The sequence below is a fragment of the Myodes glareolus genome, chromosome 14 (genome assembly GCF_982192425.1).
Source record: "Myodes glareolus chromosome 14, mMyoGla1.1, whole genome shotgun sequence".
Classification (NCBI taxonomy): Eukaryota; Metazoa; Chordata; class Mammalia; order Rodentia; family Cricetidae; genus Myodes; species Myodes glareolus.
The window spans coordinates 51,049,719-51,121,807 of NC_142039.1; the positions used below are offsets into that span (position 1 = coordinate 51,049,719).

Below are 72,089 nucleotides of genomic sequence, written 5' to 3' on the forward strand. Positions count from 1 at the left end.
GAAATGGGTCACTTTTGGCCCAAAGTTTTGTTTGTTTTCTAATTCGTTAAGATTTGGGGAGTCTCAGATGCCTGCTCCCCGCTACCACAAGCTCTGCCACACATCTTCTCCATGACGAACTGTATACTCCTAAACCACGAGCCAAAAATCCTTTTTCCCTTAAGGTGCTTCTGCTAGACACCTTATGGAGGTGATAAGGAAATAGTTAATACAGAGCCTCTTCCCTGTGGTTTGAGATTTTTCACTCCGGACAAAGAAGGGGTCAGAGTTCTTTATCCTAAAACCAGGTTTGGGTACTTGAAGGTAAATAAGCAATGTGATGGCAGGGTTCATGGAAGTAAAGGGAAGCCAAGGGCCTTCAGTGATTATGCCTATGCATGGAAGTGTGGGCTGGAAACTCTCTCAGGGTCTGATTCCCAGAGAAGCCCTGCTGGGTGGATGGACAGACAGACAGACAGATAGACAGACAGCACTTACCGAAGAGGCTGTAGTTCAACACATGCCAAAGGGCATGCTTCCCAGGAGGTCACTGTCTCCCATCTGATGTCTCCCACCCCAGTCTCTGCTTGTTGGCTGAGCACACCCACAGACCCCTGCTAAGTATTTCCATGGGAACCACCCACAGAAACATGAGCCCTCCCGGAGTTAGATGGGTGACCCTCCCAGCTGCTAATTTGCTAACAGAACCTGGGAGCTTGGGGAGAGCAGGTCTATTCCAGTCTCAGAAATGAACAGGGCTTGGGCCCATCTTTCTAGCTTCTCCCTGGAACCAGTAGCACATGCACAAACTGAGTTATTCGGACCCTACCTACACTCAATTAGAAATATACGTGTGTATTTTTAGCCATGAACAGCTTGCTTCACTTCTAGGGAAGCAAATATAAGCTGTTCCAGACCAAACTCTTAACACCAATTGAAAAATAGAAATCTAATAACAGAATCTGTCCCTTACTGGCCACATTTTCTAGACAAAGCAGAGAGCTTCGCATCTTTTCTTTCATTTAATTCTCATACCAATGCTGACAAGTAGTTATCTTTATCTCTATTTACAGTTGAGGAAACTGAGATCATTGTGACCAACTCAGAGAGGTCATGTGACGAGGTCAAAGTTACAGGACTGTAGTATAAGGACAAATGTTTATAGGTCGTGGTTAGGGATTATGTTAGTTTAGTAAATTAACAGTTATGAATTTTCCTCCAATAACCATGATTTCACTAGCACTAGTTCAATTAGAGAGATGTTGGTTACTGCCAAGGCACGCCCTACACAAAGAACTACAGGCAATTAATTGAGTAAAGCTTAGGAATATATATGAATATGTAAATACATATATGCATACAATAAGGAGTTCATGAATAAAGAGGCCATGAATTTGAAGGACAGCAGGGAAGGGGTATGTGAGGGGATCGTTGGAGGGAGAAAAAAGGGAGAATTGTTGTAATTAAATTAATTTTAAATAAAACAAAGTTACAGGGCTGCTTAGGGTAGAACCAGCATGTGAACCCAGATCAATCTGAGCACTGCAGCCTCGTGATTGGGCCTAACAATGGTGATGCTACTGATACAAGAAAAGAAAGAATGTACCTACAACCACTCACCACTGAGGTATGATGACAGTTATCAACAGTAACAACAGAAGAACCTGGAGTCCATCCAAGTTAACACTGAAGGACAGTCAAGTAGTGAGCTATGGTTTCCAAGGGCAGCCTGGAGGGGGAAAAGCTAATCCTGAGAAAGGATGGGGTGTCAGCTCACCAGCTCACCTGCACCAGCATCAGCTAGATCCCGTTCAAAGTCAGAGTTCCCAGTTGGTTATCTAGGAGATTATAAAGTCTAGTCAATCCTGCTGGATGTTTATAAGTTCATCAACGTTAAAGATGCTCGAGTGAATTCATCTCCAAAACAGATTTCTACTTGACTGTGGACTCTGATCATGGTGGAGGGCGTGCTTGTGGTAGTGTGGGTAACAAAAACACATGAGATAGTATGATGGAGGAGGGTTATCTGTCTATTGTGTTATTTTCATTGGTCAATAAAGAGACTGCCTTGGCCCTTTGATAGGACAAAAAATAAGGTAGGCGGAGAAAACAAAATACAATGCTGGGAAGAAGGGAAGTGAGGCAGACGCCATGGAGCCAGCCACCAGGTCAGACATGCTGAATCTTTTCTGGTAAGCCACCACCTTGTGGTGCTACTCAGATTATTAGAAATGGGTTAATCAAGATGGGAGAGTTAGCCAGTAACTAACTCTCTAGAGATAATGGGCCAGGCAGTGCTTAAATGAATACAATTTGAATGTTGTTATATTTGGAGCTAAGCTAGCCATGCGGGAGCTGGGCAGGATGAAAAGCAGGCCTGCCCGCAGCTCCTCACTACAATAGTAAATCTACTTCTGATCGGGAACTCAATTGAGATGCAATGTCTTGGTCAGTGGTGGCAGGGACATTAGCTCTGTGGTTCCCGAGGTTGGAGATGGCTGTCAATCTCAGTGTGGATTCGGAGAAAGAGTGTGTGAGGAAGGGGGCCCCATGTACAAGCACATCCTCTAAAGCTCTCACCTTGTCAAGTGTCTGGCCATTTCAGCAAATCCAGATGTAAGGCCAGCCTCCCCACTGGGCTAACATGTCAAGACCAAGGTCTTTCGGACGCCCAGCTCACAGTTCATCTGCCAAAGCCTGTGGAGGGCATGTGGCTGCCACCTGTAAACCAAGCTGGAATTTTCCAAACCTCCAGGGTTCTGTCAGCTTCTGGTATTCCTTTAGTAGATGAGCCAGTTCTGGAGCACACAAGCAGGCCACCCCACCGTTATTCCTTGGTGTTTTCTTTGTAGTAAGAGAAGACATTATTTCCAGTGTGTGTTGGGGGTCAGGAGTCGCAAGTTCCCCAGAGACTACTGAGGAACAAGTTAAACTAGATTACTAAGAAAACAAGGACTCCTGGAAGGTCTGCAGGTGTTGTAGGGAAAAGCGCTGTTAAGGCCGCTACAATATGCTTCTTCCGCACATCGCTGTTTGGCTCTTCTCTCACACAAGACACCATTTCCAAGGGCTGGAAGTGGGGCTGGGTGGAGTGAGCATGGTTGCTAGATCTCTAATCTCACTTCATCAGGGCTAAGCATTGCTGACGAGTTCAGAGCCTTTCAAGCTGTACAATCCAGGAAAGGTCGGCTCTGCAAGCAGCTTGGTTCTGAGCCCAGTCTGAGCCTGGAGTGTGAGCCAGATAAAGGCAAAAGCTACATAGCTTGTGGAGCTCAACCCCACGGCCAGTGACGGACTAAATGTGTGTGTGCTCCTGAGTGGACTGCCTTGGTGAGGCTGATCAGAGGATGACATCTTGGGGTCCGGTCTCTACAGCGGCTAAAGAAACTCTCCAGATGACCTGGTAGCTGTCTTAGCACAACTCCTTGCTTATGCCTGATACTGTAAGTGCAAGCTTTTTACTCTCCTTTTCCTTCCCCATTGCTGTGGGAGTTCCTTCAGCTCCTTCAGCCAATCGCCGCTGAGTTACCAGCCCATTGGGGCGTGGTCTCTCCCTTTAAAAAAAGCAGCGGCTGTCCTCCACTCTCTTTTTGTCTTCCGGCTCCGTTTCCGGCCCCTGGACTCCTTTCCTGTTCGCGCGGAGGGGCTGTTGTCTGGGACGGTAATCTGTAAGTTTTTTCCCCTTTGAATAAATAACCATTCTATTAATCATAATTCCAAACTGGTGTGGGATTGTCTGTGACTTACGCCTTCATCTGGCGCCCCACGTTTGGTTGTAGAACCCCCCCTTCCCCCCCACTCAACTGCTTGCTACCAGCTCGGCTAGTCACGAGACCTCCCTCAGCTGCGGCCTGTGCCCTGTGTGTGGAGCCAGCAGTTCAGTTAAACCCCACGCCTCCCAAGCTCCACAGGCTCGGGACAGTCTCTGCCTGCCTGGTTTGCTCTTTTCTGAGTTGTTTTCAAATTTCCCTTGTAAGTGCGGCGCTTTAGTGGCGTGAATCAGAACGACTCGGTCACGTGGAGGCATACGCGGCTTCCGGGTTGCTCTTTTCTACCCCTGGATTCTGGGTTTCTGGTTCCGTGTATGGAATTGATTTAATTAAACTTTCTTTCTTGAGCAACTTATATTTCCTAGTTTTTAACAAATACTAAGGCAGACACTGAAACAGGACCTGTTTAAGTCACCTTTGCAGTGGTTCTAGTCGCAACTTGGCAACAGCGCCACCAACTAGACAAGAGGTAATATGGCAGTTTTTGTTTCCAACGCCAATTTTACTGTTTTCTTTATTAATACAATGGATTATGTCATGCAAGGTTTATATGACTATGGGAATATATTAATTTACTTGTTACTAGGTTTCAGTTTTCTTTTCAATATTTTATCATTAAGAAAGATACGATTTTTACGGACTAATATTGAACAACTAGTTGAAAGGATTAAAATTATTGAAAATCAGGGGTTATCTGAACAAGTGGATACTATGATAGACAAAATTGACTCCATGTCCAAGGGTACTAGGAAGTTACCTGAAAGGGTACAGGCTGTTGAATTTGACGTTCAGATGTTACCACAAAGTTTTGATAAGGTAACAGATAGAATGAACCTCCAGAATGGGAACCAAAAAACTGATACCTTAGTGAAATTACTAGAAACACGGGTAGGTCAGGAGATTCAGGATTTAAGGGATACAATGATAAAAAGATTAGAAATGATTGAAGAAACTATTGGAGCTGGTGAACAGAGTAAGAAGGCACAAGGACAGGATACAATGCCACCACCAGCTGTTAGAACTGGCTTACCCAGGGTCCTAACAACATACCCTGTAATTTATTCTGACAAAGGGTTAACTTCCAAAGGCTCAAAGGGAGTTAAAGAAGCTAGATGGACACCAATAGCAATGAATGATTTAAAAGAAATTAAGCAAGCTGTCGTTAACTTTGGCTTGCACTCTGCATTTGTTAAGGAAATGATAAGGACTTGGGCTTCTAATGTCAGAGCTACCCCCCATGATTTCTCTCAGCTAGTGTCTGCAGTTTTAGATGATGGGCCTTCCTTGATGTTTGGAATTTATTTCAGAGAAGAATCCAAACATATGGAACAGCAAGGAAGAGCAAAAGGTGTGGAGGTTTCCCAAGATCAAATTCTTGGTGTAGGAGCATATGCTGATCCACAGGTCCAAGCTCTTTATGATGAAGAAGTGCTGTCCTTATGTCACAAAGCAGCCTTGAATGCTTTGAATAGAATACAAGATCCAGCAAAAAGGGTTGAATCATATACCAGGGTTAGGCAGGGACAGAGAGAACCCTTTACTGACTTTGTGCAAAGATTAATTAAGGCTCTGGACATAGGGGTAACAGACCCAGAAGCTAGACGAATACTTCTTGAATCTCTAGCTTTTGAAAATGCAAATACTGAATGTAAAAAGATAATTGGGCCTTTAAGATCTAGATCAGCACCAATGGAAGAATGGATACAGCATACAATGAATGTTGAGATGTTTAGCTATAACGATGAATCCTGGGTAGGAGAAGCGATTTCCAAAGCTATGAGGAGACATCAAACTACCAGGTGTTTTAATTGTGGTAAATTAGGACATCTGAAAAGGGATTGCAGGCAAAGAAATCCTAGGAATAATATCTCCTCTGGGAATGACAAAAGTAGGAGATCTCAGCCTTCAGGTATATGCAGAAGATGCGGTAAAGGCCGACATTGGTCCAACGAATGCAGGTCAACAACAGACAGACAAGGCAACCCGATACCATCGGGAAACTCCTTGAGGGGCCTCTCGCAGGCCCCCAAGCCAAAAGTGGCCCAGTCATTCCCAGTTACAGTCGAAAATGTGTCTCACCAAGAAAATTAAAAACTCCAATGTCTGCCGTAAAAAGTAATACTGGTCTAAATGATGAATTACATGTGGAGAATGAGTCAAAAAATTCAGGAGGACAGAGTAAACGTATATTTTGGCAAACGTATATTAACGATCAAAGACCAAAGCTAAGAGTCTGTATAAATGGCATTTTTATTGAAGGCTTATTAGACACAGGTGCGGATGTAAGTATAATTACTCCAGAATCCTGGCATCCGAATTGGCCTCTTCATGAGGTAGATGTTCAGTTCCTGGGAATTGGAACCCTATCTCGTGTAAAACAAAGCACAAGATGGGTGGAATGCATAGGGCCTGAAGGGCAAATAGGAAGATTAAGGCCATATATAGCAAATATTGCAATAAATTTATGGGGCCGTGACCTGCTACAGCAATGGAATACCCAGATTAACATTCCTGTAGTTCCAGGAACTCACAATTCTGGGAAGGATATAATGAGGTATTATGGAAAAAGGTCACCAGCCATTCAGGCTGTACAAGAACACACAGCCAATAGCAAACCTTTAGAGGTACCAACAGCCCTACCTTTAAAATGGCTAACTGAGAAGCCAATATGGATCAAGCAGTGGCCTCTAGCTGAAGATAAGTTACAGGCTTTGGAACAGCTGGTACAAGAGCAACTAGATGCTAACCATATTGAAGAATCAACCAGCCCTTGGAATTCTCCTGTGTTTGTTGTAAAAAAGAAATCTGGTAAATGGAGAATGGTGACAGATCTAAGAGCTGTCAACAAGGTAATTCAGCCTATGGGTCCGCTACAATCTGGAATTCCTTTGCCTTCTCTATTACCAAGAGGATGGCCTCTTATAGTTATTGATTTGAAAGATTGTTTTTTCACTATACCTTTGCAAAAAAAGGATAGAGAAAAATTTGCCTTCACAGTGCCTACTTATAATAATTCTCAGCCTACTAGGAGATATCAATGGACTGTCCTCCCACAGGGGATGCTCAATAGTCCCACATTGTGTCAATATTTTGTTAATAAGCCACTGGAAATAATTCGTAAGCAATTTCCCAAGTCCATAATTTATCATTACATGGATGACATTTTATTATCTGATTCAAATAAAGATATTTTGGAAAGTATGTTTGAAGAAGTAAAGAAAGTTTTGCCTAGGTGGGGATTACAAATTGCCCCTGAAAAGATTCAAAGAGGAGATTCTATTAATTACCTAGGCTACAGAATAGGGTTAGAGAAAATTCGAACACAAAAGGCACAAATTAGGAGAGACCGGTTACGGACTCTTAATGACTTCCAAAGATTGTTAGGAGATATTTCCAGTCTACGACCAGCTGTTGGGATAACACCTGATCTAATAGTTCATTTAAACAAAACCTTAGATGGTGATAAGGATTTGAATAGTCCCAGAAAATTGACAGTTGAAGCAGAAAAGGAACTGACAATGATTGAGGAAAAATTACAGGAGGCACATGTGGATAGGGTCAACCCGAATCTTAGTTCCATCCTAGTCATACTGCCTTCCAGAATTTCTCCTACAGGGATTTTAATGCAGAGGGAAGATATTATTTTAGAGTGGATATTTATACCTCATAAACCAAGTAAAAAATTAAAAACTTATGTAGAAAAGGTTTCAGAATTAATTATAAAAGGTAAACTGAGACTTCGTCAACTAGCAGGTATAGACCCAGCAGAAATTATAGTGCCTTTTACTACTGAGGAAATAAGAAAGTTATGGGAAGATAATGAACCATGGCAAAGAGCTTGTGCTAATTTTTTGGGAGAAACTAGCAGCAACTATCCCAAAAGTGATAGACTTAACCTCATAAAGAGAACTTCTTGGATTCTTCCTAGAATTGTACGTGATGCTCCAATAACTGGAGCTCGGACATTTTATACCGATGCAAATAAATCAGGGAAAGCAGGTTATAAATCGGAAGAATTGAGTAAGGTGGAACAAAGCCCTTATAATTCTGTCCAGAAGGCAGAATTATATGCCATTCTTATGGTGCTAAGGGATTTTAAAGAACCTCTTAATATAGTTACAGATTCACAATATGCAGAAAGAGTTATCTTGCATATTGAAACCGCTGAATTCATACCAGATGACACAGAGTTGACTTCATTGTTTATCGAGGTACAGGACATAATTAGGAATAGGCTTTGTCCAATGTACATAACACACATCCGGTCCCATACCGGTCTGCCTGGGCCTCTAGCACAAGGTAACGCTGAAATTGACCAATTATTGATTGGAAGCGTTCTGCAGGCCTCAGAATTTCATAAAAAACATCATGTCAATAGTAAAGGCTTAAAGAAAGAGTTTTCCATTACATGGCAACAAGCTAAGGACATTATAAAGAGATGTCCTACTTGTTCTTTCTATAATCAAACACCATTGCCTGCAGGGAGTAACCCAAAGGGTACTCAAAGGAATGAAATCTGGCAGATGGATGTGTTCCACTTTATGGAATTTGGTAAATTAAAATATGTACACCACACCATAGACACGTATTCAGGTTTTCAATGGGCAACTGCCCTGAGCTCAGAAAAGGCTGATTCGGTAATCACACATTTATTGGAAGTTATGGCCATCATGGGTATACCTGCACAAATAAAGACAGACAATGGTCCAGCATATGTATCTAAGAAAATGAAACGCTTCTTTGCTTATTATAATATAAAACACGTTACAGGTATACCAAATAATCCTACAGGTCAGGCAGTTATAGAAAGATCAAATCGTACTATAAAGGATATGCTAAACAAACAGAAAGGGACGAAAGATACCCCCAGAAATAGATTGCATAATGCTTTATTAACCTTGAATTTTCTTAATGCTAATGAGAAAGGAACAACAGCAGCAGAGAGGCATTGGATAATGGAAAAAACTTCTGAACTAAACCAACCTGTTTATTTCAAAGACGTGCTGACCTCTCAATGGAAGCCAGGAGATGTGCTACGTTGGGGAAGGGGTTTTGCTCTTGTTTCCACAGGAGAAGAAAAATTGTGGATACCATCAAAATTAATAAAGGTTCGATTTGAAGAGGAGAAACCTCTTGGAAAGGAGAAATGACAGCATCTACAATGATGATAACCATACAGGTGGTAAGAAAAGCATATAGAATGGGGGCAGGGTTCTGTTCTTATCTCCACAGGAAAACACTGATCTTTGAAAAGTTCAAGGGACCCTGGATATTTGAATACTGACAGATGGAAAATAACGGCCCAATAGGGACTATCAAGAAAACTGAATAGGTTCTGTAAGTACCATATATTAAATCATATTTCTAAATTTATAGAGCTGGTTTTAGAGTTGGACTCTGGCTCAGTCCCTCTCTAATTCCAAGCCTGTTGTTTAAAGAAAAACCCAGAGTTTCTGGAGTTTCTGTCTCATGTCAAGAGCCATGATATGGGACAGAAAGAAATATGAGTTTAGAAAACATCTTTACTTTTCTTCATATCTATCATACCTTCATTAAATATATCTATCATGTCTCTCATTGAATATAGGTATTCATGTATATGTCTATATAATTAATGTTTAAGTTTTCCACAATGAACAATGAGTTTTTCCTACAGTGACATTTGAAGTTTCCAGGAAGAAGATGGGGCCCCATAACAACAACTCCACCTGGTTGATATGACGTCATGATACTGATAGCGCTACTACAAGACCTGTTTTGGGTACCAGCTGCACAAGACGGTTCCAACGTGCTGAAATGGTGCACATCTTGTACAACATTCTGGCCAGACCTCCACAAAATACTCAGAGACTATTTGCAATTTTAAAATACATTGATCTTGAAATTTAACCATCATTTTACTTTCACAGGATCCCCCAGAAAGAACGTCGCCCCCATGACAGCTGGAAGTAATTCTAGAGAACGACGTCCCCTCTCCCAATAAAGTTTGTCCTTGGGTTTAGGGACATCATTTAGGGGTTGGTTATAATTAGTATACGGTTGAGGGTTGGGGGAGGAATTTTATAAGCACAGGAATCTTAAAAAAAAAAAAAAAAAAAAAAAAGGAGGGATAATTGGATTATGGGATAAATAGATTTGTATTTGTGAGTTATTGCTTTTAGACAAACATATTGGTATCGATTCTTATATATTGATACAAAGTTAAATTATGTTGACTATTTTATGCATGCATGCTTCATGCTTCTACCTCTGTTTAAAACATTTTTATGTATTTGTATATATATATTGTATTGATATATGTATATTTACCATATTGCATTGTACACTTCTACCTCTGATTAAGATACTTATATATTGTTTATGTATTGATATATATTTACCATATTGCAATGTATACTTGCACATTGTTTATATTTGGAGGTCTCATTGTCCTCATTTATTGCACATTTGTTTATTATCTCAGTCTTTAAGTTAGATAGATATTGAGAATTATATAGATCAACAGTCATCTAAGTTTGTCATTTATAATTAGACTAATCAGGTTCTTTAGATATATAGAGATTATATTCAGTATAGATAGATAATCTTCAACCTCTTCAAAGAGCTGTAGAAAATGGCCTTTAATCTAATTCAGAGTTCTATGGTAGGGAGACACAATCACTCCTGGCAACACTGATCTATGCCCGAGAGAATGTTGAGCACCAAAGACACTCCACCTGGAGCCTTTCTTCTTGGCAGAACTGGCCTTTGGGTAAAGAAATGCTCATACCTCAACTACTGACAGAGTTACAGAATATCCGTAAATGGATAAAACAAGACTGTCATATCCTGCCAAGACAGGGTAAGATAGTTTTGAAGTTTCTTGCCTTTGAAAATGGTATGTCAGTTACATCAGGCCTTAGCCAAAGTTGGTTGCTTCAACGCTGCAAATGTGACTTTGGGTGTTTGTCCAGGTAGCCAGTTGTCTCTGCGATTTGTTACATGTTCTGGAAGTTGTTTGATTGCACTTCCTAATTACTCAGATAACATTATTTCCCTTCTCAGATCTTCGATGGGATTGAAGATTATATAAATGTAGTTACTTTCCTTTCATGACTTGGCCAAGTTATTTGTTATACAAGACTTAAGCTAGTTAGAATAGGATATTTGTATTTATTGTATATAATTTCGTAGGTTTGTACTTATTGTATATAATTGCGTAGTAGGCTTAGAACTCTCTTACTTAAACAAAAGGGGGAGATGCTGTGGGAGTTCCTTCAGCTCCTTCAGCCAATCGCCGCTGAGTTACCAGCCCATTGGGGTGTGGTCTCTCCCTTTAAAAAAAGCAGCGGCTGTCCTCCACTCTCTTTTTGTCTTCCGGCTCCGTTTCCGGCCCCTGGACTCCTTTCCTGTTCGCGCGGAGGGGCTGTTGTCTGGGACGGTAATCTGTAAGTTTTTTCCCCTTTGAATAAATAACCATTCTATTAATCATAATTCCAAACTGGTGTGGGATTGTCTGTGACTTACGCCTTCACCCCATCTCACCCGTTTCCCCTCCTCCTCTTTCAAGCCGTGCTGCTGTGCAGTTTCTAACATGCTATCCTCTGTCTTTAGAGGACAGAGACAGCATCTTACACATCCCTGAAGAGAGTTCTTTCATAGTGTTTGGGACTCTATAGAAGCTCTTTTCCGTCTCCCCATCTTTCCATTCCCTATGGAGGGAGAAACAACACATTTTCATCAGTGGTGTAGCCACCAGCAAGTTGCCCATGCTCCTGTAATTAACCCTAATTAAACTCAGTGGTTCACAAAACAAGCAAACAAACAAACCAGGGCAATTTGTCTACCGGCTGCCCTTGGTTTTCCTCCTGGTAGTTTGCTGTGAATGGTTTTAAATCCATCAAGTTCTCTTAATTCATTACCATGTTCTGCTGCTGATACAGCCGTCTTTTCATTAGGAATATTTCTATTTGAAAAAGTTCCCACTCATTTTAAGAGACAAACTTAAATTTATAATAGGAACTTGCTTGAAATAACTTCATACCAAAGGGTTTAAATTAAAATAATTATGCTAGGATACCAAGTATCAGTTTCTTGGTGTATAATCTGTTGGGCATTAATATTAATTGATTAAAACCTATCTTGATTTGAAAATAACTTCTCTTAACATTTAATACAAATGAAGTAAGTTTGATTTAATTGTATTATTTCTACTGATTTTTTTCATTGCAATTATGCCTATAATCAGCCATGAAATATTTCAAGTAATACCAATGCTGACAATTCAGGGATGTCACTTTGAGAATCACTGATCTTATTTTTCTTTAAAGTTTCTCTTTCCACTAAAGCTGATTTTTCATCTCCAGAAATTTCACATATATTACGTCAGTGCAGCACCAGAGATTTTCATTTCTTTACTGCTAGCTTTTGTTTGTTTACTAAGAATAGGACAAAATCATTCCATTCCTCTTGAATGGCACGATCACAACCCCCAAACTTCTCTCTCTCTTCCAAAATAAGGACCACCTATGCTTCAAACATTCCCAGCTCCACTCAGCTCTCTCATGACTCTGACTGCCGTTCCGCTACCATTCTAGTTCATGTTTATGTACTCTGTGACACTTCAAAAGTAACATTATAGAACGTTTGGTCAATAAACAAGAGGGCCATTGAAGCATGACTAGTCATGAGGACTCCAGCTTCATGAATGGGATTATGAGAGAGGCTGGAGGGACTCTATTTGCTCTGTCTGCTATGAGGAAACACATACAAGGTGATGAACTCTCAACAGACTCAGCTCTATTGGCTTCTTCATCTTGGACTTTCTAGTTCAGAACTGTGAAGGATGAGTTTCTGTGGTTCATAAATGACCAAGTTTAGGGCATTTTGCTTTAGCATCCCAAATGGCCTGACAATAGTCTCCCTACTTCCAGCCTCACCCTCTCAAATCTTTTCTCTACCTCAAACCAAGTCTGGTACTTACACACAGCCTATATCTTATACACAGAACCCTATGACAGTTTTCATCTCACTCAAAATAAAACTAAAGTCTATAATGGTTCCAAAGTCCTCAAGGCTCTTAAAGGACCTGTTACCCCAACATCTCTTAGTATTTGTTCAGATTTCACCTTCCCAGGAGAACCTATGTAGTCATTGCATTTCAAACCGTACCCATTACCTTCACGTTCATTATCCTTGTTAACTAGTCTATTGCATTCCCCATCTGCTAGAAATGAGTGTCATTGTTCATTGGTACACTCCTTGTGCTAGAACAGCCTGTGTTCTTGCAGATGACACCTCGTACCTATCTGTTGAATTAATGGTGTTTGAGTAAATGGATAATAGTCTGAAGTATGTGGTTATTGATTTTCAGGTTTGAATTAAAAGAGGAAGGGAACAGGAAGTTTCATGGGGAAATATAAGAAAGGAAGAGCGTAGCCTAGCCAGATAAACAGATGCCAGTAGAAAGAAAGAAACAGCTCTCCCGAGAATGTATCCAAATCATGAAGTGCAAGATGCAGGTGCATGAATGGTTACGCTAGCTTTTAACAAAATGATACGCTTTTCGGGTGTTACCCAGGAAACTGGAGATGACAGCTGTTCCTACATAAGGAAACTGAGTGATTAGGCAGCAAGGGTTAGCAAGAACTAGCATCTCAACGGACAACACTTCACTTTTGAATGTTGTGCCATGTGCAAACAATATCTGTTAATTTAAAATTTAAAATAAAATCCTAAGAAAAGAGCAGCATTCATGATTAGCAATTCCCAAATGAACACTCAATTGATTAGCCATGACTTGCATACTCTTCGAATAGGAAGACTTCATCCCAATACTTGACTATAAGACCCATCTGAACATACTTAAATGTCTAGGAAAGAAGTGGCTCGGGGGCTGGCAAGATGGCTCAGCAGGTGAGCATGCTTGTTGCCTCGCCTGAGTTCCTGAGTTCGATACCTGGGGTCCACATGGCAACAGGAGAGAAAAGACTCCTGCAAGTTGCCTGTGACTTCCACAAGCATGCACACACACACACACACACACACACACACACATATATATGTATATATATGTGTATATATATGTATATATATGTGTATATATATGTATATATATAGATATATATATGTATGTATATATATATATGTGTGTGTGAAATAAGTACTCAGGAAGGGCAGTCAGCCACAGTGAAAGTTGTTCAGTGCCATCAAACACCAACTTGACCAATCTAACCACATCAGCTACTCCATCCACAAGGACATGGTTAGAGCATGAAACATGTCCCCCTCCACTGCCCCACAGACACACTACTCCCGGAGAAGCATCTTCCTGATGATTAAGGGTGCTCCAGGACAAAGAAGGGGGTCCTCCCTCGAATCTCCTTTTCTGACCATTTCTGTCACATCTGCCTAAGCAACGCCACGTGTATGTGGAGAAGCTGGAGTTCACCTTTCCATTGGTGACACTACCGCTTTTGTCTCTACATTTGCCTCATAGCTTCCGATAAATTCTACACGCACACACACACACACACACACACACACACACACACACACACAAATATTTACTCACTAGTGGAGAGCAGAGGATAACGCTCAGGTTTAGGTTCTTACCTGCCATGTTGTGGGATCCAGGGATCCGACTCAGGTTGTGAGGCCATGCACAAGGGCTTCTACACACTGAAGCCACCTCAATGGACCAGTTTTCTTTTCTTTCTTTCTTTCTTTTTTTTTCCCGCAGTTCAGCTCTTTTAATCAGCCAGCCAGTTTGCTAGCAACCAGGGATGGTTTCCGCTGAGGAAAGTCCTGTGGAGTGGGAATGTGGTCACCAGTGACCTCTGTCTTATCCGGGGCTGCAGCAGGAAGCTGCTTGTTCTTCATCTTTGCTTTCGCCATGTTGTAATCCCCAGAATCAAAATACTTTTGCCCTTTCTGCAATCGCTTCCTTAAGAAATCGGACCCGCCAGGCTTTTGTCCCAAGTGTGGGTACCTTGCTTTTAACTTTGCTTCTTCAGCTTTCTCTGGACTAGTTACTTTATCTTCCATTTCCTTCTGCTCCTCCGCCGACGCTGCCTCAGGGACTTCTGCGGACATGGTGCTCCTTCTATCCCCGTGCCTCCGGCCAACCAGTTTTCTTATACTACTTATTTACTGGGTCTTAGGTATAAGAAATGTCTTCCAGGAAAATTCCAAAGCATTGGTACTGATGATGCTTTCAGTGGTATTGATCTAATTAATCCTCTCTATTCAAATTCCTATAGCTTTTACATCAGTTTGACTATTCCTCCTTGCAGTAAGTAGATGAACACACTAGCCATCCATGAATTCTAAATGTTTTGTTTTCTGAGACATCCATTATGCATTTGAGAGTCCAATATGAGCCAGGAGTGGTGGCGCTCGCTTTTAATTCCAGCACTCGGGAGGCAGAGGCAGGCAGAGCTCTGTGATTTTGAGGCCAGCCTGGTCTACAAATCAAGTTCCAGGACAGCTAGAGCTGTTAAAAGAGAAATCCTATTAAAAAAAAAAAAACCCAAAAGATAGTCTAATAAGGTGCATTCATATGAGGTTGACATTCAGATTTACCATCTGTAAGGCTGTCAGCAGTCCCTAGCCTGTGGCAATCTGACCATTCTCTGACACCCCCCACTACTCTATATCTACCCTACCCACAATATAGGAGACAATAACAGAAAACCCAATTTTACCCAGAAGTCTGGAAAAAATAAATATGTCTAAAGGATCATGGGCTCTTATTAGCAAACCCCTTAAACAGTGGTATGATTTGGGCTCGAGTGTTTGAAGTCTCTAATGCAGTGTTTAGGGATGGGTCTTTGAATGGTTGGATTATATGAATGCTGACATAATTGATGAACTACTCCACTGATGGATTCAAAACTGAATGGATGCTAGAAAGTGGTGGAGACTATGACAGGTGAGTCCGACTGGAGACAGTGGGCCATCTTTGAAGGGTGTATGATGTCCTGGCCTCTCGGTATCTGTGTCTCTCCACTGTGATGAGGTGAGTCCACCACGTGCTGCCCACCATGATGCTCTCTTACCACACACATACACAGAGAAGCAAAAATGGAAATCTGGAGGCAAAAGACATCTTTCCCCCTTGTTTGTGCTATCACGGTGGTACAAGTGACTAACACATCATGCATACTTTTGGGTTTGAGGTAAAATTTCACAAGTGTGAGCAAATTGTTTCTGGTGTGCCTATATAGCAAAAGCGTCCAGACTCGGACTTATTTACTGATCACAAATGAGAGGTTATATACTTACAGAGGATCCCTCGCTGCCGCTTTAGAAGTGGATGCTGCCTGTTTAGAATTTGCATAGCATCATTAGACGTGCTGAGATTGATGTCACCCACCGGTGATTCCACTACTTAGGAATCTGAGGCTGGGAGTTAGGGCTAGCCTGGGCTATATATAGAGAAAGCCCATTTCAAAACCCAAAGGGCTGGGGATATGCTCAGTGGTAGACTACAAACCTAATGTGCAAGGCCCTGGAAAAGTAATGAAAAGTATCACATATATGTAATGGTTACACTAGAAACTAAATGATATTTGTGAGGGCTTGGGTGGGAATAAAAATGCTTTTATAAAAAACCTCTTTATTCCAATTTTTGGACCATGAGAATGCATCACCCTTTTAAATAAGCAAAGGCAGCTACATGGAGCCCTGTGCCTTGTGCAAAATGTAGGGTTTATCACATAGCATACAGACATGCTACGCTTTGTGTTTTCTTGGTACCACTAAATGGGATAGAACCAGATGCCCAGAGACAAGGGTTCCTAGAGTCAGGTGTATGATAACTACATTTTCTCGCTTCTAGATTCAATGTTTTGGCATTTTGGAGACACATTGACTTGGTCTGTCTCCCAAGGACTAGCTAGTTCTTAGAGATCCACAATAAGGACTCACCTACAGACTCACCAATCCAGAGCCATGCCCCAAGCCATCTTTCTCTACAGGCTTCCGTATACTGAGACTCTGTTCCCATGCCCTAGTCAGCCTGGGCCCAGATACCAAACAGCTATGAAGCCTGATCCTACTTAGTCTTATTTAACAAAAACTCAGAGTGAAACATTAGGGAGAAAACTGAAAGATCAGAGAAGCAGAGCAACAGCCACTAGACTTCTTACCTCTTTGAAATCTCAGACCTAATGGGGGGATCCTGTTTCTATGAATCTTCAGACTGAATGGGGGAGAGCCTGTCTCCACTAGCCTTATATTCCTGTCTCCACCTCCCTAATGCTGGAATTAAAGGTATGAGCCACCACCACCTGACTCTGTTTCTCTTTTAGACTGTCTCAATCTCAAGTAGGCCAGGGTGATTTTGAACTCCTGATCTTTCTGCTTCCTCCTTTCAAGTGCTGGGATCAAAGTTGTGTACCACCACTGCCTGGACTCTATGGTTAACTAGTGGCTAGTTCTGTCCTCTGATCTCCAGGCAAACTTTATTTGTCAGAACACAAACAAAATATTACACAACACAACTAGGGATGGCTGTGCCCCTGAAAGCATTAAATTGTCTACGCTGGCCCCTTCTCCTATGCCCTATCTGGTCCTCCCCTCAGAAACGATGCTGAAGTCTCTTGCTAGATGTACTGCTGGGTTTCCATATATGGCTCCCATGACATGTGCATTTCCACTGGGGATCTGCAAGAATAATAAACTATCCCTGAGTGACTGTTACCTCCTGATCTATTGGCCTGGTCTTGCCAGCACAAAATCTACATTTAAAAGTACAGTAAAAATATAATGCTGATATGTAAGCAGAACACTAGCCATATAGATACGAGACAATAGCAAAAAAAAAAAATCATTGCTGGAGATGTGACAGAATGTTCCCTTAAGTAAAAGCCAAGAATGTCACCTCTCCTCAGGAGAAAGTTAGGATACATGGTTCAGGGCAGGGTGGCCACCAATACCCCTACAAGAAAGTCTACGAAGTACTCTCTAGGTGAGAACTGCATGTTTATGATGAACCCATGGTCCACTGAATGACCAGGTGGTGAGCATGTTGCACATGCCTGGTCTACCAGGAGGGCATGGACTACAGAGTATGTGAATCGTGTGCAGTGGCCAGAGGGCACTTCCAGATGTTGACGATGATATTTTACATTTTTACTTTATGTAAGCCTCACAGGAGAAGACCCGCATTTATTTGCAAACAGAAAGGAAAGGATCCTTTGGCCTTTGAATAGCATGTGCCAGAGGGTCTTTTCCAAGTTAGTTGACTTAAGTAATTTTATTGGCCCCAAATCTTCAATTGTATACTACTTAGGAGATGCTTGTCCATTGTGAAGAACAGGCAGAACACAAGCTGAAGTAACAAAGGTGAATGCCTAGATCAGCATGGTCTTTTGGCTGCCAGAACAGTGTGAGGGATGTGGTCACCTGCGAAGCAAAGGGAGAAGCGGGTCTCTGGATGAAGCCATGACAGGTGTGTGCAGCTCACACGTGAACCCGCTCCTCTCTCAGTTCTCAGAACTGACCATTTAGAGGCTGTGTTGTATGATTTTGCTTTTTAGGGGGGTCCACCATGAGCTCCCAAATAAGTTACACACACGGACACTTCTTATTACTTATGAATGCCTGGACTTAGCTTGGTTTGCTTTCAGTCTGTTTTCCTTAACTTAAATTATCCCATCTACCTTTTCCCTCTGGGCTTTTATCTTTTTTACTTCTGTATATCTGATTTTCCTTCTTACTCCGTGGTTGGCTGTGCAGCTGGGTGACTGGACCCTGATATCCTCTTGCTGCTTCTCCTCCTCCTCCCAGGTTTCTCCTCCTATAGATTCTCTTTGACTACCAGTCCCATCTATCCTTTCTCCTCTTTATTAGACCATCAGGTGTTTTAAACAGACAAAGATTCACAACTTTATAGAGTTAAAAAACAAATGCAGCAGAAACAAAAGTGACACACCTTAAAACAATTTTCTACCACAAGGCTACAAGTTCATGATTCTCTTACTTGGCCAAGTTTCCTGTCCCTGTTTTATGCCCACACTCACCACTGGGATCTTTCCCCTAACAAGTCAGAGTTTTTCTCTGTATTGGAATCTATCTGACCATAGCAGCCCCCATAAACAGCAGCAGTGGCTTCCTGGGTGTTGGACAAGCTCTTTGTCTACCACAGATCCATCAGCCTATACCCTTCATGAGGATGCTGAGTGTCAGTAACCATACCATTACACTGTAAGGAATATCCATCTGCAATCCCAACACTCAGGAGTCCGAGGAAGGAAGATTCAGAATTCATGCCAGTCAGAACTTGCCTCAAAACAATCAACAACAAGCAACAAAACCTATTTGTTTGTATTTCACTTTTTCTCTTCCTGGGACGGGGGTAAAAGAAGAGAGTTGAGACAGAGTCTCATGTATCATACGGTGTCACTGAATTCCATATATAGCCAAAGAAGACCTTAAACTGGTCCTTCTGCTTCTATTTCCCTAAAGTAGAGATTGAAGACATAGTACCATGCCTGGTTTTATTAGTGTCGATGTTAATCACTAAGGAAAACTCTTTTTGTATTGATCTTAATTTGACAGTAAGACAACAAAGATAACTGGTCGACCCCAGTCAGTCCTTCAGTAGCCTATATGAAAAGCAGGATGCATTATAAGCTGAACACAGCTGGAAGGAAAAATTCACGGAAATACCATTTGTATTGTAGCTGGATCACCAGAGAAGCTTCCTGTGACTGCCAAAGAGGAAGACGGAGAAGGGGAAACCCCTAAGTCAAAATGAAAGCCACCCCAAGCTGTTTGTTCATTCTCTGGCTTGAATAGATCACTCCCCAGGGATAAAACACATTTCCTAAATACTAGTGTGTCAGGAAGAGTGAGTGCTAGGGTCAGGTCTCAGGGTGGATGTGGGGTGGGGGCTGGATGTCAGCATTTGCCTTCTTTCTTGTCCCTAGGCAAGGGACAAAATGAACCACATCTTTTTACACGAACAACCCTGCTCGATCAAAGTAGAACAATAGAGTTTATTTAATTAAAATAGATTAAAAACAGACTGTGTAAAAGAATTAGAATTTTCAATAATTTACTATTATTTACATTAGCAAGTGCTGGTCATTAGTAGACACAATGAGGAGGCGAGCTCACAGGACCCAGACCTTCCTGTGGTCCAAGCTGTAAGCTTCCCTTCCTCCCCATTCCATCCTTCCTGATTCATCAGGGCAATCATGCCACTGAGTGCACCAGGGGAGGAACTTCAAGCACCCTCGGTGGTGGTAACAGTATCACAGTCAGGCAGAAGAGCTCGGAGCTGGCAGAGAGAGGGAACTCTCCTCTGGAGAAAAACTTTACACTGGGTTCGTATGCACTTTATGGTGCATGCTCTCCCCTCCCTGAAGCCGGTGACCCCTCCCCTTCAGGGTTGACCCTTTGCGAATACTCCTTCCAGCTGACCCCAAACCCCGTTTCCAGGGAGGAGATGTAAAGCAAACAAACAAGCCACGCATCTCAGGGAAGCCCCGAGTGACTTAATATCCCCTGCCCTTGTGGTCCAGACCTTGGTGGCTTATCAAAAATCCTCTTGAAATGCTTTGTGCCTTTTGACACATGAGAGAAATGTGGGAAGTCAGAACCATGTGACTTGAGGAATGCTCCCCTCAAGTAGGCAATGAGAACAAGAGGAAGCATGGCCCGCAGGAACAGTGTGTCCCAGGAGAAGAGGCAAGCTGGCGGGCCGAGGGCAGGTAGAAGGCCTCTCAGAGCTGCAGGGCATGTGGCCTCCTGTTGCTGGAGTCAGCCTGGGGACAGCCTGGGGACAGCCTGGGGACATCAAGAGCCCCCTGTGCCTCTGCTTTCAGGACATCCAGGGCCTGGTGAACTTCAGGACCCTGGGAGGCCCAGGCTGAGCAGCAGCTTTGGCCCTTGGGGCCACACAGTGGACGGCATGAAGACATGCAGTCAAGGACTGAGGCAGAGAAGGCCTGATGGAGAGGCTCAGTCCAAAATGTCTGTCTCAAACGGAACCAGGTGGTAATAGGACAAGTTGGTGACGTAAGCTGCCGGGTCATCGCCGTTCTCCAGCTCAGCAGTGAACTCGCCGCCGTTCTCGAACCTGAAAAAGATGACAGAGGTGAAGGCCACCTTACAGGGCCGCAGCTAGAGTCAAGGACTCTGTGGAAGGGGACGAGGGACATCAATGAGGTGAGGTCCTTCCCAGACACGCGGCAGACACATGGGAAGAACCACGGATATACAGACTGGAAAACACAGGTGGCACTGTGCAGGAAGAGCTTCTGAGCGTTGGTGCCCCTGCAATCACTGTCCCCATTTGTTTCAGTGGGGTAGCGGGGCTCTCATTCTTTGTTTGTGGTGACATTCCGGCTCCTCTTCTGTGTCAGGCCCCCGTGTCAGCTTGGAGAGCAGCAGGGGGATGATGGGCAGATGTCGGCGATATGTCCTCAGGGAACAGGAGCTTGCAGGGACACCAGGAAGGGACACTACAGGGTGGTTTCCTATGGTCGTGGAGGGAAACTCTACCGGGTGGTCAAGTTTGGTGTGATCTAGGCTGACTCAGGCTCAGGAGGATGAAAATTGCGTGGATGTGGGGAGTTCACACAGTGTGTGCACAGCACCATCCTGAACTTCCCACCACCTCCTCTGCCTTCATCACCCACCTCAGACCAAAGGATGTCCTGAAGACGGGAGGAAAGAAGGGACGCTTGGGGAACTGCTGATGGAGGAGGGTCATCTGTCTATGTGTTACTTTCATTGGTTAATAAAAAGACTGCCTTGGCCTTTTTGATAGGCCAGCAGTTAGGTGGGTGGAGTAGACAGAATAGAATCCTGGGAAGAAGGCAAGGAGAACAGACACCACGCAGCCAGCCGCCAGGTCAGACATGATGAATCTTTCCCGGTAAGCCACGACCTCGTGGTGGCACACAGATTATTAGAAATGAGTTAGAGCAATATGTAAGAGTTAGCCAATAAGAGGCTACAGATAATGGGCCAGGCAGTGTTTAAAAGAACACAGTTTCCGTGTAATTATTTCGGGGTAAGCTAGCCAGGATCCCGCCATTCCTTATTACTATAAACTGCCAAAATGGCTCAGGACCAGCACTGCCAAGGGCCCTGTTGCCCCTCCTGTCCCACCTCCATCAGGCACACCACTCCCTCAGTGCTTACTCACTGGTGCCCACCTTCCTTCTGGGTCTAATTAGCACGCTCTCTGCAGAGACTCCACTGCATGGCAGCCCCTACTCACAGCCCAGGGCCACGTGGTAAGCATCAAGTGCCACCAGCCTTCCAATCTCTGAGGGTTCACCAGCCTACTTCTAAGAGACTGACGCGCATTCTGGAGCAGTTACCGGGAATGCTGAAGAATTTCACAGAGGGCATGATGTTAGAAGCTTGCATGAGCATGTGGTGAGAAATTGTGTTGACAGAGTAATCCCCTGACCTGCCTAGCCACTAGGCATGCCTGGCCAAGACACCACGGCATGCTGCACCCATCACATGCAGTTCCTTGGAGCCCTCTGACTGTCAGGGATGGGACACACTGAATGAGTGTTAAGAAAAGAGAAGTCTTTCAGCTTTGTGTGACGAGGTGCTGGCCAGGAACTGTCGTGGCAGTGGAGTCAGCTGGAGACCTTTTCACACCACCAGCTGCTACAGGGCCTAGGTCTGCCTCCACAGAATTCCCAGGGACACCCAGAAACAAAGCCAGTTCTCCTGTCAGCCTGTCTGAGGACTCTGCTACCCGAGTGATTCACCAAGGAGCTGACTGGCAGGAGCCAAACTTGTAGGCTCCTGCTGGCCTCTAGGTGGCAGGCTCTCTGCAGCACACTCTGGAGAGAAGCTCCATTGCCATTGCGGAGGTGGGAAATTCAGGCAAGAGTGAGAGGCTTTTGGTTGTCCAGCCTCAGTAACCAAGGCTCCTCTCTAGAATAAGGCTCTAACGAAGCACTCACAAACGTGGGAGACCACATGTGCATCACAGCCCTAGTGCAGGAAATGTAAAAGCATATGGAGCCTGGATCCTGGACCAGAAGATAGCGTTTCACACCTCAGAGCCAGCATAAACTAGATACTGGAGCTTTGCAACTTCTTCAAAACTCCCCTCATGTCTAGTGACTGGATGACTAGGTCTCTCCCTAGATCAATTAACCAAACTCTCACCAGAATATGAGGCAAGCTTTTAGAATAGGAACCCCTAAACAGGCGGAGTCTGTGGCTGGGTCCATATTGGAATGGGCCATGCCCTTTCCTCCCTGTAGAGCACCGCACAAGCCACCAGCTTTCAACCCCCAGTATGAAACCGCATCAGAAGCTGTACACTCACAGATGCTCTGTGGAATCCGCGTCCAGGAGCTGGTCCTTCCCGTTGGGTACGCTGTGGTCAATGACTATTGTCTCTGTGTTTGCCAAACAAAATCCATTGGACCTCATGATTTCTGAAAACCAAAGCCATAATAAGGTAAGTATTCAGGAGAGGTCAGCACTTGAGGTTTAGAATTTCAGGACTTATCATAGATTGACCGCTCTCAGCCTTGGCCAGAGAAGTTTCTTTCCACAGTGAGCGATTGTTAATGCAAACTCATAATTGATCACAGTGCTGAGAATAAGAGATGCTAAGTGCCTGTCCCCAAATAGGACATCTATAGCACCCTCTCCAAGGCTCAGGGAGTGTTGTGGGAGAGGGGAAAGAAAGAATGTAAGAGTTGGAGGATGGGGAGAGGGCGATACCATGCTGTCGTCTGTAGCTCTTGCACCCAGGAACTCACAACAACAGAGACTACCTGTCCAAGACTGAATCCATCAACACCTGTCATGAGTGGGAGAGGGACTCCAAAGGTCCCACCCCTTCCTGAGCAACTGCAGGCAGTTGATAATGGGAACCGTGGAAAGAAAAGTGATAGTCGTCGGAGGTGTCAAGTTGCTCTTGCTCAATAAATAACCTCCCACTAATGCTCATGCCAGCAACTCTAATTAGATAGAATGTGTCATTTTACAAAAAAAGGTCATGAAAATAGGAGGGGGAACTGTAAAGAGAAGGGGTTCTGTGTGGGAGAGAGAGGGTGACAAGAGAGAATATTGGGTGAGGGGACCATACAGCACATGTGTGTGCATGTGTGTGTGAAATTGTAAAATAAAACTTTAGAATTGAAGTTCACACCAATCTCCCCCTCCCCCATCACCCATTGTCCCTAGTTCACCCTCCCACTGCCCAGAGAATCCTTCTAGGGTTCAGACAGACAGATTAAGGTGCTGACACCAGTGCCCAAAGGGGCAGTGTGCGTCTCCCTGAAGGAAGATCCTCTGGCTATCAGAGCAACTTCCCACATGCCTGTCCCTCTGGGTTTACAGTCGAGGATGAAAGGAAGTGGGTAGAGGACTGGGCTCAAGCTGGAGGCAGGATCTATATATCACTGTAACGTGTGACATCACCGTTTTCCTGACCTGTCTGACCTCAGCCCTAGCTGAGATGGGGTTGACAACATCCACATCCTGGTTAATCCTAAGCAGAGTGACCTGCTGGCTTTGCTTCATAAAATCGTACACACACACACACACACACACACACACACTAAGATTTCTCCCGTATTCACAGATGTGGGTACTTTAGAAACATCAACAAACAAAAGTGATTTCCTGTTTCTATACCAACTATTAGGTTACAAGGGCTCTCCTAGGCCTGGACGGGCTGAAGAGAAGGGTTGGTGGCAGTCACTAAGCTGGAGGCTTAGCCTGCAGCCTCATGGCCTTGAAATTCTTCTTCTCCATGGGATACCTTCAAGATTGTATTTGAGAACCTTTAAGGATTTACCTAACTCTAGTATCCCATGATGTTCTGGGCCCCATCATGGCAAGCAAGCATCCATTTAGCTACAGACACTCTCTTTGAATAGCAAAGCTTATGAGGTTCAAATCTCTAATGCAAAATGGGACAGTGTTTCTGGACTCTGCACCCATCCTCCCTTTAGGCTTTAAATCATCTTTAGATCACATGTAATACCTCATAAATGATAAATGATATGTAAATCACTATTATAATGACCGAGGAGAAAGGGCTATGCTCGATCGGTAGATATAGCACTTTTCCCTAGTATTTTGGCCTATGCTTGGTTGATTTCACAAATTCTGAGCCCACAGATGCAGAGAGCTTACTATGCAAAACCCAGAAAGGCTTGGCTCTCTCTCTTTTATCTACTACAGCCTTGACATTTCAGAAGAGACTGCATTGCCTTCCCTCAGGAGCTCAGCAGTCTAGGTGCCATCTTGGCCTTGAATCTTCTCCTCATCTCTGGTCCTTGATTCTTAAGCAGGTGAGTTTCATTCTTGGGACCACCTCTGTTAGTCTCCTCAAGCCAGGCTCTTACCCTAAAACACACACTTAACACATACTCCAGAAAATGGGTGTGTTTAGTTCACAAGGTCGTATCCTCACATTGGGGACACAGCTGCCTTTAGCCCTTCCTCTCCTCCTGGCACACACAGCCAACAAGAGTATCTCTTCCATCTTAAGGGCTGGGGATATCGGATGCCTTTGTTTCTAAAGGATTATCTTAGTCCACTCCCCACCTGACCACGGTCTAATTTATTCCTGAGTATAGAAACTGGCTTTTCCATGAAGACATTATTACTTCCTGTTTATTTATTTTTTTAACCTTTCTAGGCACTTGGTGCTCCATTCTGTGAACTCCTCTCTGTGTGCGGAGAATCAGGGAACCACCCAAAAAGGAGTAAGGAGAATTAGGTTTCCTCCTTTCACAAAATTATTGTTCAGTCAGTTTCCCAAGTCCTGGCTGAAAAGCACATCAGGCTTTCTGGAGAAGGGGCTAACCTGGGTCTCCTGTAGCACTGCTCAGTCAGTCACACTGGTGAGGGGGGCGCTATCAGCTTTTGGCTTCCTCCCCTGCCTTCTTCCTCTTTCTTCCACTAAGGGGTGGGTCTGGGAACTTGGGCCAGCTACATTTCTTTGTACAAAGAACAAAGGGAAGATGCTTAGCCAGTGAGCTGTCAGACTGAAAACCAGCGAACCCCACACGAGTTCCGATTCCTAGCCTCCCCACTCAAAGGGGCGAGGCAGCAGAGAGTCACTTTCTTTATTGTTCTTATTAACTCTGACCCAAATCTGTCTGTCTGAGGAAGTGCAGGCAGCCCCTGTGCAGCCTCCACACCGCTGACTGACAGCCTAGGTCTCCTTCTCCCACCCCTTTGCTAAGGGAATCTGTGCTGGGGAAGGGATCCTGGGAGTTCAAGCAGATGTCACTGATGCTAGTCACTTCTGAACAAACTCCTGGAGCTATTGGCATGACTAATGTATACTGCGGAGTCCAGAAAGTATAGTCTATACTGGCCCCTCCCGAATAGATTTGGAACAAGTCACACCTCGGCTGTCTATGACAAAGAGCCTTTGGGAACATAAATGAGATCTAAAGCTCCCAAGGCCAGTTGGGCTCTGAGGACAATAAGTATATTGGTCTTCAGTCCCTCAGAGTCCCGCAACCAGGTCACAAAGGGACCCTGCTCAAATTACTAGAATTTCACAAAAGATGATCCCAGAGAAGCTCTTGGTCCCTCTTGGACCCCCACCATCAACCTCATCACTCTGAGCCACCTCTCAACACACATCTGTATCTGTAATCCTTTAATGTAGCCATCAAAGCTGGCTCGGAGAGCGATGGCTCACCGAGAAACACTGACACAGAAACAGGTACCACGGCAGGCTCCAAACCTCGCCAGAGACATGTAGCCCTCCTATACCTGTGCTAGGTAAAGCTGGAACAAAGATTCTGGGACAGTTTATATTTTTATCTCTTCCATTGACTTAACAAACAGTGTCTTAAGAAGGGCTGTGACTTGTGAGGAATTATTCAAAATTTACAACAAAGACAGACTAATCTTAACACGCATCTAATTGAAGGGGCCATCGGTTTAAAATGAGCACTTTGCTAAGAGTTGTTCAGTGGCGCTCTCCCCAGGGGCCGTCCACCCACCGGACAACGGCTTGAAGGGATGGTTACTCTTGGGCCAGTCTTCACGGGAGGGGGAGGTTGTGGTTTGAATGTGAAATGGCCCCCAAAGGCTTGTGTGTTTAAACACTTAGTCCCCCAGCTGGCCATGCTGCTTTGGAAGGTTGGGAATCATTCAGGAAGTGAGCCTGGCTGGTGTGAGTCACTAGGGGTGGGCACAAATACAGAAAAACGACATGGCCCCCAGGCTATTTTCAAACAAACTTCATGAATTTCTTGCATGTCAGTTTAGAACCCACAACAACAACAAAAAATCACTAAGTAGCTTACTTAGTGAAGTCACATCCCTAACTCTTGAAAAAGCTCATTTTCAAGTTAACCCCATCTACCCCTATGCAAGGATCAAATTCAAGGCCTTAAATATGCTAGGCAATGGCTCTGTCACTGAGGCACACCCCAGACCTCAAGATACTTTTGTACTCCTGTGTTCATATTTTGTAGTCCAGGTAAGCCATGAGGACATAGACAGGGCTCCCCTACCGTCAGCATTTCATACAGGGTCCCTCATTGCACCCAGGGAACGACACTGTCACTAGGGAAGAGCCCCTTCAGTGGGGTTTCACCAGTCTTCACTAATGGCCCTTTCTTTCTTCTGCTGCACATCTGATCCAGGACTCTTTGTTGCACTGAGCTAATTGACTCCGATGGCTCCAAGTCTTTCCTTGCTTCTCATGACTTATAAAGAATTCAGGTGAACTACTTTGCATCTCTTCCTGGAGCTGGATTCCCAGATGCTTAGAACTAGGTGATGTGCCATTGGGAGGAACCCCACAGGGCCTGTTGAGTGCCCCTCTGTGGAAATACGGGGTATGCCTATGTGCATGTGTGTACTACACAATATCCACAGGCCCATTATCCAATACTATTTACAAATATCTTAGAGAATACGTTGTTAATACCGGGAAAACCCTGATTTTCCTTGAACTTCCACCAACAGCTTATCTATCTGATCAATGAATATTTTTTAGAACATCTTTCAGTCTGCGCGCATGGTGCCGTGATTGTGGTTCTCCTAATTTGTACTTGTGGCAGAGTTTACATGTACTCTATACCACCACTCCTGCAGCTCATCAACTCTCTGATTCCATTTCTTCTGCAGATCTTCAGTCAGTCAAGGGAGCATTCACAGTATAGCCTTCCTCCCTCCTAAGTCCTCCCTGGCATCATGTTTTCAGTTTATTTCCGCAATAGAACAAAAGCACAAACATTATCCTTTTATTAACTGGCTGATATGTCTCTCCCCATATAGTAAAAATTAACGCTAACATTGAATAGGCACTAGATTAAAGAACACACACACACAAAAATGTATTTCCTTTCAAACCTTGAATGGCAACAACGTGATTTTTGCAATCTATCAGTCCTACCAGCCCTAAGTAGGTGGAGCTGAAACCTCTGTTTCCTTGGAGCTGCACAGCCACAGCCTCATTGCAGAACACTTAAGATCTGTGCTCTCTTGTGCTTAATAAACACTTAAATCAGTATAGGAAAGGAACGCTTAAGCCTGAGTGGTCATCTTTGATGAGGCCCCAGGATAGTAAGAAGATTTTTCAGCACAACCAATGCCTAGTGCCATCTGGTGGAGCCCTCACCACCTACAGCCTCAACATTCAAAGAGAAAAGTCTGGAGGCTCAGAGTCCAGGCTCAGTAAATCACCATCCCAAGAGAGGGAGGATCTGTGCCAACTCCATAACACCCACCACCTCCCCAAATACCAGAGTGCATGAAGAAACCCCTTAAGAGAAGGGAAGAAGGGTCAGGGGAGGTCTTGACCATCAACCTCTATTTTCTAAATGGATAGAATCGATGAGAATGGCCGTGGATGGGCAGAGCTTGCCTGGTGACTCTTGAGGGTCACAGTACAAACAACGACCAGAGTCCAGGGGAGGAGACTCAGGGTGTGGAGATGACGCGACAAGATTAAAATTCATGCGCCATTCAGTCTTTAGTCTGAGATGACGAGAAAGCAGGGCTTGCCTCTGCCAGTGAGGCTTTGAGAAGAGCACGGAACAGCAGGAGTCAGTTTGGGGGTCCTCGTGAGAGCACATGGGGTGAACTCCGGAGAAATGGAGAGGCAACAGGGAAAGTCAAAGGTCACGGGTTCATGGGAAGCCAGAACTCCTCAGACTGTGGGCCTCCTCCTGAGAGCCACACCCCCAGAAACACACTGGTCCATGAAGGCAACTGAGACTGGAAAACCTGAGGTGCCCACAAGGGAACAGTTTCCTCAAGAAGATGCCAGTGCTTCTGAACAAAGAACTTCAACAGAAATCAGTGGTTGGGGGCAAGGGGAGTGGGGAGGGGGCGCTGAAGAGACAGATGGATCAACAGTTAAGAGTAACTGCTGCTCTTGCAGAGGACCGGGTTCGAGTCCCAGCACCCATATGGTGACTTATAACTACCCATAATTCCAGCTCCAAGGGATTCAGTGCCCTCTTCTGGCCTCCATAAGTACCTCATCCATGTGATGCATAGACATATATGTAGGCCAAACACTCACACATATAAAAAAATGATAAAAAGAAAGAAATCAATGTGGAAGTCTTTGCAGGTTATTGAATGTGTCTGCTCCCTCAGTGGAGAGTGGAGCTGACAGAATGCTGCTCGGTGCATACACTCCAGTTAATATTCATGCTCTCCAATTCATATTAGGAAACTCCAGCTTGAGGGAGGCCTGGTTGATCTGGGAGCCAAAATAGGAAGGCTAGGAACACTGAAGGGTAGAGAGCCTCAGGAATGGAAGAAACCCATAGAATTCCAAACAGTTCACTTAGCAGGAAGTTATCCCTCAGACTTCTGCCTCACATAGCAACAACCCCACACCACATGTGCACACACACACACACACACACACACACACACACACACCATACCTTGCACCAAGACTTTTAGCTGCAGGTCATTTACAAATTCCCTTCTTGTTAGCCAGGATTCTGTGCCAACTCAGGGTTCCCAAACCAGTGCCCAGCCAACACTTTCCATTCAGGTCCACCAGTGCCTAAGGGGCAGATTCCCCAATCCCCCTGCCTCATTTCTTCCTACTCATTGTCCCTCCCATGTCTGGTCTTTTCTGATGCAGCAGCTCATTTTGCAGAGTCTCCAGAGCCAGGTATAACATCTCATGTGGTCTGCTGTCTCAAGGTGCACAAGAAGAACAAGATCCCTGCCCTTGTAGGCTTAGATGCTGCACCTCTGTCATGAGCAAAGGTCACTAGCAAGTTCTCACACAGCAGCAAGGACCTGTCACCAGTCCTTCTAAAACCACATAAAAACAAACTTAAAGCCCCAGGTGGCATCTGCATTCATCCCTTTAAATCCACCTCATTATTTTCAGTCTTACAGGACAAACACACGGTGATGTAGTCATTACATCATATGATCATTACATGATAAAATAAGGCAGGACAGGGACAGGGGACGGGGATTTCTCCAGAGACGGTGCCTGGAGCTCATCTGTCCCCTCAACTGCGATGCCTCCAGGTCATCTTGAAGCCATGTCCCACCCCTTTAAGGGTTCAGCTGTTCTCTTTCCCATTTTCCCCAAACCGTGAAATGATACAACACATAGGCCTAGGACTCTGCACTGTTCCCACTCAGACTCAAGACAGAAGCTTGTCTATGTACCACAGTAGGCAATCAGAGCCCCATTGGACAACCGGTGAGATTTCAGAGCCTGTGGTGACCCTGTAGGACAGACATCAACCTGGACAAACAGCCTCACTACTTGCGATCAGCTGGAAAGAACGTTTAGAGGTTAGTTCCCAGTTACCAAGGGGCCCCTAGGCCCTCACATTGTCCACTGTCCTTTAACATAATCCAGGAAGCTACCAGACACCGAACAGCCTGGATGGACCACCCACCCTATACACTCACAGCCATATCTAGGAGACCTCTCCCACCCCAGGTCCTAAAACCCACCCATCCAGCTCACCCCTGCACACAGCTGGCATTGTCATCCCTATGTGGTAAAGATACCACTACACCGTCACTCTGTCCCTGCCAGTCTTCCCTCCTTCCCCTACCCCTCCCACAGGTGGCTTTGAGTGTCTGTCTCCCCAGATGCCCTCTGTTCTTCCCAAGGGGGCAGCTGAGCCCACCCACCAAAATGCCACACTGGAAAGACCTTGTAACCACCACAGCCACCTAGAGCAGTTCTCCCATGCCTTCACTGCGGCTCTTACCTGATATTTTGACAGGACTTTGAAAGCTGGGTTGAATTTTATGGACATTATCATTTTTTAACACCTGATCCAGAGGTGATCTTTCAAAGAAGGTGAGTACAACCTCTGACCTAGAATACTGGGGACAAACACAGTCATTACTGAAGATGAAAAGCTCTCCACAATATATCCCGTGGGTGTGCTGGGGTGGGGTTTGTGCACAGAGGTAACCCCAACTGATATGATGCTCAGAAGGCAATCCAGGCCTGTGCAGGGGCTGGATGATAGCCTGTGCCCAGTAAGTGGATCACTGTAGTTTCTTGTTTACAAGAGACTAACAGGCAAGCCTCTGGCTAGGTGTGTGGCTCTGGGGAATGCTTCACACATAGCTGGTGGATCACACCCAGCTCTGTTGTAGGAGGCTGCCTATTCATTCCCCGCTGCCCAGACTGGAAATAACCACACAGAAACGGTATTAATTAAATTACTACTTAGTCTATTAGCTATAGTTTCTTATTGGCTAACTTTTATATCTTAATTTAACCCATTGGGCAAGGTTCTGGCTTGTCTGTTCCCAGTAGCAGTGACATGGTGTCTTCCTGACTCCACCTCCTTTCTCCCAACATTCAGTTTAGTTTTCCCTGCCTACCTCTATTCTGCCATGTGCAGGCCCACGACAGTTTCTTTAATCATTAACCAATACAAGCAATACACATACAGAAGGACTTCCCAGATTACAGCTCCCTCCTTTACTATCAGCTTGGTTGCTTCTACTTCCACCATTTGCCAGTGGGGAAAGCAGAACCTTTAAGAGCTAGGGAGTTCTGTCTGACCCTCTAGATGAATTCTTAGTTCTCCACATCAAGCTCATAGACTCAGTGTGTGAGTTCCAAAGAGACGGAACTGAACACCGTGGCTGCCAATGATGCGGACACTGTCCTTGGCTTCCTGTTCTAAACCTAATAGAAGAGTAATTCTTAGGTGAGGAAAGAAAGTAAGGGCCCCTGGCTGCTTCCAGAAGAATCCCGTTCCCTCCTGCTTCACACCTCAGGACTCAGAACCCGGTAGAGCTCACAGAAGCTTTCCTTCCCTTGATTGTCTGCCAGGATGTCTAGTGGAAAAGAAACACTGAGTGAGATGCAGGGACCTGCCTTTAAGTCTGGTTGGTGCTGGGACACTCTGGCCTTCCTGCCCCGCCTAGACACCTCACTCACCTTACACGGCATGCTGATGACTGTCTCGAGCAGTTTCTCAACCTCGTTGAGCCTGGTCTCTATGTCGTGTGCCTCCTTGATGGCAAGCAGTCCTAGAACAGAGACAGAAATGGCCAGGTCAGAGAGGCGAGCAGCCTATGATGAAATAAGTAACAGATACACAGCCAGTGTGTCCTACGATGAGGACGCTACCCCTATGTTATCTTCCACGGCAAAATGTCCTGCACCTAAGGTAGAAACGTCTCAATGTCTCCCATGGATTCTTGAAACCACAGATAGACCCAGACCCAAAAAGATAAAAGTTTTTGCTACCATAATTCAGCCCAAATCACATACCGTGCCCATAGCTATTGCTTTCACAGTTTGAAGTGAGATGGGAAAGCTACCATGAATTCCATCTCCATAATTTTACAGACAGGCAATGCCCTCTTCAGTAGATCTTGGCTACCTCAGCCTGCATTTGTAGGGTTTGCTTTTGGGTTTGGTCTCATTTTGTGAGACTATTCACCTCTTCTCTTGCAGACAGGCTTTGTAGCTGCTTCTCTTTGCGTGCCCCAATGACCAGCATCACCAGTCTCCCATTCTACGGCCAGCATTAAGCAAAATGTTGCTGGGGGGTGTGGGGGGATGACGACATAGGACCCTGAGTACTGAGATCCCAAGACAGCTGCTAATGATTGGTGGCGAGGTAGCAAATACAGCGTGCAGACATGAGACAGGGGAACCATTCTCATCTCGGGAGAGTCAGGGTAGGGTGGCTTAATTCATCATACTACTCATAGTGGCATGTGATTTGAAACTTGGGAGCTGTTTGTTTTGAGAACTCTTGGCCAAAAAGAAGAGAAAACCAAGCCTCACATAGTGGAGACTCGGTACTCGTTCAGCCTTGTGTGTGCCAAGGTCCTGAGCTACCCCTCCCCACTGTGCACATCAGTGATGTGTGACTCTCCTGCTACCGATGCCACACATCCCAAAATGACATTGGAAGGAGGACAAGGGTGGAAGATCCCCTGCACTGGGACATTCTGGGGCCATACCACCAACGCCTGCACACAGTCAGAGCTTAGCCAGGGACCCCTCGGTTGCCATCAACAAGATGGCTGCACACGGGGTGGGTGGCCCAGGACCCATCAGCCCTGATATCACAGGCAAGGACTCACTGGGCTAGTGCCAGCTGCCCAGACCACAAGGCCTATGAAAACGGAGCCCATATTTAGGCAAGTCATCTAAATGCAACGTTCAGAAGGGAAAAAGGTCTCAAAGAAAGTCCATGTGGGTATGAGTCATGACCCTCTCCAGGAACCCAAGCACCAGTGCTTGTTATGGGCACCACAGGCTCTGACTGGATGTCGGGCTATGTGGTACTTTATTTTTAAAATCTTATAGCTCAAGGCTATAATTGGGAGATGTGGAGTTTTCTGTCTCCCACGAGCAATACAAATGTAAGACTTCCCACTTTAGCTTCCCCTACCAGCTTTCAACAGATGGAATTATGATTCCTTTGTGTACTAACTTTGTCCAAGACTCTGTATGACCAGAATGGCACAATCCCCACAGTCTGCAACAGAACCCCAGAGACCTAGATCCCAGAACTATGGTCAGTCTCCAAAAGTGTCTCTCAGATTCTGGTTTGGTTTTGTTCACAAAAGGTAAAGTGTTAAGGTTTCAGGTAACTGATCACCTAGATCAACAAGCATGATCAAAATAACTTTACCAGAACACATAGTTCCTGGGAGCTCCTACCAGATACAATGAGAGGGCATTTCTGAAAGGTTAGCCTAGGCTATCCCTAATGTCCATGCCAGTGCCTCCTTCACATGGGCCTCCAGGTATGCAAGTACTGCTGCTTGTTGATAGCATTGTTGATAGCATTTCCTCTCCCTCCTTCCCTCCTTCCCTCCCTCTGTCCTCAGCCACACAGGCCATAGGTGGTCAGCCATGGAATGTGAAAACCAGAGGTGACAGAGTGGGTTGTGACTGCTCCACTAGAAAACCCCAGGCTTCATATACTCTGCATTTGCACACATTTAAGGACAACACCCTGGCCATACCCAGAGAAAGGGACTGGGCCACTCTCCCCCCTTCCCAAGTCCCACCCTAACCCTGTCTGTTGAAGAAAGGAAAAGAAAAGCAGAAAACACCAGGGTGCCAGAGTTCCTGAATGTCTTCTCAAAGCTCTGGGCTCTTCAAAGAGAGAAATAGAAAGTCATAAGAGGCATGCTGGTGTGTTTGGGGCACAGCATGGTATGAAGGGCAGTGTTCCATAAGAGACATCACCTAGGAACAGCACAGCTGGTGTATATGTATTCACAATGTTCACACAATGACAGAAATCAATGACACCTTTCTCACTTTCTCACGATCATTAAGAGGGCAAGGCTGTGTGCACACATGAGGAGGATGAAGGTGTGGGGGTGTGGCTGTGTGTGTACATGAGGATGCAGGGGTGTGGCTGTGTGTGCACATGAGGATGCAGGGGTGTGGCTGTGTGTGCACATGAGGATGCAGGGGTGTGACTGTGTGTGCACATGAAGATACAGGGGGTGTGGCTGTGTGTACATATGAGGATGAAGGTGTAGGGATGTGGCTGTGTGTGCACATGAGGATGTAGGGGGTGTGGCTGTGTGCACACATGAGGATGCAGGGGGTGTGGCTGTGTGCACACATGAGGATGCAGGGGGTGTGGCTGTGTGCACACATGAGAATGCAGGGGATGTGGCTGTGTGTGCACATGAGGATGAAGGTGTTGGGGTGTGGCTGTGTGCACATGAGAATGCAGGGGATGTGGCTGTGTGCACACATGAGGATGAAGGTGTGGGGGTGTGGCTGTGTGTGCACGTGAGGATGCAGGGGGTATAGCTGTGTGCGCACACGAGGATGAGGATACAGGTACTATTCTTTGCACTAGGACACTTTGAACATCATTCCTTGTTACAGAGTAGTCTGCAGTGGACAGAGCCAAGTCAGAGCTCCTTGGAAAGTTATTTTTAAGGAGGGGGAAAAAATCACATAACAGTCCCACAGAGCTTCTTTCTTCAAAGAAGCAACGCTGTCCTCTGGTTTCCAAGAACTGCAATTCTAGACAGGAGTCCATTAGACTGACATAGGACCTACTTTCATTCTCTGAAAGCATGATTCCTAGGAGACCAACCTCCTGTACAGTCAGTGTCCAGCCAGCCTACACCTCTTTACAGGTGGGAGCAGCGTCTGGGTTCTTAATGAAGGAGCTTGATTCTAGCTCATTAGCTGTGATGCCAGAGCCCTGGTTATGCCTCTGTTTCTCCTGGTTGGATTTACAACCACTAACAGAGAGGCAAATACACTCTGCTCTAGCCAGCATAGTGGTTTGAATGAGAATGTCCCCAGATAGGCTCAGATGTTTGAACACTCATCCCTCAGTTGGTAACGCTGGGGAGGGTTAGTAGGCATGGCCTTATGGGAAATATGTCTCAAGAGGCAGGCTTTGAGAGTTTAAAAACCCATACCATTTCTTGTTGTGGGAGTAACTTCCGCTGCCTCAACCAATAGTCACTGAAATGCTGAAATACGAGCCCATAGTGCAGCGGGGAGCGACTTCCGCTCCGTCAGCCAATAGCTGCTGAAATACCAGCCCACTGGGGCGTGGTATATTTCTCTTTTAAAAAGAGAAGCAGATCCGGATCAGGCCCTCTTGGTTCCGGCTCTTGGTTCCGGTGCTTGGTCCCGGCTCCTGCTCCCGGCTCCTGCTCCAGCGACTAGGCTCCCTTCCTGACAGTTTATGGTGTATGTAAGTTTTACCCCCCAAAATAAATAACCCCTTAAAACATAACTGGTGTGGGATTGATTCGCCGATAATTGACGCTCACGTCTTCTTGCTTATGGCTCAAAATGTGAGCTCTCAGCTCCCGGCTCCTGCTGTGTGCCCACCACTCACTGCCATGCTGCCCAAGCCATTTTGGACTCTGGAGCTAAAAAGCGCCCTAAGCTCTTCCTTCCATGAGACGCCTTGGTCACTGGTTCCTCACAATAAGGGGAGATCATCGAATACAACCAGTCTAGGGCAGTCAGAGCACAGGGAAAACAGAGAGCACCCAGTGAACTGTGAGTTTCAGATAAACAAGGAGGCACGCCTTAGTATAAAGACTGTCCTACTGAAAAGATCGCCTGCTGCCTGTCTCATGTTCAGCACGAACTTCATGCCCTGCATTCTGTCTTTGCTCTGACCCATTTTCCTGGCTGCAGGAGAGAAAAGCACAGGCACCCTTCAGTCCTCTAGAGACAGCCGTCGGCACGTTGGCCCTGCTGGCTGTGACCCCAGCCCATCTCACCAATTCCATGCCTTGCCAGTTCTCACAGCTATGGGACAACACTGAGAAACAGGCCCTGCTGGCCAACAAGTCTCCAGTGCCCACAGTCAGAGGCACAGGTAGCTTTCAGACTGCAAAGCCCTTCAGGTTAAGCTGCATCTGCTTCCTCAGACCAGTCTTTATGATTCTGAATGAAAACCGAGTGGTGTTCTTAGCAAAAGTAACAGGGAGAGACATCCAAATGGGGAAGGAAAGCCTGTGAGATGCTCGCATGCAAGCTCCGCAACGATCAAGTTGGCATTAGGTTGGCTTTCTTAAGGTGCCTCATCCCATCTGCAAAAACCACTCTCGCTTGAGTGACAAGGAACACTGACCCCTTAACCGGCTTTGCAAAATGGTGGATTCCTCTGTTTGTCAAAACTTTCCTCACAGCCTGATGACCATTGCTGCAGTTGCAGCCCTGGGCCAAGGAGCACAAACTCAAGAAGCAGGAAAGAGGCAGCATTCAGCATCCTGTCCTTACTTATCAGCCCCTAGGCCAGCAAAGCACGGAGGAGTTACCAAACCCCAAAGCTCACAGCACCCTTCCCTTCAATCATTTTAAAAGTGTTTTCTATCAAAAAATATTTTCACATGAAATAAACACAGACACACACACACACACACACACAGACACACACACACACACACACACACACACACACACACACCCCTCCCTCTACTCTGTGACTGAAATGCAGAAAAAGAAATAAATTTGCCCCTGGAAACTTCTTGCTTTACACTCCTGGGGTTTCTTAGTTTCACAGCTGGTGGGATCCCCGAATACCTGCAGCCACCACGGTAATAATAATTAGACTCTGCAAGCAACATCTGTGAAAGGTAGAGTTCTGAGAGCCGTCTTCCTGTGGGTTTCTGTTTTAATTTTCAGGGACAGGCGACAAGCACCATGGGTCTGAGCAGGTTGGCCACTAGCACAGTACACTATCTGCTCGTATTTGCATATTTTCCTATTGCACCTGCTGAGTTACTCCCTTGGAATTTAAGTCACTTGGCTCTGAAAGGCTTAGGCTGGCTCTTGCAAATCTCACATGTGTCTAGTAAGATACAATTTGAACTTTACTTTTTAATGTACTTAAATACAATAGCTTTACAGTTCCTGATACTTCTTTCTGGGTTGTATACTCCCAAGTACTATTAGTAGTTTAAGAAAAGTCAGCCTGGAGCTGCCCAGAGGCCCTTTCTTCCTAAAGGGCTTTAGCCTTGCAAGGAAAGAACAGAGAATTAATTTGTGCTTAACTGATTTCATCAAAAGCAAACACCTGCTTCATTCCTGGAACCGAAGCTGGATGAAGCAAACGTAAACAACTGTGCTTTCCAAGTCATGTCTAACATGGATTTGCTAGCTGGGATCATAATGGTCGATACTTCAGGAGGACAAGAGAGTTGTGAATGTGTACAGATGCATTCAAAAAATAAAGTCACATTGGGAGGCTGTAGTTCCACAATTGGCCAGCAGAGGGTGACAACACATCGCATAAGCCTAAGGATTTCAATCACAAGCTCATAGAAATGACACTTGCCCACTATTCAACATGGGGAAAAATTGACCCAGAAGGCTTCATAGTCCCTGAAATTTGCCTTATTTCTGAAAAATTAATTACTCACGTATCCTCAACTTTTAAAATGTACCAACACATAGTTTGTGACACAAGAATTTTACCCAAGTTTAGCACAGTTAAAAGCTTGAAAAATTATTTTCAATATGATATATAAACTTCAGCAAGCAATTTACATGATATATAAATATTCAGGGGCTAAATGTTGACCTGGTTGTGCATGGTGGTACATTGCTTTAAACCTAACTTTCAGGAGCAGAGCCAGGCCTTGTCTACACAGGGAGTTCCAAGCCAGCTAGAACTACATAGGGAAACCTTATCTCAGAAAAGAGTCAGTTCACCCTCTTTTAGGATGGGGGGGTGGTGGGAGGGTGTGTGGAGGGGATGGGAGGAGGGAAGAGAGTGGAAATTTGGATTGGTATTTTTTTTAAAAAAAAATCTAAAAAAAAAAGAGTCAGCCTAGAGCTGCTCCCCCCCCCCCCCCCCCCCACACACACACCCTGCCCTCAGCCAGAGAGGTGGCTTTATTCCTAAAGGGCTTTGGCCTCACAAGAAAAGAACAGTCTGTGACTGTTTTATAATTGGCTGCTTTGGGCAAAAGTAAACACCTTTACTCTAGGAACCCAAACTGAATGAAACAAGCCCAAACAAATCTGCTTCCTAATCTACGAAACCCGAGTCTGAGGTCCCAGGTTTCTGTTAAACAGAGCTTGGTCCCCACACTAGTGACAGCTGCCTCAGGCTTCCTCGGCAGAAGACATGGACTGGGTGGGGGATGGGATGCGGTGGGGCTGAGGGTGCACTTCTAACCTGAGTGCTTCAGCAGAGGGATTCTAGTCATAAGGGCAAGATGCGGCCGAGGTCAGAGAAGTCCATTAAGTAATGTCCACGGCCCACAGCACCTGCCTCCCTTCAGCCGGAAGACGTTTTTTTTTTCTGACTCCCCCACAAAGGACAGCCCTGGGGGAAATTTTCTCTTGGGACCAGACAATAAGTTACACTGAAATGGTTTTTTGTTCATTTAACAAATGTGCCCATCAACACACTGCACACAGAAGTCACAGGGCTCTCAGCAGCATTCTTTTGTGCGCTGCAGGAGAGGACACACAATCTTGGGCCTGGGGGTTACTAAAAGCCTGAAAACACACGTATTTTAGAGACAACATACTTCAAAATTTAAAAAAAAATCAGCAATTTCTAAATATCTATTCTCTTTTCCTCCTTCCCTCCCACCCTCCTTCTTGCTTGTTGGCTGGCTTGCTAGGGATAAACCAGGCTTTGAACACACAGGCAAGAATTCCTTCTACTAAGCAGGAACCCCAGCCTCTAAACAAGGCTCCTCTGGGGGTTCTCAAATCCTGGAAAAAGGCAGGGACTCTTTGCTCAGCGCAGTTGCACAACATAAGCGCATGGCACGCACATGCACACGTGTGTGTTGACACAGGGCAGAGCAGCGCTGCACACCAGCTAACTGGTCACTGGAGCCCTAGCACAGAAGACTCTGGCTGGTGGGTTTGCTCCTCCCTTCTGTCCGATTGGTCTGGGCACAGCCAGGCTTACAGAGAGGGATCAAAGAGGTGGAGGTGAGGAGTGACGTCCCATCCAGGGACCACAGAGGTGGAGGTGTCCCTCCGTGTCTCTCCCGGGATAAGAAGCTGGGTCCGGAACACAGGGGAAAGAAGCAGAAGAAGTGGAGCCAGAAAGAAACTTCCCTGGAACCCACAGGAGGAAGCTGCTCTTCCTTCCGGTTCCAAAGCTTCCTGCTCCCTGCAGGGGCCTCCTAAAGGGACCAAACATTTTGTTTTTCTCAATGGGAAAAAAAATGCATCTGAATCAAGCTTACTGATTTTTCTTGTTCCCTTAATCCCTCCTCTCTGTTCATTATTCTCCCCCAACTAAAGAAAAATTCCCTTCCTAAAACTCTGGCGGTTTTCAGAGGCCATTCACCAGCCAGGCACAGTGGCACACGCCTGTAACTCCAGCGCTTAGCAAGCCGGGACAGGAGGATATTAAATGTGAGACCAGTCTGGGCTACAAGGTGAGACCCTATCTTAACAAAACAAACAGAAAAACTCATTCATTTGGCCATTCCTTTCCCCTGTGCTGGAGAGCAATCCTAAAGCCTCCTTCATATGCTAGGCATATGCTCTACCATTGAGCTACCCTACTCCTCCCGCCCCTGACAGTCTGTCTTAAAGGCACAGGGTACCTGCCCATTTTCACCTCTCCACACCGGAAGGGCACACTGTCTAAAGTTCACAGATCAGAGGCCAGGTGATGATGTGGCCAAAACAGTGGCAGAAGCCCTGCCTCTCCTGGACATTTGTGCTGGTCACAGGCAGTCAGGAGGCAATTGCTGGCCACAGGCAATTGCTGGCCACAGGCAGTCAGGAGGCAATTGCTGGCCACAGGGTCTAGGACCCAGGAGAACACAGAGCGGGAGGAGGCCTGATGGATGAGCAGATGTTGAGAGTGAGGGAGGGACAGAGGGAGGAAGGAGTATAGAGACCCACAAGAGGCCCTGAGGCTGGGGAGGGGTGGAGTGGTAAGAGCTGAGGGGCAGAAAAGAGACCACAGCCTCCCAGGCAGGTTCTGGGGGACAAGCACCCCACATGCTTGGTAATTCTGTTTCTTAAGAGTGACTGACGCACACACTTAACCCAGGATTCCTCAGTCACTCAAGTCTGACCCACACCAAGCAATAATTACTAGTTTGGGAACGGATGAAGCCACAGGCCCAATCAGTTCCACTGTGGTACATGCTACATTCTCTCTCTCAGTCAGGGCAGAGTCACTGGGAGGGTGGGGTCGCACCTACAAAGGGCACTGTTGGGAGCATGAGTAGGCTCTTAGGTGGATCAGCCTTGCAGGATGCAGGTGGTGCTGGGCACCAGCGCTCTCCCCCCCATTCTCCTACCTATAGGCCTTTTATTGGGGTTGCTGGGATTACTCAGGGCATATGATAGACAGCTGAAGAAAGCCAGCGACTGTGTCTAGCTTGGTGCTAGGCACTTTGTGGCTATTACTCAGTGGGGCTCAATCACACCTTGTCTCACAGATGTTCTTGCAGCTATTCTAGCAAGAATGAGCCACCAGCAAGGAGAGAAGGGGAGGCAGGGAGGGTGGCTTGGAAGGCAAGTTAGAAAAAAAAAATATTTGCATGGACTGTCACCATGAAACTTATTATTTTGTATGCTAAATAAAAAGGGGGGCAGAAAAACTAAGCTTTGAGGATCAAGCAGATTGGCTAAAAGTCATAGGGCAAGCAGCAGGTGACAGAACAAGCAAAGCAAACCCTTCCCCCTCCCCACTACTGTCTAGGAGCAAATGTAGTGCCCTCCTATAGTGACCTGGCTGTGTCGCCTGCTTTGCCACCCAATCTCCCAGGCCCCCAGTGTTCCCAAACAGAAAACAGGAATGGTAATGGTGGGAATGAGACACTATGTGACAAAGTCCCTTTCACTCCCTTCCTTGCCCTGTTTTGTCCAAGGACTGAGACATGGTTTCCTCATCAGCGAAGGGGAAGGAGACTCCGATTCTCCAGACAAACAGGAAAAGGAGTTTGCATGTATCCATTACAAGACATGGCCTGTGACCACCCTCACCCTAGTTGGGGATGGGATGAAGACAGGCACCCGCCCTCAACGTCATCAGGACAGTTCACAACGTGAGCACACATACCAGTGACCCTGCCGCATTCGGGAGATGCTGTAGCTGCCAGGGCTGAGCGGAGCACAGAACTATGGCTACTCTGGCCCCTCCTCTTCCCACCAACAGGAACAAAAGTCAGATCAAGCGCTCTCCGGAGCTTTTCCAGACTGAGAAGTAACAAAACACAGCCTTTTAAGTGCTGGCAACTAAAACTAGCCAGTGGACGCAGAGTGTGACCTGAACATGCCAAAGACGAACAAAAATGGCATTAAAGCAGGGCTGGGAGTATAGCGCAGAGTGGGTGTTTGGAATGCACAGTCTTGAGTTCAACCCCCAGCAGACAAAATAGGAAAACACTAGAACCGTCTTGCTGTGAAATGGCAGTGCCAACACACGACAGTATGTGCCTTCCATCTACTGTCCCCAGCCTGCTGCTGGCCCAGGGGAAGGTGCCAGGCCCTTGCACCCTCCCAAGTTCAAGCCCACACACCTCATTTGCAGCAAGCTGAGCTCTGTGGAGAGGCACCACAGGCCTCATCTTTGAATCTCTCTGTATCACCGCCCACAAGTACCGTGACTACTCTTATTTCCAACTATGCACAGCGCAAGAACAGATTCCCTTTCACTTCTGAAACGTGTCTACCAAAACAGACAGGAGAGAACTCTCAGGCCCAAACTGGTTTTTGCAATGGAATGATCTAAGTTCCTGGAGGGCAGCCTTCGGGCACAGGGTTGGGGGTGCCTTGCCTGCGGGCTTACAGTGAGGCCCAGTAGAGACATAGAGGCAAGTATCTCCTTCAGCACCTCATGGAGAAAAGCTGTAGGTGCAGGCCACTGGACCAGCTGTCTTAAGTTCTAACTGGTTCCACCTACAGATGGAGAAGACAACCCAGGTGTCATGGTTATCCAAGGCATAGTACAAGGGCTATGGCATGAAATCAGGGAAACAGGAACCAAGTACAGCCAAGAAATCATTTATGGAAAAAGAAGAGAGGCACCAGGTGGTTGTGGCACACTCCTTTAACCCCAGCACTTAGGAGGCAGAGGCAGGCAGGCTGTGAGTTCAAGGCCAACGGTCTACAGAGTGAGTTCCAGGACAACCAAGGCCACACGAAGAAACCCTGTGTGGGGAATGGGAAGAGAAAGAAAGGAAGAATGGAACGAAGGAAGAAAAAAAAGAAAAGAAAAGAGGATGGGGAGGGAGGGGAAGGGAGAGGAGGGGAGGGAGCGGAAATGAAGGGAAGGGAAGAGAAGGGAAGGGAAGGAAAGGGAAGGGAAGGGAAGAGAAGGATGTCAGAGTGGAGCCTGGTGTGGGCAAGTCAAGCGGGTGCCTCTGAGTGGCAGCTGGCCCATCCATCAGGTGCCATTCTCCCTGTTTGGTAGTAACATCCAACTTCTCCCTGATGTCCAGGTGAGAGCAATGTGATGGTGACCTGGGGTACACCTTGGGAACTGAGCACATGTCTACGGCGTGAGAGTCAGGTGCTGGATCAGTGTCCAACCCTTCCTGGTCCGGTCCCAGTTGTGGCTTTCAAGTCTAGGGAGAGGCCATGTCCTGAGTACAGAAGATGCTCATCACTGGTGATGAAATTAAATATAGCAAGGACAGAAACGCCGTGCACAGGTTTGCATTACAAACTGTGCCACTACATGCCAGGTTCCAGGCTGGCACCCTCAGGCAGCATCTTCGGTTCAATTATCCCCTGAGGTGGCCCCCATTGCAGCGCAGGGCAAGCCCTGTGTGAGAATTCTAGGCTTGTCCTATGTGCCACACACCAAGTGTGAGAGACTTGCAATGCCTCCGTGGCTCTCTCTTCCAGGCCAAAGTGTCCATCTCCTTCTCACACCTGCCCCATTATGCCTGGTTCCAGCAGCCCTCCAGCAGCCTTGCCTCCCTGCTCTCCCTTGCTCTATTCCATCTTTCTCGGTGGCATCAACTAGAGCTCAACACAGATCAAATCAATTCCTTGGCCCAGAGCCCTTGATGATGAGGACCATGACTGACCGCCATCAGCCCCTCTCCTGCTCCCTAGCCATACTCTCCTCTCCAGCCACAGTGATCTCTTTATTACTCTGTGATCTTGTTTATTAATGCACGTCTCCCAACCAAAATGTAGGAATCAAAGAGATAGGTCACAAGGTTTTAGTTATTGTTTTCTCGTTTCATTGTTCCGTGCACCTGCGCGGTGCCTGGCAGCCAATATGTGACCACATAAATGAATGCAAACCCAAAATGCAGTTACCAAAGACTCAAGCTCACCTGGCCACCTTGAAATAGAATCTGCAACAGCAGAGGTAATCAGGCCAGCTCAGATGTCTCAGATCTGCAATGGGTGCGACTAAAAAGAGGATCAAAATACTTCAAGAACCTCAAATGGTCGACAGGAACGTTTTGAATGTTTCTGCTTTCAAATGCAGACCTTATGTGTGAGAAGTAAACAAAGCGAGAGGTCTCACTGTCAATCTGAACCAGTAGGCGATACACACAACAGAGGACTTAAACACAAAACACAGCCCAGTGATGAAAGGGCAGCAAAGTAAGAGGGGGACCACTGTGGCAACACAAACATAATGTCCACAGGAAGCAGCTCAACTCAGCTCCCTCCTCTCCCAGGGCTGGAGGGCAACACAGTAAGAGGTGATTATTTCAGCCCTAGGCTGTGAGCTACCAACCTACTGCGAGTTAGGTCTGGAGAGACTTGGTCTGGTGAAGAAGCGATACTTGACAGAAGCAAGACAGGTCCTGAGATCAGCACTACTCCAGGTCATGGAAACAGAAGGCCAGGAAGGTAAGGTAGTGAGCACTGTGCCTCCACCCCCTGCAGTGGCACCGTATCTCTGCCTGTGTCACCAGGACACATTAAAAAGCCCATGGATATCCACTAAGTATAAAACCACAGAGGGAGAACAAAAGTCCGATTCTCTCCTTCTCACATCTCTCTCACGGCAATTCTGGGGAATCAAGGCTGAGGGCTCAGCCCCTCTTCAACTGCGTGAAGATTCAGAAGCACAAGGTGGAGCCATGGCTGGTCCACTGTGTCAAGAGCTCAGCCTACGCAAGGTGGAGCCATGGCTGGCCCACTGTGTCAGGAGCTCAGCCTGCCAGAGGCAGCTCAGAGATCCATTTCCCTGGGAAGCTTCTTTAATAAACCAAGGACACAAACCTAACTCAGCCTAGCAATCTAATAAATACTTGAGACTCTGACCAACTGGAATTCAAATGCCAGCTGCATACCTTTCCCGGTTGAAGCTTGAAAATCCAGACAATTTTTTAATGCAAATAAGAAATTTGCATGGAAATGAGGTAGAATCTTCTTTTGCCTTAAAATGAGTTAGTACATAACTTCCCTGAATTTGAAGGGATCAAAAAAAGAAAAGGGGCCTTTCTGACTTTGTGAAACAGAACTGGGGTGGTCCTAGGGAAGAGTCACACAGAGAAAGAAGAATCAGAATAGAGCATGATTCCTGGTCACCCCTCCTCTGCTTCCGGGATTCATCTTTATTTTGTCTAGTCGCTACTAGCTGGACCTTTGTAAGAGGCTTCTGTCAGATAGGAATGGCCACCAGTGGCGGACAGTTCTAATAGTCACAGAGCAGGCTGTCAGAGACTCCCTTCCCTCCAGCCACCGGGACTCACCCCAGCTGCCCCTGCCACACCATTACCCCATCTAACCCCCACTTCTGTGCTCTCCCCTTTACATACTTGAAGGCACCTCCCATAGGCCTCGTTTTACTCTTTGGAGACTGCACGGGGACAGTCAAGCATCTGTGATTCCAGTAGTTTGTATAAATGATTCCAATAGTTTGTATAAATGCAAAAGAGGGCAGGTGAACAAGCGCTGTGGCTTCCTCCCTCCCGACAGCCCCAGGGAAGGCCTTTCCACCTGTGACTCCACACTGCCGTCACACCCCTTCCCACACCCTCTGTACCAGCCACCCTGGCCAGAAGAGGCTGGTGCTGACAGGAAACAAGTGGCATTTGCAGACTTACTGTCCTCAGACACTACCGGGCTTTTTCACTCCTCACAAAGGCCCCCTGGGCGATAGGTACTCTCAAAGCTGTAGACCAGGTTCCAGTTAGCCTGAGGTAATGGGAGTTCTGAGACCAGGCCAGGACTGCCTGGAAGTTCAACTAGTTTATGGCCTGCCTTGTTCCAGGAGAAGCCACTGAGTAAACCACAGACCTTTTGTTATGCTTTCCTGATCAGACATTCATTGAAAATTTAACAAATGGCAAATCTGAAACAATAAAAACAGGTCCAGTCTTGAAATGGCGCCCAGCCCCTGGGAGGGGCTGGGATGGTGGGCTTGTCAGTCGTGGCCTCCACACTCGCCGGCTTTGGCAATCTGTGCAAATGATGTGTCTGCCAGGGGATGTGTCATGAGAATGGAGCTAATTATCCACATAATCCACACACGGGTGGGGCATATCACCAGAGGGAACGGAGGTTATCTCAGACCTTAGCCAGACAGGCAGCCAAGAAGGTGTGTACTGGCTAACCTTGAGTAACTTTGCTCCAAGCTGCCCCAGAATTTGCTGCTTGCTTGGACGACTCTGAAAAAAGGTCCATGGATCTCGGAGCCCCGGGAGGCCACACACTGGCGGGAAGTCTACTCAGAAATTATCCATCTCTCCTGTCAGCAGCTAAATGCCCCACACCTCATTCTTCCCGGTCTCAACCAAGGCCTCTCTCTGGTTTCCTCCCCTCTTCCAGTCCCTTTGCTGGCAGTAGGAAAGGGGAAGCCAACGCTGTTTGAGAAAACAAGAGTCACAGCCAACCAGGACCGTCACAAGGCCGAGGAGGAGGCGGCCGTGGCTAATCAAATCCGAATGCCGACCCAGCTCAGGGGTGGGGACCCTGGGTTGGCCCGACAGATGCAGGCGGGGCGGTCTCCTCCTAGGAGAGGTGGGAAAAATTGCTGCGTGGCACTTCACGCTCAGGCTCAACTGTCCTGCGGCAGAATAGGGACCGAGACTCTCTCAGGGAGCACCCCGGCAGCGATCGTACTCGGTGCAATCACCCAATTCCGACACTCTATAACTGTGTCTACTCTCTTCAGCAAACCCACTCGAGCCGCCACTGGTTCTCCATAGCGGGGAAAGCGGCTGGAACCCAGTAGCTGTCAGTCCCGGGTGTCGCCTCGCAAAACTCTGCCTTCTTCAGACTAATTCTTTGGAACAGTCGGGTGAGAGTCCTGGTGACCTCGTCCCCTTTCCCACCCATCTCATTTATCCTCCACGAGTGTGTGTCTCGGGCTCCATGCCGGCTCCCAGTCCTTCCTGAACCACAGCTGGGTACCCTTTTTCGGGAAACCCGGGGTCTAGATGTCTGGTGCTTACCAGCAGAGGGAAGAAACAGTCTCAGTTTAAGTAACTCTTCCCTCTCTGACTTCATTGCACTTTGACAGGATCTCTTCGCTCGATTCCTCCCCCAGCGCCACTCCCACAGCCCGCAGCCCCTGGCGCCCCGTAGCCCCGGTGTCCCGCAGCCCCCAGTCCTGCAGCCCCGCACCTTGCCGCAGCGGCGCGCGCGCCAGCTCGGGCCGGTCCTCGGGGAAGGCGTCGCGGAGGCGCTTGCACAGGCGACCCAGGTCTGCGAAGCTGCGATGCAGGTAGAGCACGCTGCGGTCCGACCACTCGGTGCGGATCTCGAAGAACTCCTCCTCGTCGCCGCGCCGGCTGACGATGAGCCGACGGATCCCGTTCACCCAGCAGCCGCGCACGAACATGTTCACGAGCGACGTGCCCTCAAACACCGCCGAGGCCATGCCGCGGACCGCGCATACCCCTGCCGCCGGGGGCGCCCTCGGCCCCCACCCGGGGTCCGCCTGGGCAGAGTGGTTCCGGGCAGTGGCGATCGGGGTTGGGGGGCCTCCTTCTTAGGACGCGGTCGAACCCCACAAGGGCCGTTAAGAGTCCTTGTGGGGCGAGGTTGGTGCCCCGCAGATATGCCCCGGCTCCGTGCACTCTCTGGGGCGGCTGCGTGCGGTCCGCGCTCAGGGCGGCGCCGCCAGGAGTCTGTCCCGCCGCGCGAGCCTCGGCTTTATAAGGCACTTCCCATCGCGGGCGGCGCGGGCGTCTACGTCGAGTCCGGGCGGCGGCGCCTCCCTCCCGCCTCCAGCTGACCCGCCGCGGGCCCCGCCGAGGGCTGTCCTGGCCGAGCGCTCCACGCGCGGCGCTGCCTCCCCAGTCGGCCGGCTCCTACTTTCTTTCCTACTACTACCGATCCTCGGGATTCTCCAATCCGGAGTTGAGCACTCTGCCCGGCCCGCGCAGGGGTGGGATCGGCAAGTCGCTGGAATCTGGAGTCCCCGGGCGGCGCCGCAGGGGGCAGCGACGCGGGACAATATAGCGCGACAATTGGGACAGTGGTCCTGGTGCTGGTCCCCGCGCCGCCCTCGATCTGCGCGGCCTGTGCGTGGCCTGGACCCGGACTCAGGCAGGCCCGCCCCGTGTCCCCTCGGTTACCGGCGTCTCCGCCCCGAGTCCTCCAGCGCATTCCGGTCGTGCCTTAGCCTGGCGGAGGCCCGGGACGCAGCGCGACAGATCAACGAGAAAGCGAGACAGTGTAGTTCTCAGAGGAGGAGCCCCCAGGAGATCTACTAACCACCCCAAGAATTGTCCGCCAAAAGGGCATGTGGGACAGGATTGTAAGGGACAGGGTCTCCTGGGAAAGAATGATTCCGGAGGAGCTTAGGAAGTCCAGCTGGTAGGACTGCCCGCTGAAAACACATGCTCCGTGAGTTTCTTAGACTGTTGTCAATAGATAATGTCTAGCATTCAGATTTGTAAGAGGGTTCCAGAAACACTCTTCTGCGCACAGCAAGGGAGAGAGACTGTTCTAGAAAGTCTCGAAAGTCCAATGTGGAGCAGAGACATTGGAAGCTGGCAACAGGTCTTTCTGGGCTTCATTTGACCCTGATGTCCGTTGCCCCTCACCCCCGGGGAAAGGGTTATTTCGATCACAGTTTTCACTGCAAAAAATCTGCTGGGCAGAGGACTGCCTCTGCCCTCTTAATAACTTCTTAAAAGTTTCCTCCTACTGGTCCCTGGACCCAGGTTCCTTCTGAAGCTCTCTACTCCCTCAGCATCATTCCCAGGATCTCCAGGCACCCCATCTTTGGGGGAGGGTGTGCTGGGAACAATCAGGTCTTCAGTTCCTGACTGCCCAAGTGACCTAGCTTGGTGAGACGGGCCTGCACTTTGAGCCTAGCATTCCTGAGCGCTGAAGAAAGTGTTTTCATATTAGCAGGGCTTCCTTAAAGGGATCTGGAGGTAAAAAAAAAAAAAAAAAAAAAAAAAACTAGACAGCAGAGCAGAAAGAGTCACTGTCGGGAAGCCACTGGGTAGAACACATTATGTTCTATAGAACATTATGTTCTGTAGAACATTAACCATTTCTGTCAAGGTTTCTCTGCACAATCCTGGTTGTCGCTTCATTTTAATACTTAAAAGAGAAAAATAAAAAGATTGTATGGGGTTGGAATTGTGGCTCACATATATAACTCAATTATTCCAGGCAGGTGCAGGAAGATCTGAAGCTGGCCAGAAACCTGAATTATTTTCTCCCTATATTATATTTCACTGCACAAGTGTGTGTGTGTGTGTGTGTGTGTGTGTGTGTGTGTGTGTGCCTCAGAAAAAAAAAATAAACACCAAGTTCCTTCATGTCAATTCTTTGTGAGATAAAGTCTCACTTTGTAGCCCAGGCTGACTCACACTTCTGACCCTTCTTCCTTACTCTCTGCCCCCTTACTCTCTGGGAAATTGGGTACATGTGCCATTCCCAAATGGTCTTTGAATCAACTATTTTCATATTTCAAATTTCCCCAACTGACTAATGAGTAGAATACATTTCGGCATATATGCATTCCACGGAAACATTTGGGACACGTATTTAAAACCTTTAAAAATGGATAAATTTGACAAGAACAGTGTGTTTGCTTCTAAAGGAAGCATGGACTTTCAGAGACTGACATGGATCTTTCCATTGAAGCAAGTCCTCTGGAAGGCAGGCTAGCAGGACTTCCTAAACCTAAACACGTTTAGAGAATATAGCCCAACATCTCCCTCCGGGGATTATTTTCCCAATTCTAGAAAAATGCCTCTGTGCGCTAAGAGACACATACCAAGCAACTGTGGTTGCCCTGTTTGATAAGGGGAGAAATGATAAGGTAGATGCCCATCCAAAGGGGAATGAATAAACCTCTGGCACGTAAGTACAGGGGACTACCATATGGCCGCAAAAATGAACCAGCTCCAACTCTGAATGCTGCAATACCAACTTGCCTGGCAAGAAGCACCCACTAATAAAATAGTGCTTTCATGGGTGTGGGCACATGTGAGGCCTGCTCCATTGTAGGGATTTCATGACGGGTCTACAAATATGGTCAAAGGCCCACTACTGGGCAGATCACAGGCCCTAGGAAAAATGATAATTGTATCACTTAAGCATCATGTTGTCAAACTGCTTTCTACATAATATGCCCACACCTATAGATCTGTGTTGCTCCCAATTTTGGTTAGAAAAGATTCTTTTTGCAGTGGGTAACCGGTTAGTGCAAAAACCCCTAAGTCATCTAAGTGCCCAGTACTGGGAGTGTTGGGCTGTGGATGAGTCATCGACATCAACTCCCACCTCCACAGCTAAGGCTCAGAAAGCATCACAGAAAGGGCAGCAGAAAGATAAATTGGTGAGCGGGGAGGAGCCATGGAATGCTAACTTCTGCTCATTGCACAGCATGGCACACATCAGTTCATAGGGGCTGTGGTTATCGGCACTAGTACGATGCTTGGAACCAAAGGTGTTTCTGATTTTGGAAACTTTCAGATTCTCCGATATGCACATAGACATTAACAGGCTGAACGTCCCTAATCCGAAATCCAAAATGCACCAAAATTTGGAATGTTTTGAAACGCATCTCAAATTCAGTTAAGAATTTAAAGTCAGATTTCAAAAGTCTTCCACGGTATTAAGGGCAGCAGCAAGGTACATGGCACTAAGTGTGAACACCTTTGAGGACCTGAGTTCCATAAACGTCGGTAACAGATACGCAGGACATGGAGTGGTTTCGGGTTATAAGTCAGGTTGATTGGCTGATTCAGTGCTGGGAGCTACATAATAGAATGTGGAAACGGAGAGCAAACAGGAGCTCTCTGGGTCACCTGCTCCACATCCAAGTCAGGTTTACAATTACTGAGTTGTATCCAAGGCAGAATTTTGCTCACAGTTAAGAGCTTGGGGAACCAGATACTTCAATCCGATCCATAGGAGTAAATAGCAGGCTTGTACAGAAGTCTGCATGAAATTCAAAACCTGTGTTTTGGGAGGGGTGCTTGGATATTCAGTTGATTTCTTCTGTGATTGTTTTGCTTTTATTTCTTTTTTTCCTTCAAGCTTCCCCTTTCTTCTTTAGCTTTCAAAGTTAAGAGAAAGAAAACACAAAGATTGGTAAACTTTCCCGCAGCTAAACCCGAGTGAGCCACGTGTCTGGCAACAGACCACACAAAGAGTTCCTAATAAGCCAGAGTGCTCAGCCCAGAGCAGAGAGTGAGGATGAGTCAGAGGATATGTCCCGGGGACACCTGGATCCTGTCGTGTCATTCACTGTGACCATCCCCAGAACCCCTGTTTGTCCCCCACCCACTTTCTCTCTGCCACATCTTCCCAATATTCAAGGTTGGAGCAGAAGGCAGCCTGGTTTCATCCCTTGCCTGGGGAGTTTGGAGGTTTTGACCTCACCAGCTGCTCTGCCAGCAGGATGATGAGCAGTTGGACATCCTGCAACAAGTGTCTCAACTGTTTCTCCTCAAGGCAGCAGCAATGGGACCTCAGCATTGTGGACAGGTTTGAAGCACAATGACAGGTATGGGTCTCAGCAGACTAAGGGCACAAGAAGAAGGTCATTGCACCATAACAGAGAAGGAAGCTGGAGGCAGGGGCTTCCAGAGCAGACACAGAGCCCCAAACCAAGGACCTCTGAGGACCTATTAAATGCAGACTACTCACCCACAATCCTCATGAGCCAGAATATTGGCCTTCCTTCATTGCCCCAAAACACCAAGTATCTTCACAGCCTGGGCCATGCGTAGAGCCAGCAGGCTTTCATTGTGGAATGACTTTCCTGCAATGCCTAAACTACAGATTCCTACTCGGTCTTCCCACCAGCTCTTCTCAAACCCAGTGGGCCTGTCAGTTTCCCAGGACCTCAGTGCAAAACAAATTGCAATGTAGTGGGTCTACATGGAGTTTAAGTTTCTGTGTTGCTGATGAGAACCTGGAGTTTATTGGTCATCTAGAAGCTTCTCTGTGTTAGTGGCATAGCTGGGCATGGCACAGCCACACTTAGGAAGGTGCCAAAAGATGCCGTGGTCTTTCACAGTGTCTGCTTGTTCATGGTCGTATGAAGTAGCCATCCGATTTATCTGGCTAAAATGGAATCTTTACAGGGCAAGGGCCTGCTTCAACCATGTCTTTTGTGCTTGTATGACCAGTGTACAGGGCTAGGCACCTGGTAATTGCTCACTGATTACCTGCTGAATGAGTGAGCCAATGGCATGAAGAACTGGATGAGATAGACGGACAATCTGTTCTTGGCCTGGAAACTGCCATTCTTTCCTTTCCTGAATGGGACATGGGAAACATTTCACAACCCACCATCAGCCCTGAGTTTTACTGGAGACGCTAGCCCTATGTACTGAACCACCTTGCAAAAGCACAATGTTCATGGTTATCGCACCTCAAGAGTGGTAGGAGCTCTTAGGAGCATGAGGCTTTCTTTTATGCAATGGTAGCATCTTCTAAATTTAACACAAAGCCAGGGCATTGCTGCTGTAATTGCAAAGTAATTTCAAAGCTCATTTGAGCAAATTCTTTGCTCTCAGTGATCACATTTTCTTTTCTTTTTTTGCCCCTTTGCAGATGGTGAACCCACAGTGTGGTCACCGTATATTTCTGCTGCTCACTTTACTCAACTTTTCATCATTGTGACCAAAAAGCTCAGGGCAAGGCAACTTAAAGGGAGGGAGTGTGCGTTTGACTCGTGATTTCAGTCCATGGTCACTTAGTCCTGTTGCTTTGGTCCTATGGAGAGGCCACATATAAAGGTAGAAGCACAAGGTGAAGATCTGCTCACTTTGGCAGCCAGCAGGCCAAAGGGAAAGGAAGGGGTTGAGGATCCCAGGACCCAGTCAAGAGCTTGACCCCAATAACCTAAACCCCCCACCGGGTTCTACCCCTTAAAAGTTCTACCACTTCCTAGTATTGCCACAACCTGGTGGCCAAACATTTAGTATATGGGACTTGGGGGACAACTTAAGATCCAAACCATGAAAGCCACAAAATGAGGATGGGCTACAAGTGTCCTCAGTCCCAAGCGTGACTTCTCCAGGATTCTGTATTTGAATCTATATTTGCTGTTCCATCTCAGCCTCACCACTCACAAGATGAGGCAATCCTAGGGCCTTTCTCGACTGTCTCATATCTGCCTCTCACACCAACCCGCACACTGTCCTGTCTGCCCCTTTCCTGAGGACGGAAGTAACTACGCATGGCCTAGGTAACAGATTTCATTTTTGGCTGCCTTAGAGGTGTTAGCATAACTTTAATAGATTGTTTTTATTTTGAGACTTTTATTTATATATGGTACAATAAAGCAAACACAAAACTATGGTTGGCCAGATGTGGTGGTGCACACCTTTGATTACAACATTCAGGAGACAGAAGCAGGAGGATATCTGTGAGTTCCAAGCCAGCCTGATAGTAAGTTCCAGGCCAGCCAGAGCTACATAATAAGACCTTTTTTTTTTTAAAAAAAAAATGTGGTCAAGAAAAAAATCAAAATTTTCTGTGAAAAGTAAATATAAAATTAAAGACATAAAGTTCCCTTGATTGCAATCTGAATTGGAGGCATTAGTATGAGGCAGTGGTTTGCCTTTCTTCTATCTGTAGATCCCCACTGTACTCTGAGAAAATGTGTTTTATTAGGAGCTCTTCCCATGCCCAATGTTGATTAGTCTTTTAGTTTTGTTTTTTGTCAGCTTGATACAAGCTAGAGTAGTCGTCTGGGGAGAGGGAGCGTCAATTGTGGTTGGGCTGTGGGCAAGTCTGTGAGTCTTTTTCTTGATTAACGGTTGATGGGCAAGGGCCCAGCCCACTGTGTGTAGTACCACCCCTGGATTAGATTGGGTAAGGAAGGCAGGCTGGGCCAGCCATGAGGAACAAATCAGTAAGCAGCATTCTTCCATGCCTCTGCTTCAGTTCCTGCTCTGGCTTCTCTTCACGGTAGATCACACCTATGAGCTGACATCAGCTCCTCCCCAAGTTACCTTTGGTCATGGTGTTTATCACAGTAACAGAAAGAAAGCTAACACATACTCAAAGATGCTCAGATTTCATCAACCAAATGGCACAGCATGAACACACAAATATGCAATCCTCCCATATTAGTTAAATTATGTCTAGATGATACAATATAAGGTTGTTTAAATAATTATATATATACATATATATATATATATATATATATATATATATACTAAATTACAAAAAAGTCTGTAAATATTCAGAATAAACACTTCTTTCTTTTCTTCTGTGGTTGGTTGAATCCATGAATATGGAGGTCTGGCTGCATTATCTGGCTTTGTCCATTGTGAGAATTTGTATACACATCCCCATGTTTGAGCACTGAGATTCCTACAATCCAAAGAAAGCGCAAAATCGTATGAAACTAGCCAGACCTGGTAGTTCAAGCCAATAATCCCAGTTACTCAGGAGACTCAGGCAGGAAGGTTGGAAGAAGTCCAAGGCCTCTCTGAGTTGGAGTGAGTTCAACACCAATATGGACATCTTTGAAAGACCTTGTGTCAATGCAGAAAGTAAACAAAAAGAAGATAATAATATAGAGTTCAAAAATGAAACACTTGATTGGCATGCAAGAGGCCCAAGGTTCAAGATTGTGAGACTATTTGTAGCCATGAGTGACCCCATTGGAAAGGGCTGCTTGGTGTTTTGCACTTTTCCTAATACTTAGTGTGTGAAATCATTGAGCAAACGGCCTGTCACCATGCAGTGTTGGCATCCCTCCCCCACCATCTCTATCCTTGCCCTCACTGGCAGGAGCACATGAGTGTTATCTTCGGGGTTCATGTTTCTTAGCTGGTGGAAGCATCTACTTGACCCACTTTCCATGGGCTGCCCGAGCTTGTTGTGGGCAGGTGAGCCAGTGAGTCTGTCTGTGGAAACTGTAGGGAAAACAAGGAAAGTCTAAGGGTCAAGCTGGAAATGTTTATGGGTCACCACTGTGACTGGAATCAGCGACGTCATGGTGCTTCGTCATAGTGATACTGGGACTGCCTGTGTTTTGTGCGGTTAGATAAATTCAGATATCACCCTTCCTACTAGGATTCATCATTTCCTTATAGAGTCAAAGTCCCCAAGCCTGAATGCCATTCTTACCTGTTTGAGCTAATCCAATGCCTCATTAAACAACAAAATTATTATAAAACAAGTAATATGACTTTAAAAATTTTACCACATAAGTTGACAGGGGTATAGAGTAGAGACAATGATATATAAACATAATACAGGTGTGTTCGATTCCCCCAAAGGATTTATGATAACTTGCTCACACTGATGTATAATGAAATGTGCATAAATTTAGGATTTGAGGCTTAGGAAAATGTAGAAAAATAAGGAGCTGAGGAAAATTGATACATGGATAGGTAGTCCACAGAAGTTTACTTGATTCCTGTAGGGGTGCAGTGGCTTCCCCCCAGTGGCTTCCTGAGTCAGAAGTAAATTCTAAAACCTCCGCCTGGCTTCCAGACTTCTGCATTCTGTCACCCCTGTCTTCCATCCCATTTCCTGACACTTTCACGGCTCTGGTAGTCCATTCTCCTATAGATATACACAACTAAGGTTCAGCCCATTCTTCTATAGATACACACAGCTAAGGTTCAGCAGCCACTCCAGGGTGGCACTGTTCCCTAGGTCCTCAAATGCCTCCTCCCTTACTACAGTTGAAATCTAGCACTTCTTCAGAATGCCACCCGTGGTGGGTATGCTCTTGCATGTCACCTCTTTGTACTGTGTGACCTTGTCTGGTTTCTGCTGTTGCAACGATATTTCTGAGACTCGGTACTTTATGAAGATCAAAAGATTATTTCTTATAATCGAGGAGGCTGGAAGTTCAACAGTCGGGTTGGCAACTGGCAAGTACTCTGGACCACAGGGAAGTTATTTTTAATATAAATAGAATATTAGATGATATCCTATAATTGTGTTTACTTTCCTAAGCTTATTTCTTGTGCTTTGTAATATAAGTGTCCTTTTTGGTTTTATATGCAGAAAAACTTATATGATGCTTTAAACTACTCTGCAATCACTACACATATAATAATACATACAAGCATAATACATATAGACAGACAGGTAGCAAATTTATGAAGGAGATAGAGCAAAATATTAAAAACTGTCAAACCTAAGAGAATCAGTCCAGATTTTTGTAAGACTTCCCCCATTCTCTCAACTTTTCTGACTAAATAAAAATTTTCACAAGAAAAAGCTAGAGAGGGAAAATAACATACTTCTGCTTCCTACAGTATCCAGATAACCTAAACATGGCTTCAAAACGGTGCATTATACATCAAAAGGAACAGAAGAACAAAGGAAAGCTTTCTGGCTTCTGAACCTGAATTTCTCCTGATATTCTCACGGGTCATGTCTGATGGATTCCAGAGTGCGAGGATCCGCTCTATAGTCCTCTGTGAACACCTCTGTGAGCACAGGCAGAATGACCACCTCTACCCGGATACCCTGATGAGCCCCCTAAGAAGCCAGGTCTAACACCAATGCTAGAACCCTGCCTTTCTCCTATTGCCGCTAAGAAAATAAATAAGAAAGACTCAGGTTCTGCAAACTCAGGAGTGGCCTGAGTTGTGATGGAGCCCATTAACATGTGTGAGACAGCTTCACCAAGTGTTTGTGGATTATGTGAGACAATTTCCTAGCGCATCCATGGAGCATGTATGACAACTTCCTGGAGTTATCCAAAAGGTGAAGTGATGTGGCTGCTGTATTTACAGCTTCCTCATTCCTGGGAAGCTAAAGTTTAAGGCATACCAACCTTATCAAAAGGCCCAGGGTCTTTAGCAAATTGGGTCCAGAATATTGCTTTTTATACCTAAACCCCTAAGGAGACATTCAACTACACATTCATGGAATCTTTTCTCATGGCCACTGAAGAAGCTGGTTATAGTTATTTGACAGTAGTAAGCATGCATTGTAGAATAATGCTGGTTCACTGGGGCAACAATAGTGTTCTGAGTGCATTAGTGTGTCATCCGGCATGAATGTCTCAGCTATTTTTCTTCTGTATGGTAAAAATGCCTTGACAAAAAGCAACTTACGGGAGAAAGATTATATTTTTTATTTTTTTGTGTTGTTTCTTTCTTTCTTACTGATTTTTATTGAGCTCTACATTTTTCTCTGCTCCTCTCCCTGTTATTCCCCTCCCCTTCAACCCTCTCCCAAGGTTGCCATGCTCCCAATTTACTCAGGAGATCTTGTCTTTTTCTACTTCCCAAAAAGAGTTTATGCTTATGCTTCCAGAGGCTTAGGAGTCCATCAGTTCAGGGAGGCATGGCAGCAAGTGGCAGCCATGGTAGCCAGAGCAAGAAGCTGAAATCACATCTTCAACCATAAGCATGAAGCAGGGAGACCAAACTGAGAGTAGGGTGAAACCCTCAAAGTCTGCCCCCAGTGACATACTTTCTCTATCAAAGTTCCTTCACATTCTCAAACAGCAGCCAGCAGGGGACCAAGTATTCAGATATCCGAGGCTGTGGGCAACATTTCTCATTGAGACCATAACGGGCTAGTATCCAGTCAACTTCTTTTCTTGTGAGTGAACGAAAGGTGATAGAGGTCCTTCATGGTTGTTTGCGGAGTTCTATAGGAGTATTTGACTTGATGCTTGCTTTTTGGGTAGCTGCTTATATGTGTATGCCCCATGTCATGTTGTCTGTATGCAGTTTTATGGGTAAATATCTGGCCTCCATACTGCATAACGGAGGTCATAAACTAACATTTTTTAATATGTAAATAAATATTTAATGAGTAGAAACCACTGAACACCTAATTTTGATAAATGACTTAAAAAAAAACTAATAACTAGGGCACTCATTCCCTCCTTATTAATAAAAGTTTAACTGTCATCGGGTGATGGTGGTGGTGCACGCCTTTAATCCCAGCACTCAGGCGGCAGAGGCAGGTGAATCTTTCAGAGCTCAAGGCCAGCCTGATCTACAAAGTGAGTTCCAGGACAGCTAGGGCTACACAGAGAAACCCTGTCTCAAAAACAAAACAAAACAAAAACAAAAACAAAATAAAACAACAAGAACAAAAAACTTAATTACTTATAATGCTTATAAATATGAGTGAGTAATGTGGGTATGTGCATTCACATGTACATGTATATACATGTGTGCAAGCATGTGTGCATATATGAATGTGTATGTACAAGGGTGAATAATTGTGCATGTGTTTGTAGGTGTGCATAGGGGCATGTGTGTGTACAAGTGTGAATATTTGTGCATGTGTTCGCATGTGTGCATAGGTGTATGTGTGTGTGTGCATGCAAGTGTGAAAAGCTTGGGCTCTGTGGTATCTGTTGCCACCACTCTCTTGCCCCACCACGAAATGTTCAGTCTAGAAAGTCAATGTTAGTCCTGGTGGCCACAGTTTAGGAGCTAAGCAGCTGCAGGCCGCTCTTTGTTAATAACCTATTTTAAACTGGCATCGCCTTGGACTCTAATTACACTTCTTCTTGAACCCCACTCTGAGTTCAACATCAGCAAATTCCTGCGTGAGAGCAAGTTAGATTGTCTCCTTGGCTCGTCAGTGTCCTGCTTCTGAACGGCACACGAAACAAGCACTGCCTTGGAGAGTCCATAGGCCTTCCCGCCACATCAGAAGATGGTTTTATTCAAAATCAGTTGAAATAGTTGGTATATGGAACCTGGCCGTGTGGGCCTGTGTTGGCAAACAACCGGGGTTCCGGGGCTCTCCGCGGTGTCTCACTCATAACCACACCTGTGTGTAGGTTAAGCGCTGTCTCGTCTTCAGAGGCCTTAATGTAATTTTATCCTTGATGATAATAGCTCTTGGTGATTAATTTTCCTCCACTTTCTGGGCAACAGGTTCTAACATGTAGTCAGTATATTTCAATCAAGAGAAAATGGAATTGAGGAGAGTGTTTGCAAAGGAATTAATCTCAATGATTGGGAATCCCATGCTTGAAGAAATGCAATTCTTCTAAGAATATAACCACACAGAATGTTACAGTTGCCCGGGTGCCTGCAGAGGACTGATTTCAAGTTGCCTCAAGGAGACCCAGCTTCTGTAAAATGACAGTTCTTCCCTAGAACCTGCACACAGACACCCATATCCTTTATTTTCATTCTTCTTATCTGATTTTACTGGAATGGAACCCAGACCCTTGTGCATGCTACACTAACACTCTATCACTGAGATACAACCCCGGGCCTTTTCCATTTATCTTGGAACAGTCTTTGTTGTCCAGGCCGGCTTTGATCTTTGGTTGCTTGGTTGAATCAGACTATGGAGCTGGTGTGTAGGGAGAGTCAGCTGTCGGTATTTACTTCATTCCGAGAAGGATTAGAAATAGCAGCCAAATGATGAATTAACTTACAGTGGAGGACATTGCGCAGACTCTGAGCACACCTGATTGATTTTCCTTTCCTGTTCCTGTTGCTGTTCAAGTTAGTTTGTGAAGTGTTAGAGGTAAAGATGAATGACAGACAGGTCAGGGGAAAAATGACACCAATTCTGGGAGAATCCTCATCCAAACTGCACGTACACACAGGACAGCAAGAGAATATCAAGACTACTGATATTCTCTTGGTTGTTTATTATAAATAGAGAGTAAATACATTTTACTTTGGTGGCAACAACCATTTCCATGGTGTAACATCTTCTCAAAGTCCTCCTCCCACCTTCTACATCAGAGAGCAATTATTCTTTAACAGGCAGATTTTTCCTGCTCACTGTATTGATTCTGAGCAATGTGAACTGGTCTGAGATTTCAAAGCAAACACACTTCTAGGGTCACTCATGTCGAAGGAAGGGACATGGTTCTCTTGGTTCAGTCGGGAAGGTGGGGGTGCAGGTATGGGGAACGTTCTTGTTTCCTCTTCACAGGGCACATGGTTCTTCAATGGAACAAGACGGCCGGAAACCAACATTTTAAAAAGGTTTCTGTGTAACATGGTGTGACCGGCACATTTCCTAGGGAAGTGAAACTCCCAAATGCCACTGTGATTTTACTGGTGATTTTGAAAGAAGTTGCCTTTTTTTTTTTTTTGATTTTCCAGTTTAATGAATATAAATTCTAAATTCAAATGTGAAACCCAGGTCTATTTCCCAATAATAGGCATTTTTTTACACGTATAAAGATTTTTGTTCTTTCATTTAATCTTCCTCAAATATGTATTCATCCAGAACTACCGTTCTGCCCTCTGAAAGTCTCTTTGCCCACGTGTTTTTCTCACCCTTCACCACTGTTCGTTTATCTGCCCAGCATGTTTTCATTGCTGGGGGCAAAGAGTAAGGTACAGCGCCCATGTTAGTGGAGGAATCTTCGGTGACGTTGGCTGTGTCTTAATGAAAGACGATTAGTCTCAAGAGCTCCATCTCCGCCCGCCCCCCACCCCCGCCCCGAAGGCTCATGTAACAAGGTGTGGTTTCCCAGTGTGGTACTGTTTGGCAGTGTTCTAGTTTGCTTCCTATTGCTGTGGTGAGCACCATGACCGAAAGCAAAGGCAAGAGTTTGTTTTACCTACAGCTGCAGTCCATCATTAAGGAAAGTCGGGGCAGGAACTCAAGGCAGGAACCTGGAGATAGGAACTGACGCAGAAGCCACGCCTACCGCTTGCTCCCGTGGCTTTCTCAGCCCCAGGAGCACCAGTTCAGGGGTGGGTGGCACCACTCACAATGAGCTGGGTCCTCCCACATCTATTATTAATCAAGAAAAAGCCCCCGTAGACTTGCCTACAAGCCAATGTGACAGAGGCATTGTGATTGTCTCCATTGAGGACACCTCTTCCCAGATGGCTCTAACTTGTGTCAAATTGACAAAAGACTAACCAGCACAGAGGTGGTCATTCGAAAGGGGAGTCATAGCAGAAGGTATTCGGGTCATTGGAGATGAGCTTTCTAGGGGGACTGCAGGGCCCTGATATTTATCTCCCCTCAATCCTAAGCCTGAGGTGAGCAGTTTTCTCCACCATATGTGCTGCCTCACCACATGCTCAAACCAACAGGTTTCAGTCATGGTCTGAAAGCTCCAAAACTGGGGACCAAAAACAAGCCCTTCTTCTTTATTAGGTGATGGCCTCCAGTGTCTGTAATGGCAGTGGGAAGCTGCCTCCCACTTTGGCCTGGGAGAAGGCAAATTTCCTAGTTCCCAGAAACTACAAGCAAAGTTTGTAAAGAAAGATGATATTCTAGAAGCTGGTTGTCTGACATCTCCAATAAGTTCACATATCAGATTTTCGTTCACCATGGCTGTGTTTTCAAAGTCAAAGAAGTTTGTAGTGTAACAGGAGCAATAGTGTACCGCCCCGTCCCGCCCCCGCCAATGGTAATCAAAGCAAGCTCTCAGAGCACAGCCATGCTATGCTACTGTGCTTTCTATAGGATGCTTCCGGGAAAGCAAGGCTAGGATTCTCCCCAGATGGCCTGCTAGCCATTTTATTTTTTTAATTTTTCATTTTATTGTTATAACGGTGCTGGTGATTGGACCGAACCAGGACCCTGCACACACGGAGCACACACTGTATCACTGAACTCAACTCCTAGGCAGACAGTTCATTTCTGCCCCTATTTTCCCATCCACGTTGAAAGTTGCGTTTAGCCTGAATGCACAGTTCAAGGTTCATTTCATGTGATGCTTTTCTAATGCATTTTAAACGGCATATTGGTTTTGTCAAAGGAGATCTCTTCAGTCCTTTCTTATTATAAAATTCACTTATAGATTCCTTGTCCTGGATTTTAGCCATTTCTGTACCCTCTAAAGAAAAAGCCATCAAGAGAAGAAGCTATGGATGTATAGGAGTGTCCTAAACTTCCAATTACATTTCTCTGATAAAGAGCATTATCTCTGAGTTCCATACTTCTGCTGTTCAAGTTTCTGTTGAAACATGCTAATCATAAATATGTTAATCACAAGTGTGCTAACCATTCTAAGCAGTTCAGAGCATTGTGTCTGCAAGGAAGGTGGAGATATGAAAACACAATCAACTTGAACAATATGGTGAGAGAAACCATGCTTAACCACAACAGATAAAGAAGAATATGGCCGGTTCATTCTTCCCTCCTTTGCTTTGGATTGCTGCAGCTAGTTGCATCTCAGAGCCTCCATGCTCAGGAGTTTGGTGTGCTCAACCCTTTTGTATTCGGCAGAGCCACCTGGGCCTGGAGGTCAGGTGAAGGGTCCTCCCAAGGGAGCAATTCCAAACTATTTTCTCTCAGGAAAAAAAAAAAAACTCTAAAGATTGCTTGTTATGAATACATACCCACTGAATTTGCATAACAGCTACCGGGTGGTCCTGGGAGCTCATTCTCAGCTTCCTAAGGGTTTAGGAAGGCATTTTAATATATACATTTTATTCTGGGTGATGGTTGAAGCTTGAGCCTCTAATCTCATTACCAGTCAGTGTGCTTCCAGTGACTTATTCCTCTGTCTCCAGAATTGCACTTCCAGTTTGTAAGCCCAGCTAACAATTATGTTTTCATGGCTGAAAAATGTTAAATAGGAGAATGCTTTTGGTGAGAATTAAATCAAAAATCACAGCAAGGCTCGACAGGGGCTGGTGCTATAAAAACTCCTTTTTGGAGCATTCATCTTCACCCAGACAGTCTCTCAGAAATGATGTCAAGCCGTCACTGATGAGCCCCATTCAGTGGATGCTCAACTTGATCACACCAAAGAAGAAGAATGTTCAGGCTTGGAGAGAGAGAGTGCTCAATTACTGAAATACTCAATGGGTGAGATGGCAGGGAATATGTAAACAACTCACTTTAGCCTGGGCAGAATCACCAGTTCCTAGCCATTTCCTAGCTAGTTCCATGGTTTTGCCTCCATGGGGAGATCAATTGCTGTGCCTGGATGTTTAATAGCTTTTCCACACAGGAGGCAGGTCTGAGGTATGGAACTGCACCTGTCTCATCACGTATGAATTAACCCATACAACACTCTTCTATTCTTGAGAGCCTTCCAGGTCTTCTGCCTTTGTGCAGACTTTCTAGGATGGTATAGGGCAGGGTCAAGCTCTCAGATCTGTGCTCTGCAACAATCTTTGTACACTGTAATTATGCATTGCTCTCACTGTTAATAAAAAGCTGATTGGCTAGTAGTTGGACAGAAAGAGATTGGGCAAGGCAGCCTGAAACAGAGAGAATTCTGGGAGGAAGAAGGGCAGAGCCAGAGGAGTTATCAGCCAGGTGCAGAGGTAACAGGAAATGAGCTTGCTATGCTAATAAGGGTACCACCATGTAGCAGAACATAAATAACAAATATGGGTTAACTTAAAATATAAGAGCTGATTAGTTAAGCCTGAGCTATTGGTCCAGCATTTATAATTCATATTAAGCATCTGAGTGAATTATTTGGGAAGTGGCTGCTGGGTATTTGAGAAAAGGCATTCCGGACAGGAAAACTCCAAATCTGCCCTCATTATGCCCAGATAACGGCGTCTTCCCCACCAAACCAACTAGGAGACTGAGTCCTGTATGTAAAAGCAAAAGGCCTTTATTCTTACACAAGTTCGCAAGCCCAGACTCTCCGTGTGTCCAACATATTAGAATGATCAGGGAGCCCCAAGTTCAGTTGGGGTTAGGTTGTTACAGTAGCAAAAGTAGGAGTGAAAGATTCCTAAGGTTCAGAATCCCTGATTGCCTGATATTTGTCTAGGGGTGTCCTGGTGAAAAGAGATGGGTGTGTGCTGACAGGTGATCCTATCTACAATGGTTAGAATGTTAGGAATTTCCTTTGGATGGTCTGTTCCTGGGTGGTGCCTGGGTGGTCTCAGTTTGTGATCTTTCTTGGAACCAGGTATTGCTTTAGGGTAAATTACTGAGACTCGCACCTCTATTGAGCTTGTCATGGCTGGGTCCTACACTCTCTTTTTACCTGACATATTCCAACCCAAAATTCCGCTTTTCTATCTTCTTGATGCCCTGAAACTACTTTCTGACAAGATGGGAGTTTCCCATAACAGCTTTATCCCAGTTAATACCTAGGGTGCTTATTAAAACCACAGGCACTCAGCATCCTTCTCAGAGGCTCTGGACCTTGGGCATGCCTGAGAACCAGAAACCTTCACTTAGCAAGCTTACTGCATGAATCTGATAGTGGCTTGAAAGCATCCTCCACAGGTTCATGTGTGGAAGCCAGGACCCTAGCATGCCAGTGGGACGTGGAGCGGGGCTGGGGGACCTTTAAGAGGCGGAACCTAGTGCAAAGTGATTAATGTAATGATTCAGCCACAATATGGCTGACACTTCTGGGTTCCAGGGCCACACATGTGTTGATAAGCCCTCAGGCAGGCAGAAGTGCCTAATGGCTCCAGGTGATGTTAAAGGACATTGTGTGACACACGTGTGGCATGGTTGCATAACCTATGTCTGACATAACTGTGAAAGCCTTTGTGCGCATGTGTGAGCTCCGTCATCTGCTTACGACGTAACCAAGCCATCCCTCTGTGCACATGCACTAGGCAGCCCTTTTAAAGGGCTTTTAAGCTGGAGAGCTTTCTTCAGTGCGCTGCACACTGACCTTCACCAGGCCTGTACACCCCCTCCCTTAATAAACAACTAAGCGGGTTTCTTGTGGGTTCCGCTTTCCTTCTCACTAGTGCCAGGTAATTTCAATTAAGTTATTGGGAACACTCCCTTTGGAGCATATCAATCTTGTGGAGAGAATTAGTTCTCATGAGCCCAACTTATTGTAAAAGAGAATAACTGGTCTCTGGCTTCCATCTCACCAACCATCTCACCAAGTGACCCATCTTGTATGTATTCCTGCCATTGTGGTACTGAGGCACACTAGAAAGGCAGAGAAATATCAGAGGATGTGAGAAGAGAGAGAAGCTGTTTCCCCCAGAGTTCACTTGAAGCCTCTTGCCAGCTGTGGCAGTTTGAAGGAAAATGGCCCCCAAAGGGAGTTGCACTATTAGGAAGTGTGACCTTGTTGGAGTATGTGTAGTCTTCTTGGAAGAAGTGTGTCACTGTCGAGGCAGGATGTGAGGTCTCATATATGCTCAAGCCACACCCAGTAAGATAGTTCACTTCCTGTTGCCTGTATAAGATGTAGGACTCACTCTCAGCTACCTCTCCAGCACTATGTCTTCCTGCCTACATGCCACCAGATCCCACCATGATGATGATAGACTAAACCTCTGAACTGTAAGCTGCCCAATTAAATGTTTTCCTTTATAAAAGTTGCCATGGTCATGGTGTCTCTTCATAGCAAAAGAAACCCAAACTAAGACACCAGCTACAAAGCAAGAATTTCAACACAATTAATAACTGGTCAAGGCATTTATCTCTTTCCAGGTGTGATTACTAAAAACACTACACCAAAACTTTTATTTAAAAGGACATATCCTAAGTCCCTTGGACAACTATAATGACTCTGGGGTTTACTCTTTATCAGATTATAATTCTACCATGAGTATTTCAGGAACCCCTCATTTAACTCTCCTACAAAAGAGAAAGGGGAGGAAAATGGCTTTAAGCATCCATTTGAGATGTAAATTGAAAGCCACACAAATGGTACTTATAGTTAATATCAAAACAATTCATTGTGGCTGTCCTTCAAGGAGCCTGTCCCCACACATAAGTCTTATTCTCTGAGACTCTTTCTGCTCATGCACTTAGATGTGTCTTGCTTTCTTCAAAGTGCCTCTTTTCCCTCTACATTGAAATATCTTTAATAAAAATCTATAACTCAACTTCATTATTTTAAACTTCTTTTCAATATTGAAGCCACAAATCCCAGTCTGACCCAACAAAGGTCCTAGGCTCCTTTGGCTTCTGGGAATGACAATGTAGAGTCATGTCTCTGTTCTCTCTCTGCTAACAGTTCCATCTACTGAGTCTCTTGTGTCCAAATAGAAGCTAGAAAGATACTCTCAAACCTCTAGAACCGTGAGCTAAATAAACTTCCTTCTCACAAACCCAGCCTCAGGTATTGTTGTAGGAACAAACAAACAAAAAAATGGGATAATAATTCAAGTTATGGAAAACATGTGATTTCAAACCATGAACCCCGTCTACATATGGCACTGACTAAATGTCATCTCAATTTTATTATTCTACTTTAGAGTGTCTAAGGATATTTTGTAAACTGTTCCCAGTGTGATATTAGCAGTGATCACGATTTGATGTAGTTTTTTCTTGTTCAATGGCTAGTGCTATTCAGCATTTTAATTTAATGTGAAAAGCTTTAATTTATTGACAAAACAATTTTAGAATGTCCTGTCACATTGTGCTGAATCTTGGAAAGCAAGGGTTAAAACAGCTCCCAATGGACCATGTTCTTGGAAAGCCAATCAGAGATTTGGTGTCTTCAGTTTTTCATATTTGTTTCAAAATGATAAGGGAAAATGTTTCTTTTGTAAAGGAAAAACAGTCAGACAGTCACTACTTTCTCATTCACACAAGATTGTTGAGGTGTGGGAGATTCAGTGTCCTCTAAGAATTTTGACTCAGTGGATGGTAATCAGTAAAAATGTTGGTGTTTATTTGAAGATCAATTATGTCATGCTTCAGACACTTTCGTTTAAGTGCCTTGTTTACTTAGCTGATAGCCTAGTCTGGGTATAAATTAAAACACACAAATATAAGATTAAGAATAATGTGCAATGAGAGAGTTGGTTTGTGGTTGAGCACTTGGCTGTCATGCACAAGACCCTGGGTTTAACCCTGCCTTGTTTAGCTCTACTGAAAAAATAATAACCCAGGTGTGGTAGCAACTGTAATCACAGCTTTGAAATGGAGGCAAGAGAACCCTTAAACCCACAGCAGTCTAGGCTGTTATGATACAGCGAAACAAGTTGGTACCTTAGCTGTGGGTCCCATGGCAGGTGGGTCCAACCTGCAGGGGTTGAGGGACAGACAAGTACACCATATAGACAGAGTTTGAGTGTGGAGTTTATTGAGATAAAGGGTAGAGGGGAGGGAAAGGAGAGAGAGACAGACAAACAGACAGAAAGAAAGAGAGAGTGGGGCAAAGGAGAGAGGCAAAGGCCTGCTAGCCTCTTCAGAAAGGGGAGAAGATAGAGGGGGAGATATCAGGAGTGGGTGGAGCTTGTCTCTTAAAAGGACCTTTGTACCTGTGTACAGTAGAAAAATCCAAGAGACAACAAAAGAGACACTGTGTGGATAAATTACTAATTGTGTGTATCCTTTTCCAATTCTGTTCTCTTCTCCTCCCCCTCCTCTCTCTCTCCCTCTCTCTCCCCACCCCCCCCCCCCCTCTCTCTCTCTCTCTCTCTGTGTGTGTGTGTGTGTGTGTGTGTGTGTAGGGACCTGCCACTTTGTGAGACAGGGTCTCTCACTGATCTGGGACTTGTCACCAGGCTAAGCTGGCTGATCAGGGAGCTCAGGTATCCATTGAGTGTATATGTGTCAAGTGTGAATTCTGCTGGGTGTGTCTATTGTATATGCATATTGAATATGTACACGTTGAATTTGAATGCCTGTCAGATGCATCTGTTGAATATGCTTGTTGAGGGTGGGTTGATTGTATGCATCTTGAATGTATGTATATGCCTATTGGGTATTCATGTTGAGTGTGTGTGGGGGTGAATGTATATGTCTGCTAGGTATATATATTCACTGTGTATGTCTAGTAGATATGTTTTGGGGATTCACACACTTTTCTGGTGACAATGGTGTGACAGAGAGAGACCTATGGCCATTATTGAGGACCCCAGGCAGTGTGTGCAGGACCACTGTTGGGAACAGTCTTTGCTGGGATAGGAAAGCAGGGAGTGCTATGAACTCCAGCAGCAGCAGAGGAGAAAACAGAGAGGGGCATGAGCAGAATAGAGCCAAAGGGCTTCACTAACTGCAAGTCTGGAGTTGAAGGGCTGTTGGATTTCTTTCCACCAAGATGGTGCCTTTCACCCAGTCACAGGGTTCCCGGAGACAATGGGTAGAAGACAGGATTTTGGTTCAATTGAGTTTGAGTCCATGGAGTTTCTTGCTTATAGGAACTTGAAATTCAAAACCTAATTTAATTCTATTTATTTAATCGATAGAATAATAACAAATAAATTCTATTTATTTAATGTGCCATATAAATACTCGTTAAAATATTGTCTTAGAAGGTAGAAGGAAGAAATATTTCAGTGGCAAGAAGGGTTGACAATAGGGAGCAGCCTCCAGACTGAGGAGCCTGGTGAAAGGTTTCTCTCAGGCCTGTGTAAGCTCCGGGCAACTGAAGCAAGCCCGTGGGAACAGTGTATCACGGGTCTCTCTCGACTTGCTGTGAATACTCCAGCAACTGATGGCTGCGGCTTCTTTTCCTGGATCAGGGTGGTCGAGGAGGAGATCCGCTAAACCGGACAGCCCTCTAATGAAATTCCACTTCTCGCAGGGTCCCCTTTGTTCCGTGCACAGAATTCCTGAGAGGGCTTTTTGTGTCTGCTCTTTTCAGCTCCCAATAAATAGATCCATAAGTGACAATTGGCAGCAGAGCAGAAAGAAATGGTTTCTGACTCCCACCGCCCCTCCCCGCTTGCTGCAGGCTAGGCAAGAAAGCTGCGCTTCTGTTGTTCTCTTTTTCCCACCCTTAACCGTAATTTTCCTGCAACAGCTTGAATTCCTTCCAGGAAAACAAAATGCGGTGAAATCAGCAAGGATATGTATGGGCTTGCATGAGTGAGTGTGTGCCAGGCATAAGCTCATCTATAAGGCTGCCTGCTTGGGGTGAAAAGACAGTTTCATCCTGACCAGAAAAGCAACGTATGTTTAAGTTAAGCCAGCTCAGTTGGTAAATTTCTGTTTCCTCTCCTTTGCCCATGATTGAAACTCATGCGTAATTTCAAAGCCACACTCATATTAATCTATTATTTAATATATTAAGAAATTTGAGTCTCGTAAAATGTGTGTTGTATGCTTTATTATGGTCAGCCCAAAGAACTTTACCTCTTAGACCTGATATTACAGTTTCAGACATCAGTAGCCCTGCACTGGCAAAGTTAGTGAGATTTGGACCATCCATCAGCAAAATCCCCAGAAGTGCAATCTCTCATGGACCATGACATCAACCACTGGAGTGAATGTGAACTCCTCCCCCTCCCAGCAATGGGACATAGAACACTGATTTCCCAGCCTCCTATTATTTCCATCATTTAAAAATTAGCAGGAAAGTCAATATCAAAGTATCTGACAAATTGCACTGACTCATGTCCTAATTAATCCTGCAAATGACTTGTTCTTCTCTGTTTCAACCTGCACGGACAAACCAGCCAGAAGTTACTTTGGTGTCTAAATCAGAAGTGCTATCTCAGACATTTCCTTTCCTTGGGATATGAGTAGTCATTCTTCCTGCCCTGGTGTGGAAAATACACCTAACTTTGGTCCAGAGAAAATGGTACATGTGGCTCATGCTCCATCTCTTTCAGCCTGCTTAGTGGGGACAGTGACCTGTCTCTTGGTTTGGCAGATGCATTCTTTCCAGGATGTGCTTGTGTGACTCCAGGTCATGTGACAGAGCATGCTGGGGGTGTTAAGTAGGAAGTTTCTCAATGCTCTTACTTCCCAATTGTCTCAGATTCGAGAATGCTGCTTGGTCAGAAGCCTGTGCCCAATGCTTTCCTCCTGTTGTGTGGGCTATGTTACCCTTTCAGGATAACTCCTGCAGGAGCTCTATGGATACATAGTTGAGAAAGGGCCTGGAGGCTCAGCCAGCATGCACTTACTCAGTGGGTGAGCCGGACATAGGCTCTCCTCTTCAGTGTGCTCTTACCCAAAGCTAGCCACACAGAGGAACTCTGAATCAAAACAGAAGCACAAACTGCATAGGGATGTTTTGAGCAAAGGAGGCTACCCACATACATGGCCCCGTATGATTATAATGGAGTTGAGAATTTCTTATCATTTGGTGACACTGTAGCTTTCATCATAGCAAAATAACACGTTATTCATGGGTTAGTGGTGATGGTGGTGCCAACACATCTACCATGCTGCCAGTCTTGTAGAGTATAACACATACAATTATGTAAGGCTCACAGTACCCGATAGCAATAATAACCGGCTATGACACAAGTTGACGTATTCACTATGCTTTTCTCTGTATTGTTATTATACCTTTTAAAAAGTGGCTGTAAATCAGTCTGCCAAGCGACACACACAACCATCTCATCCATCCTGTTTCTATTTTGCGTGTGTAGACTGCATTGTAGCCGTGGTGAGCGACAGACCAGGAAATCCAAGTTTGTGTTAAGTTCATATCGCAGAAGACATATTAACATAGTGTTTTTCAGAGTGTGGCCCCATGGTTATGTGACACATGACCATCACAGCACTGGTTGGGTTGACTGTTCTGAAGTGTTGACACAGGATGCCGGAGTGCCTGCTGTGAGGGCTCACTCTCTGCAGAGCCTACACTCTGTATAGGTTCCTGGAGGCTCTAAGGATTCTGGGAATCATTTTCTTGTTTTCTGTTTCAGTGTTTTGTGTCAAAAGGACCCATGCAAATGAATCTACAACATTGTCCCTTTTTGTCTAGTTTATTTTGATTATCTATATTTTCAAGGCCTGTATCATTTATTTTTCACTGATGTGATAAAGCGGCATGGCCAAAAGAGAGTTATGGAAGAGAATGTCTCTTTTGGCTTATGGTTCTAGAGGGTAAGAGTCCATCACTGGGGGAAGGTATGGCAGCTATCAGCATGGCAGCAGGAATCCAAGAGAGCACATCTTTCACACACAGAAAGCAGAGAGAGTGACCTGCAAGGGGGGGACAAAGCTATAGACACTCAAATCGAGCCCCTAATGACATACTTCCTCCATTCAGGCTCTATGCTTTAAAAGTTCCCTAAACATCCCAAACAGTGTCACCAAACAGGGACAAGTCTTCAAATACACAAGCCTATGGGGGGCATCACTCACTCAAATCACTGCCAGCCCCATCCACACTATAGCATGTGCCAGAATTTCCTTCCATTTTATGAAGAGAACACATTTCATTCATCCATTTTATCTGTCAGTAGAGATGCAGGTGCCTCCATGTTCTGGCCGTTGTGAATGACACTGTGTGCAAGTATCTATGTGTTCGACTCTTTTGAACATTCGCTTAGAAGTGATATCAAAGATCATATTGTTTTTTTTTTTTAATTTTTGAGGAAACTCCATCCTATTCCCCATATGGCTGCACTATGTTACATTCTTACCAAGTGTGCACAAGACTACTAATTTTTTGCACGTCTTCATCTACACTCATTTTCATAATGATAAGAGTGAAACAGTAATTAAGTGTAGTTTGTATTTGTATTTTCCTAATGATTGTTGTAGAAATTTAAAAAAAAAAAGAAAGAAAAGAAACACTTTCTTTTCGTTATCTTCTCCTGGATCCAGGACACTGTACGTGCTGAGTATATGCTCCACTGAGACCCAACTGTCTTAAAAATTTTCAAATACAAGGGAAAGTTGACAGAGTAACATGAAAAACACTAGATTCAGTGGTTGAGAATGAGTGGAACACAAGTTATAGAGGCCGTGACACATTATCCCTGAATACTGGAGAGGCTCGGGGGTACAAGCTCAGGAGACCACATCTTGAGGACCTCATAATGGTTTGACTCATGGTGGAGGGCGTGGAAGGAAAGGCGAGAGCAAGCTAGCCAGAGAGCTTGCTTGAACAACACAGCGAAGCCTGAAGTAATCCAGGAACCAGAAAACGAATCCATTCCACTATAAAAGACCTGATAGGGTATGAATGTAAAGTGTCTCTCATAAACTCACACGTTTGAACACTTAGTCCCTAGCAGGTGGTTCTTTTTGGAAGACTGTGGAACCGTTTGACCCAGGACTTAATTGATAGACATGGTGCCTGTGGGCTGGTGTTTGTATAGGCAGGCTCAGATCTCTGCTTCCCGGAGCACCAAGAAGTAACAACTGGTGCTGAAAGCTCCCCCTTGCATATTGCTACAGAGCCACATCACATTCCTTCCCCACCACGATGGACTAAATCTCCATCATCCGTGAGATCCAGGGTTCCTCTTTTCGACACCTCCCAGTTTTAGAATTACAAGTATTCATTATCATGCCTGACTTTTCTGGTCTTCTGGGAATCTGAACTCAGATCTGTGTGTTTACACAAGTATTTTACC

The 72,089-nt window shown here is 45.6% G+C and overlaps 1 protein-coding gene and 1 pseudogene across 1 annotated transcript; both read right to left on the bottom strand.

The window, feature by feature from the left end:
- Positions 1-14,465: 14,465 nt before the first annotated feature.
- On the bottom strand, positions 14,466-14,849 carry LOC148119872 (cAMP-regulated phosphoprotein 19 pseudogene; annotated as a pseudogene).
- A 4,863-nt stretch (positions 14,850-19,712) lies between these two features.
- Positions 19,713-47,660, bottom strand: Pxdc1 (PX domain containing 1). Its single transcript, XM_085699352.2, has 5 exons — positions 47,179-47,660; positions 32,113-32,204; positions 30,920-31,037; positions 23,044-23,155; positions 19,713-20,817 (listed from the first exon to the last, which is right to left on the bottom strand). The coding sequence occupies exons 1-5, from the start codon at positions 47,432-47,434 to the stop codon at positions 20,700-20,702; spliced, it is 696 nt and encodes a 231-aa protein (XP_085555478.1). The 5' UTR covers positions 47,435-47,660; the 3' UTR covers positions 19,713-20,699.
- Positions 47,661-72,089: the final 24,429 nt, after the last annotated feature.

Bases quoted from the DNA above. Each gene is read 5' to 3' on its own strand.
- Pxdc1 (XM_085699352.2), bottom strand. From the start codon at position 47,434: ATGGCCTCGGCGGTGTTTGAGGGCACGTCGCTCGTGAACATGTTCGTG. The intron at 32,205-47,178 runs GTGCGGGGCTGC...TCTCTGTTCTAG, and splicing joins GCGCGCGCCGCTGCGGCAAG to GACTGCTTGCCATCAAGGAG. The intron at 20,818-23,043 runs GTGAGTGTACAG...CATCTTTTTCAG, and splicing joins GCGGATTCCACAGAGCATCT to GTTCGAGAACGGCGGCGAGT.